General features: G+C 46.3%; 1 protein-coding gene across 1 annotated transcript; it reads left to right on the top strand.

The window, feature by feature from the left end:
- The first annotated feature begins 17,668 nt into the window (after positions 1-17,668).
- Positions 17,669-51,663, top strand: LOC142771733 (uncharacterized). Its single transcript, XM_075873580.1, has 3 exons — positions 17,669-17,972; positions 46,654-46,867; positions 50,801-51,663. Exons 1-3 carry the CDS (start codon positions 17,827-17,829, stop codon positions 51,005-51,007), a joined length of 567 nt encoding a protein of 188 aa, XP_075729695.1. The 5' UTR covers positions 17,669-17,826; the 3' UTR covers positions 51,008-51,663.
- The last annotated feature ends 9,587 nt before the right edge of the window (positions 51,664-61,250 follow it).

Genomic DNA, 61,250 nt, shown 5'->3' with positions numbered 1-61,250 from the left:
TTCCTGTTCATGGCGTCGTTTTTTTTTTTTTGTAGTGGTACTCGTTCATTTTTATCGCTGTCCCAGACATAGGCTTTGTCGTTTATGTACAATTTGGTAAATGCTAATGCAACTTTCTCCTTTTTATCGCGATTCGGTTTGGCACTTTCCCACAGTTTCTTACGTACATTTCGTACTTTTTTTGAAAAATCCTCCCCAATTGAAAAATTAGTATTTTTCAGTTTATGACCGTTCTTTAGTATACTGCTCTTATCTCTCATGTCAAGCAGTTTGAAGATTACAGGTCGTGTCTTGTTTGGATCCGGCCTTCCTAAACGACGAATCCGTTCAATTGCAACCGGATTCAGTTCCAGAGTGCCTTCAATGATTTCACTGTTCACTACGTGCTCTAGCCTTTCGTTGGTCTCTCTTTCAACCTCAGGTATGCCGTAAACAATCAAATTCGATCTCCTGCTGTAGTTTTCCAATTCATCAATTCTATTCTCTAGAACCAGGATTTGAGCACTTATAGAGGCCACTTGTTCCTGGTACGCCTCGACCTTTTGTTCCAGTCGCGTGAGGGTATCCATTTTGCTTTCTATGTTGACCAATCGGGTCTCTTTTATTTCCTTAATATCGCTAGCAATTGCTTCTAGCTGCTTACAGATTTGCGTCAATTCCGGGCCAGGGTTTGTTTCAATATCTCCACCGAGTAGTAACAACAATTTCTTTAGTACAGACGTGATGGTACACATCATGACACACAAGTGTGGGCACGGCAGCACAAGCAAAAAAGGGTCGCTAGTACGGATACACTTCTCGTTTGGTAATCTCACCTGCGTAAAGAAGATCAGTGGATTGTAAGACCACCGCATACTGCCAGTGCCGCCGTGCCCACTTAGCTTGAGGAACGGAGGTAGCTTATATGTAGTCCAGATGCACGATGGCGATAAATGTAGACATAAGGTGGCCGTCTTGGTTTGGCGCATGGCCCACTCAAACTCCCCCGTGCTTGGCATTAATATTGTAGCGTACTGCTAAACAACTTAAAGCATTTGCAATGGGCACTGAGACACCGATGGTTGTAGAAGCTACGACGTCTTGTTTCTCTAACCGCGCTTCACTTAGATTACTTCATGGTACGTAAGAATTAACATCATAGAACAGTAGCTATAAATGCGTAATTCATGGCTGTAAACAAGCCCCGTTCAATAGAAGTAAAAAAAAATCGCGGCATATCCACGAAGCGAATGATGATGAGTGTAAGAAGCAGTGGGATCGTTCGGTGTAAATCACCCGTGACATGGGCCACTCACACATTTAAATGAGTGTCAAAGCGGTGTACCAATTATATACAATGTTTATTAGTCATAAACGGTATGTTGTACTGAGTTAGGAATTTCGTATTGCCTTCGTCATTACTGTTCGGGGGTATCGGATCAAGCCTATAAAGTTGGCCCAGATAAGGTCTGTGCACGTTCCCCTCATGGTTGTTGGTTGTTTACAGTCATACGAAATGCATCGTTGGACGTAACGTGACGTCATCTACTGCACAAGCCAGTCGTTGTCCGTGATCATGATTGTCATGACGTTCATGGGTGCTCCTCATCAGCAGCGAGCACAGGACCGGGTTAACTAGCGGAACGTGGGAGAGGCCTTTGCCCTGCAGTGGACGTAGTTGGACTGATGATGATGATGATGATGATGATGATATTGGTGCCTTGCATGTATTGTGCCGTGGTTGCCGAAAGAGAACGTGTGGTTGTTCTTCATCGTCATCAGCATCATCGTCAGCGTCGGCTACAGCGCACAACGCCAACGGACAAGTCTCGACCGCGAGAAGCTTCGCCTCTAAAAATTCTAGCACAAGCAAATATTATTTAAACTTGGTGTTATGTTATACTGCGACTGTATTGCAACTGCGCTCCTTGACTGCCAGCTACATGTCTATTGATATTTATGCTATCGTTACTTTATACTCACTATTGTAAATTTTTTCAGAAGTCCTGCAATGCGTCCATGTCAGTTCTTCTTGAGCCCTTCGTTTATTCGCAAGTCCTCAAAAATTGGTGAGAGCAATGACATAGTGTTTGAACTTATATTTCAACTCTAGGGTGCGCGGGAGCCATTGGCGTATACGACATCAGCGTCAGCATCACATCGTGCTGCAAGGTCGTAGCGCGTGATTACAGGCCTCCTAAAGCCCAGTACTTTTTCCAGTATATAGTATAACTTTTTCTTTGAGTACTATTCCCATTTCGCCAGAGGTGGAAACTCATTTTGTGCCGACGACATCGCTTTCTTTGCTGCAGTGGCCCACGACAACGGCTTGCGAGCATACTTAAATTCGAAAAATGCCCAGGTAGTTTGCAGTTGAAACTGAATAATAATAAGCACGCTATTTTTCGTTTTCCCTATTCGTGACCCTTAGCCCATGTTCTGGAAGGGAATTATAAAAAAAACGTTGAAGCTATTTATGAGGAGCTTCTCAATTGAAACCTTCATGTTGAATACGGCGCGACAAAAGAAGTACGCACAATGGAGGTTTTGCGCCGGTTGAACAGTTTTAGATCTAGGAGGAGAGGGAAGGTACTTATGATGACGAATGAACTATATGTCTTTTTGGTGTTAGAATTTGGTTTCGTTCTAGTTTCTGGTTCGCCAGCCTACAAGCTTCGTCTGCTAGTTCTAATATAAAGCGAGAAGCGTCTACTCCACCCCTTTTATGCCGCTTTGACCCTTCTAGGGGTTGCAGCATTTCTGAGGATTACGCGTAAAACCCCCTAAACAGGATCACTGTAATCTTTACTTCTAATCTTTACATAAGTTTCTCGGCGCATTGGAACCCCACCGCGGTGTTCTAGTGGCTAAGGTACTCGGCTGCAGACCCGCAGGTCGCGGGATCGAGTCCCGGCTTCGGCGGCTGCATTTCCGATGGAGGCGGAAATGTTGTAGGCCCGTGTGCTCAGATTTGGGCACACGTTAAAGAACCCCAGGTCGTCGAAATATCTGGAGCCCTCCACTACGGCGTCTCTCATAATCATATGGTCGTTTTGGAACGTTAAACCCCACATATCAATCTGCGCATTCGCGCGGGTTTCACAAGCAGAAAAATATGTTTGTTCAATCGTTACTTGATCCACTAAAGGCACAAATTTGTTATTTGCTTCCTATAACTACTCAACAATACTCTGCACATCTTGTGTACCACAATATTTTTTTTCTCCCCGAATGACGTTAGACTATCATCCTCAGGCTTTTTAATTGGGTTGTTGCAAGGGCATGTAAATACTGGGCTGAAGAATATTGTTATTGAAACGGACGCATGACAATCTCACGAAAGATCTGGCATCGGAACATTTTGTCCTGAACTTGACAGGTCATTTTTCTCTGCGGTTACCGTGATCTAATCTTTCTTGTGCAATTTGTGGCAAGCGTATTATCTTAAGCCAGGTTAATTTAATTCTGTTCAAGTAGGGGCAATTATAACTGACTCATATTCTGCGTGCTCTTCTCTTTCCACATTCAGTGACACACCTATACTGATAATAGTTAAGTGTCTTGTTCGCTCTCATCTGAAAAGCATTCGTTTAATCTCGGTACATGACCCCCAAACTTTGTTTAGGAGAAATGTTCGATGATTTGGAATACTATGCGCTCTACTATAAGGGAGAACAATACCCTGTCCCAGCACCAAGAAGTTACCGAGAAGTAACTGATCAGCTTGCAAAAACGACGCTTTCCGCACCTATAATCCCTGTTTTCTCACTAATAGCACACATACCGATGACGCTATTTCACAGCCTTAGAATCGGGCAAAGTGTATCCGACTAAGCAATGGCTATTTTTCTGGAGTACTAACTTTTTCTTATTTATCTGGTGCAGCGATCTGTCTAATTCGACATTAATGGATGTTGCGATTACAAAATTTTGTTGCCGTTTTCCCCGTCAATTTTTGCGTATATATATCAGGTTCTCTATGTACCTTTTCCGCAATAACTAGAATACAATAGCTGATATTATTTATATATTGTCACCACTCAAATATATTTAAGAAAAGAATACTACTGAAATTGATGACGACGATGCCGTTGATGATGATGATGATGCATCAAACATGCCTCATACCCACTGAGGAATATCATCCAACAATTGATTATATTAAATGGTGAGACATTTTCAGTAGATATCGATGACCAAGATAATGAAAGTGTACGTAAAACGAAAAGAGTGATCAGAGCACGTTCTTCTATATCTTGGGGCCACTACTTTGGAGCACATGCTCAAGGATGTTTTCTGCGCCGTTGAGTAGTGCGTCATGGTCACTGAAGAATAATATCTTCCTAAATTTGGCGCGCAATAAATTTTTTAAATTGGTAATTGGCATTTCGTATAAATATTTCACAAGAATAATAATCAACTACATGAGGCAAAAATTATGGCAAGAATTCTGTTTTTCTCGGCCAATTCCCTCCGTTGGGTGTGTGCCATGTGCGGAAGTCAACAAGAAAAGCTGGTTCTTCTCCAACTCCCTGGTTTTTTTTTTTTTTAGGGTCAGAGCTTCTTAAGGCATGAGTCTGTCCATCCCTTGTATGTATGTTTGTAGTAGTACGTAGCCACCGGTGGCACATATCCAATCTAGAGCGGGTATGTGCCACAGAGAATGCGAGATGGCGGTACTTGGAGTGTTCACTAAATGGACGCACAGACGGACGGACAGACTAGCAGACAGATGGACGGATGCATAGACGCGCGAACGTACGAACGGATGGACGCATGAACAGACAGACGGACAGATGGATGAACGGACTCACGGACGGATGTACAGACAGACGGACGGACGCATGGATAGACGCACGGATGGTCGCGCGGGTGGACGGAAGCAAGAACGAACGGACAGACGGAAGCACGGACGGGCTGACGGACGTTTCGCACCACTCATCATCATTCACTTCGCGGATATGCTGTTTTTTGTTTTTTGTAATCTTGTCGATTTTGATAGTTGTTCTGTAATGACTAACTAATTCATGTCAACACGTTCTCTCTGTAATTGAATTAGTTTACAAGGCAATGCACCGTCCGATTCACGGCCTATCTTCTGGAGCGGGTTGCACGAAGATTTTGAGGAACTAAGCAACTAACCATCCAATTCCAGGGCGGTTGTGAGCCATACATATAAGTCATCATCATCATCAGCAGCAGCAGCCTGACTACGTCCACATCAGCACAAAGGCCTCTCCCATGTTCCGCCAGTCAACTCGGTCCTGTGTTTGCTGCGGCCAATTTATACCCGCAAACTTCTTAATCTCATCTGCCCACCTAACCTTCTGTCTCCCCCTAACCCGCTTGCCTTCTCTGGGAATCCAGTTAGTTTCCCTTAATGACCAGCGATTATCCTGTCTACGCGCTACATTCCTGGCCCATGTCCATTTCCTTTTCTTGATTTCAACTATGATATCTTTAACCCCTGTTTGTTCCCTAATCCACTCTGCTCTCTTCTTGTCTCTTAAGGTTACACCTACCATTTTTCTTTCCATTGCTCGCTGCGTCTTCCTCAATTTAAGCTGAACCCTTTTTGTAAGTCTCCAGGTTTCTGTTCCATAGCTAAGTACCGGCAAGATGCAGCTGTTATATATGTGTGTACTTCCTCTTGAGGGATGGTGGCAATCTACCATCTATGACTCGGTCAATCCCCTGCATTGAGTATGAGCCAAAGGGTGAGGAGAAAAAGAAGAGAAAACAGTATGAGCCTCGGTTGAGGCATCATCATTATCATTACCAGGCTGCCGCTGTGCCATAAACAGTTCGATTACGGCTGTAATTATCGCTCACTCATTATCTGTGTGCTCTTTTCGCATCTTGTGAAATACTCGAACTAAAGCTCTTTAATGTACTAGTTCCCGCTCGCCTTCACTGTAATAATTTAATTTCGGTACCAGGTCAGAAAGGTTCGTTGGTAAATGAAAGCACTCGTTATTTAGCAAAGGCGGCGCTTTTGGCGGTGATCATTCCCGTTTTCTCGCTAACAACACACATCACCATTGGAAAAGTTCGCACACAAACATTCAGAAAAAGCCTATCTGACCCTGTATGGACAGCTCCTCCAGAATTTAAGCACCTCTTATTTGCCTGGTGTAGCGATTTTTCGAGATCGAGAATAATAGAAGTGCCTATAATCAAATTTTGCTGCCGCCTAATCTCCCTCCGCGCATATTCTGTGATGAGGAGGAAACTATTGGTCATTACAATCTATCCTTTCACCGGGTCACGTCCTTGAGGAGAAGATTCATAGTACCAACTCTTCGAAATCCGGGTCTGTATTTATCAGAATCATCTATTCATTCTTTTGGTGCCTCTTCTGTGGTTGGTTTGTTGCACCCGAGAGGAGTGGCAGGGATGTTTTGTTGGTCATCAAGGAATTCATCAGTCAGCCTGAATTCTTCCTTAATTCTCACTAAATAATTCATCGCTTAAATATTTTGTCGTATAATTTGCTCTTAAATTCGATATATCAGTCAATAGTAGTGATAGCTGAAGCCAGTAATGCACTAAAGAAAATACAGAACAAACTCATCTACTACTGGGCCAATTCCCCGCATCGAATGCGAGCCATGACAGGAGGAGGAGAAGAAGAAGGTGTTGCCGGCATCAGTAACTTACTAAATTTAGTGCATGGTGGCACCATGCACTCAATTTAGACATTTGAAATATCGATGGAACTCCAACTGGTGTCATACTAGACAACTGGAAGTCATGCCAACAAGATTGCTATGTCGTGCACCTTCTTTAAATCTATATTCACACAGGGCTGGTCTGGGAATATCTCCCCTATGCAGCTTGTGTACAGATCGGGAATCAATAAACCATTATTTTTTGTCATGTCGCCGTTACAGTCTATTAAGAAAAGGTCTCGTTGTCATCCCATTTGCTAATCGTGGGCTACCCTTCACCATTGACAATACACTCTCCTTTGGTGATTCGGTTCTGGGCTACAGCCGCAGGAATGCCTTTGATGCCGTTTGCAGTTATCTTCGTGAAACAAAACGAATGCGCCTCTAGATTCCTATCTGTATATTTGTTATTATTATAATAATATTTTGCAAATTCCAAGCATAAATTTTAAACGTGTTCGAAATTACTTCAGTTTCAATTCAAGACATATATTATTCTGTACGTTCAAAATGGCAAAAAAAATATTACACTCTTTCTGTATTTGCGTGTGCTTTATCCTCCTTCAGTTAGGATTAGGTATCATTTGAAAGGCCTTGAATTTCATGTCCTCAGTTCTTGGCTGATCCCCCTGAGTGGACAATAGCCATAGTATAGGCATCATCATCATCATCGTCATCATCACTATTTTCGTTTAACGTACGTTATTTTTCTCATAAAACGGGTCAAAATGGGATAGTTAACTCATGTAATGAATTTATGGTTGATCCCCCTGAGTGGGTATGAGCCATATTTGAAGGCATCATCATCATAACCTTGGTGTTCTTCTACTTGCGCAGTTCAAGTCGTGGCTACAATGCCCGTGGTTGCTCGGCACTCATCTGCCTGAGTGCCTGGCCCAAGCTTCTGGCATCGTTGCGTCCGTTCGATGCCTTGGTCGTGAGGCATCGTCTACCAGCTACCCTCGAGTCTACCATCGACGCCTTCATGGTGAGAACTTCCGTCAGCTCTTACGTGATCGCTCAAACTTACAGAGCTTTGATTGCTTAGACTGCACAAAATTGCGTAGAATGTATGTTTTATTGAATAGTTCGTTTTCTTTAGTGTAAGCTACTTTTTTTTGCTAAAAAACTTAGGTTGAGCATAGCTGGTTCAGGGTTGGGCGAACATTCAAAAATTTCGGATATTTGAACAGAATTCCGTTCTAGTCGATTCGTTGCTCTAGTCTAGAGATGCATATTCTAAGTGCCAAATATTTCAAGAATATTTTTTTATGACAAGTACCCACTGGAAATGTCTGTGGCTTAGCTCGACGAGGTCTGGTTATGTAAGCGAAGGCGTTAAAAGGAAACGCCAGGCCTCTAAACCACCAACACACGTCCACGCACGCATGTTTCTCTGCCAGCGGATGCGTGCGTTCCTTGCGTTGCCACTTCAGACGCAGGGGAACGACATTCGGAAAGGTATTCGGTCGATGTAGGCTAGTGCGCAGCTGCAACGTCACAACTAAATTTTGCGTAGCTTGTCGCGGGGTATTCGTTGCTCACTTTAACGGCACGAACAGCTACGCAGGGAAACCTCTGTTGTGTTCTGGGTTTTCGGTTTCGGATTGACATGTGAGGATACCAGGGGGCGCCGCTCTGGCATCTAGGATTTCAAGGCGACTGTAAAATAAAGACAGTGTGTGTTGGGTAACCGTGGAGTGCGGTTGTTGTTCTTTCCTTCGGCGCTTCGCGTGTTCGGGCTGGTCGGCGCCCCCACCGGCCGCGTACGTCTCCGTCGGCCGTCTTCTTCTTCTTCTGCTTCGTCGGGACCAGCCACCCCCAACACAGCAGGAACCTCTGTTGACGAGGCCATGAAAGCTCTCGCTTAACAAAAAGTCAAAGAAACGAAAAGTTGGACTTGAGAGGTAATGTTCCTTGTTTTAACCAGCGAACGGCAAGCATGCAAGCAGCCCGACGCTTTACGGAAATATTGATAATATAAAGATAGGAGCGGTTTAAATACAAAGCAGCTCATGGTGAAGGTCAATCCGGTGTGCATGACCACTCTTACTGCGTTAAGACCCCCAGGCGGTCAAAATTTTCGGAGCCCTCCACTATATGGCGTCTCTCATTATATTATGATGATTTTGGGACGTTAAGCCCCACATATCAATCAAATCAACCCTTACTGCGCGTTCGCAAAAGCTTGGTGTTAGCGCGTTCCGGCCTGTGAAAGGGACTTGGTAAGACGCTGTGTCCTCTCTTCCTTAAACCCTCTCAGCAGTTAGATGATGGCGTCGGAGAACGATGTTCTGCAGACGGGCAATAAACCAACGTGTTTAGTATTTATTTATTTATTTATTTATTTATTTATTTATTTAACTAATAAAGGTGCTTTCAAAATGAGAAGGCACTAAAGAAAGGAGTGGTGGGAACAATCATAAATATAGCTTAAAATAAAAAAGAGAAACAGAAAAATAAAGAGAAAAATTACTGGGCATCGTGACGGTGAGCGTGAAATCTTTTCGGCCCGTTGTACAGGCGATGGAGACAAGAAGGTCGTTCCAGGCGGCGCTTGTCCTCAAATGAATCACAAATGAATCATTGTGCAGTTTGGTGTGACATGAGGCTACGCTCACCTTGAAGCTATGATCGCTCCTTGGTAATATGAAGCGAGATAGATAAAAAAAGTGCGTCATTCAAATTACTGTTGAAATGATAGATTTTATGAAAAAAGTTCATCATTATCATCATGAGCCTGACTACGCCCACTGCAGGGGGAAGGCCTTTCCCATGGTCCGCCAATCAACCCGGTCTTTTGTTTTTTTTTTCTGCCACGTTATAAAAGGTCAAGGCGGGACAATTTGCGGCGAATGAAAGATCAGACAAGTTTGGGGTGCTCTTCATGAATCTGACACTGGAATGACATGAATGATTTGATAAGATGTAACGTGCTGGGCGATTCTGAGTGACTTCGAGAGATCGAATGAGAATGGCATGAGCTGGGTCCCATATGGCGCATATGCGTGCTCTAAATTTTTTATACGGTGTTAACTTGGAGTGCTGATGGAGTAGAGGAAAAGTAACGGTGCAGATAGCCAAGCATGCGGCCAGCGTTGTTAATTGCATGTTCTACGTGTTTCCTAGTTGTATACTAGCCAGAGTACACTGGCACGCTCAGCATATAAGCTGCAGGGTAAAACGTGGTGGCTTCTCCCCCTGACACTCTCTCAGCGGTAACAAGGTGGCATCGGGGAACGAGATTCGGCAGACGCGCGATGAACCAGCGTGCTCCCGCATGGGATGCTCCAAGTGAACTCGTGGTGTGCTCCACTTTCAAAGACGCGTTAACGTTGGGAAAGGCGCCCGTGATGAAAGGAACTTTAAGTCGACCCATTCGGTGCTTCGCATGCTGGTTCCTTTTAGTGGGAGATGGTGTAATTTTTTTTCTCCTCTTATTTCTTTCCTTGCCATCTGCGAGTGTACACTTTACAACGCCATATTCGTGACACTAATACGTCAGTGGAGCTGTGTTGTACCCCGAAGTAAAGCACTTTTGTGGTAACAGTCTGTGGCCAGTCAACGGCAGCTGTGTAGTTTCGCGGCAGGTGTTGTTACGCAGCCATGCCCCTTTGCTGGTAGAGTATTGTCCCATTTGTTGATATTACATCTTGGATGCATCCATCTGTTGCCTACCCCGTGAATAACTGTGAATGAAGGTGAAAGGAGGCCAAATGTAATCCTCAAATCAATGCTTGTGAACGTAGTAACAGTTTACAGAGATTTATATTCCTATTAGACATTTAATGTATACCCGGCTTAGCGGTATAGCTCGCTTACCGTGATAGTGTGATCGAAGTGTGCATGCAAGGATACGTACGTTACTCGCACCGCTTGCCATACGCACGCTATTTTTCAGATTGAACGTTAGCGTGTTAGCGTGGTCTGTGCATAGTGTGCGTAAAAACGGCAGCGCTTTCCGACGCCCGCTTCGAAGTGATTCTGGCGTAATTGTTGAAAGATTGACTTCATTCGCAGTGAACGACTGTTTAAAATGGCTTAGCTTGCCTTCAGTTAGCTTCAATGACCGAGTACTACGGATAAGCTAGCGTAATTTTTGAGATAGCTTACCATGTCGAACGTCTCTAGGCCTGTCTAAAAGATTGATATAAACAAATTGGCAACATAAATATTTTCGCGCTTGGTGCGTGGTTAGTATTTATTTATTTTTATTATTACTAATATCAACTTGTAACAATGATTCGCGCAGTGACACAGGCAAACAATCTCGTTTTCTTTTCCTTTTCACGGTTTTTTTTAACTTATCAACCCTGTGACAAGTGGCGCAATCATCCCAGCTGGGGCACGTAGACCACGTAAACGCTATCCCGCTAAACCATAACAGGCTGTCCGCAGCCAACCTTTGCTGCACGCTGACACCATTCCCTTAACCCGCACTATCACGCTAACGGTAAACTATAACTGTATCTTTATGCAGGTGGACTGCAAATCACTTGAAGAAGCATGACCAATTCTGACCGACGGTGGGCTGAGATTTAATGCTTTCACCAGCCATTCGAGTACAGCATGGAATTTATGAACGAAAAGATCACAGATCACCTTGTTCCCTGTACGGCGTCATAGAACGAAACGTGTCAGATTGTTACAAAGCTTGTGACGTGGAAAAAACTGCTACTTGGGTCCACATTTGAAATTGAAGAGGAAGCCGATATGTCTAACCAACACTCCCTAACGAATTTCATCTCCGAACCACAACCCGCGCATAACAACGATCCGCAGCAACTTCAACAATACTCGGAACTCCTTGAATGGTTGCTGACAACACATCGGTGCATCGGTAGCGTCAGCATCAAGCTTTCCATCGATCAGAATACAAGCTTGAGTCTCCTTCGCTCAGTCTGTAAAAACAGAGGCGTCAAAACTTTGAGGATAGGGGACATCAACGCGTCTGCAATGAACTCTCTCGCTTCTCTTCTGCCTTCCTTGACAAATATAGAACACCTACATCTAATGACCTGGTGGCTCGACCCGGATGCCTATTTACCACCTCTGTGCGCACTTCTGCGGGCGTCGTCATCTCTGAGAGGCCTGCACCTGCGGGGCAAAATCACCAACGAGCAGACGGTCGGCATGCTCTTAAGCACGTTCCAAATAAAGCCCACTCTTGAAGAACTGAGTTTCGAAAACTTAACGCTAGATTGGGACCCGTATCGTCAAGCTCTGAAGGAGTATCTCGGCTCGACTACTGGGCTGAAGGTCCTCACTATGTCCATGAGTAACTTGTCACTGCAGATGGCCGTGCTCGAAGGCGTTTTAGAGAACTGGAGCATCGAGAAGCTCTCACTGCGCATGTTCAAAGCAACAGCAGGCAGCACGGCCCTCGTATCACGAATAATAAAGGAGAAGCATGCGATGCGCTCACTCTCAATTTTGACGTCACACGACCAGCCTCTTGAACTGCCCTCGGTTTACGACTGCTGGGTCACTCCCCTTATCGATAACGACGTATTGGAAGAAGTGACGCTTCCTTCGTCTGTGCTCAGTACGACGAGGTGGTCAGATTTCTTCTGGGCCCTGCCAACGAAACGAAATCTGCAGATGGTGCACATTTTTTCAAGATCGAGCTATTCTCACATCCAGTGGCTCTGCGCCGAGCTCAAAGATAGTGGCGCGGAAGAAAAAGTTTACCTAAGATACGATTCTGAGTTCAGAGAAAACACCGAACTGCTGCACTGCAAGGCTATTTGGGAAGCAAACTTGTGGTCAGTAACCTCCAGCGATCGATTGTTAGGTGCTCTTCACCAACTACTAAACTGCCAGCACCTGAAAACCTTGGGCATCCGCATCCAGAGTGACCACATGAGGCTATCATCGGCACTGGCCGAATTTCTGAGGTCGGCTAAGGCGTTACATACACTAGATCTTCACATCAGAGGCGGTGGTCCCCAACAGGCACAAGGTCAAAATCAATGGTGGCATATCATCCTTGAGTCTATATGTCAAGGAAAGAGCGTGAAGAATCTGTTTGTCAAAATGTCTAGCATGACCATTCAGGACAGCGAGGACTTGGCCGACTCAATCAAGCACAACACTCGTATGCGGGAGGTGTCCTTTGACAGCACACCCAGGGTCAACAACACCGCTTTCTTTCGCCGCCTTTCGGAGCGCATTGAAGAGAACTACACATTAGCGTCGGTGGCATTCTCGCGTGGCCTATAGACACGGATGGCATTAGTCACTGGCTCGCCGTGAAGGAGACAACATGGAGGAACTCGGGTCTCGTACCACGGGCGGCGCGTATAAAACGAGCTTCGCAATCAGACAGGTACGTGCATAGAAATCGTGCTGTCGTCTTCTTATTCCGGTAAGCGCATTCGGTCGCTCTTCTAACGCAAATCGTATTTCGTTCTATTGTTAATGGGAATCAATTCGACTACTCCGCGTATGTAGGGCAATTCGTGGATGTCTGGTTTAGAACATTTAAATGGCGTGCATAACCAGGTGCGTTTATTTCCATCAAGATTAGGGGCCAGCAATTGACCAACATTGAAATCACCAAACATTATTTCGTAGGAAAGAAAGAAAAGAACGTGCTCAAGGCCACGACTGACGTGCGCTGATGAACGAACGCATCTGCTTAGCGTACGGATGAAGGCCCTAGAGTCATACGAAGGCAAAACTTGTGGAGCTGACTCAAACTCACTCATAATTCATATCTTGTGCCTTGGACTCACTCGGACTCGGTCTCGCAAAAGTTTTCTTCAACTGCGCTCACTCACACTCACTAAAACATTACTCACGCAGAATCACTCAGACTCGTAGCTCATTTAGTGTTATCTATCACATGTCGGGAACATTCTTTATTTCATCTGGATAAATAATTCTCTCTTACATTTGACCAAGTTCTACTTCAATTGATACGCATACCGTCACAATAAATGTTATTCATACCCCATGACTAGCACGAAATTAATTTAACTACTCGTTCCAACGCCCACCTAGCTCAACTACAGTAAGATTTCCGCTCTGAAAGCGATACTGTCACCTTTCAGTTTTCACTCAATCATTATACTTGTAAGCGGTAATGTAACCATTTGTTCAAGTGCATAACATAACACTTTGCGTTCCTAAAACCTTTTGGACTAGTTCGTACATGTTTCAAGAAAATTAGAGCTAACCACGGGAAGAATAGGCAAAGGAGCGTGACGTTCTATACTTTTGTCTTATCTTCTCTTGGAGGTTTGCGCCATTTAAATTTCTTATGAGAAGTATTACGCTTTCCTTCCCGCTTACACTGCCATGCCACTTGCAAGAGTAAGACTTTCTCAAGCCAGCGTTACATACCGTGCAGGTACGTCACCAGTGCCGTGGACCGCGTCGCACGATACCCTGCCCTCTTGGACGAAGTTGCTAGACGCGCTAAACTCGACCAGGCAGAGTTGGAGGTTTTGGTACGAGACCGCCTGGCGGGAATACAATCCTTGGACGGTTTCATGCGTTTCGTCGGCGTCGTGAAGGAGCGAGTGGTCTGCCATCCTGCCGATGATGGCTGCATGCAACTGAACGAACTTAGCGAGGACTGCTGGAGACACGTCCGACGGTATCTCGTGACCGATGACATCAAGATCGATGCAGTACAAGTTGACCGTGTGTGATCACGGAAGAAGGTTCGCTTATGTAGGTGCATGTGGGACCGTGTGCAGGGTGCAGGGCCATGTGAGCAATAATATACTGTTCTCGCAATTTCTCGTATTCTGGTTTTTTGCGACTTTAGTTTGCTTGAAATCTTGCGTCTCGACTTTCAGCTGAAACAAAATCATCCGCCCTTGTACACTGCGAAGATGGTCCATTCGCTAAGCGGTGTAAATTCGAATATAATATCAACATTTACTCATGTGTCCCATTCCACGCCCATATTATACCGAGGGTCGGGCATATTACATTTGCGATCTTCACTAGGTAACCCTTAAGGAGGATGGCACTGGTGTCGATATATTACCGAAAAAATTCGGCAGATACCGCGTACCTTTGGAATTGATGTTCTGCAAAGCATGCGGATGGAAGGTGACTATGTTGTAATGTTTATTGAGTGAAACGTTAAGGAGTGGCGCTAATGATATGTACAAATGCACGTAAAGACATATGTTAAACAGCCATATATTATTTATCTAACCAGTAGTTTACAGTTGTGTAACCATATGCTAACAGCTACATGGACATTACCAACACCAGAAGAGGTAAGCTGGTATGAAGCGCTGGAGCTCGCGAGAATGGTAGCCTTGGGAAAAGCTACATAAATCAATTTCAGCGGATGGCACCTAACTACTGTAGACATTAAACTGACGCGACGGCTGTGTCATGCGAGTACACATGTAATGGATAGCCAGACCTGCCACCACGATTGACGTTTCACGAATAATAGGGTCTATATAAAAAGTAGTTGCGAAGCCTGGCGTAGTTCCGAGGTAGAATACTTCATGGCCAAGCAGGGTACTGAGGTTCGATTTCTGTTAGAACCCTGACATTCATTGTTTAAATTCGTCGTTTCAACGGTGGTGACGTCAGCTTTTTCTTAACGCTTACGCGTTAATATTTTCTCAACGTCTTCTCGCCATTCCTAAATAGATATTAACTCTCAGTCACATGTGGCACATACCCGTATACCTGTGGCACATATCCGCATGCAGGTATGTGCCACACGTCTGGTGGAAAGGGCTTGATGACGTCACATTTGATGACGTCCATTGATTGTCACATTATTCATGTCATGACCAGCCAGTGATATTCATCAAACCATGCTGCAAAATAATGTTATATTTGATATACCCCCAAGTTAAAGGAAGGAAGGAAGGAAGGAAGGAAGGAAGGAAGGAAGGAAGGAAGGAAGGAAGGAAGGAAGGAAGGAAGGAAGGAAGGAAGGAAGGAAGGAAGGAAAGAAAGAAGGAAGGCGGGAAGGGCAGGGCAGGCACGCATAGATAGATAGATAGATAGATAGATAGATAGATAGATAGATAGATAGATAGATAGATAAATAGATAGATAGATAGATAGATAGATAGATAGATAGATAGATAGATAGATAGATAGATAGATAGATAGATAGATAGATTGATAGATAGATAGATAGATAGATAGATAGATAGATAGATAGATAGATAGATAGATAGATAGATAGATAGATAGATAGATAGATAGATAGATAGATAGATAGATAGATAGATAGATAGATAGATAGATAGATAGATAGATAGATAGATAGATAGATAGATAGATAGATAGATAGATAGATAGATAGATAGATAGATACTCAGTGTCTTCTGTAGGCAAAAAATGCTTCGCAATTAAAAGAAGCAATTTCGCCGCAAATATCACAACGGCTCGTTATGTCCTTTCTAAATGAATGGACCAGCTGTGGAGCATGCGTGTTTGCCCGCGAACAATGTTCCAATTTTAGTGGTTAAATGGTGAGTAGTGAGTCTTACCCAGTACCTCTAGAGAGAAACAAGGCTCGGGAGCTCGAATGCAGTGGATGTTCAGGCTAGCTGAAAAGAGCGTCCTCATCTTCAGTGGACTATTGATGAGAGAGTGGGACGTGCCTACAATTGGCGACAGATTATCGTGAAAAGCTTTTCCAAAACGCAACGAACATTCGGAATAATTACAAACAACCTAACTGTTAGTAGAGCAGTTGTAAGATAGCGGGGCTTTTTCCACCTCCGTAGCAGACACTGGCGAGCAGTTTTAAGAGTGAAGCTGTTTATCAAATAGTTATTTAAGAGTCTATCACAGAAAGCTATCACCACTTTAACATATATATGTGCCACTGCGTCCTACCAGAAAACTATTACCATAATAAATGGATATTTGTCACAGAAATTCGGGTAATTCTAAAACTCGCCACTGGTCCAATTAACAGAAATGAAGAAGGCAGCAGTTAGCCGAAGAAATGGCTGCTCTCACGAAGTGTAAAGGGACGCCACGTTTAAGCATAAGACTACATAACATGACGCATAGCAAGGAGTCGCGTGACATTTTTCGGACAAGAAATGACGTGACGATCCTCACCAAGTGGTGGTGCCAACGGCCAAGTGTCACATTTCCACCAAAGGTGGAGTTACGGGTCATGTGGGCCGTTCCTGCTGGAATAATCATGTGGGCTACCATACCACCTACTTGTACGCTGCTTACAATTCCACCACCTCCAGTGGTAGTCGATCCGCGAACTTCTTTTGTCCTGCTCGGCAGCACACACCACCGACCATCAAACACGCCATTGTCCTGCGATACTTCGTATTTATAAAAACTAGTGTACAATTCAGAACCAACGTAGAACCTGCTTCATCTGGGCAAGACCTGTAAACAGCCTACAAGCAATCAGATTAGTCTTCAATATCGTCCAGTTTCACTGTTCCAAGCCAGCGGCTTAGTGGAAGCATTTCCAAATATCTCACGCTAGCTACAGACAGCTACAGACAAAGGCCGTCGCTATAGCTGCATCGCTATTATGATGAGCCCCGTCACCATTGTTATTTTTGTCACTGCCGAAACTTTATGTCCTCCCCATTCCTACCGAACCCATCGAATAACTCTGACCAAACCCCACTCGCCATACCGCAAGGTCTTGTGGCCAGCGTTACACCGCCAACGTGGCTGGCGAAAAGTTTTGATGTTGAAAGATAACGCAGTAAACAAAGAAAACGCGCCTGAGTCACTTGGATGACTGCACATACGCGCACGTCCAACACAACAACCTGTTCGAAAAGCTCAATGCTCAAAACTACTCAAGACGAATGCGGTAAACTTTTAAAAGAGATAAAATAGAACTTGTCGCACGCAAAGCAGTCCCAGAACATATATGGAGCCACTCGCGTGCCCTGTACTTTTTATAATTATACATGCCTATTGCTTTTTTGAAAAAGGAATAGATCGCCTGCGTGAAAAATCAAATTCGAAACCGAAACTGCATAACGTTGCTTGTCACGTGACCGCACTGGAATTTACAGTTGTGCAAATGGCAATCTGTGCCTCTAGTTGTGTGGTGGTTGTGTCAACGGTGGTGTTTGTTTTTCGTTCATGTGGTGGACGGACGCGCCACTTTCATTTTCCGAACTTGTGTTTGGTGTCAGTAAAGTGGCAACCTGCCATTGACAGTGTGGAGATTCGCGAAGATGTCATGGTGTCATTTGATGTTGATGGGTGCAATGGTAAGTGTTCTCGGGTGCACTCTCCTGATAGCCGCGCGGAACGTCAAACGCTCACAAAGGACGGCATGCGAACGACTTTCACGTGTGCATCAACCGGCAAGTCCAAGCTTCGCAGGTGACGTACTGAATGCTTGTGTTCTTTTTTTCTCCTTTTTTTGTCTTAATTGCAAACCAAGGGAGGTACTTTTACTCATTTCTTGTCGCGAAAAATGGTGTACGCATTGGTTGTTTTTTTTTCCCCTGTGTGCGCGCGTAATCTTGAAAACGCGGTATGCTGTTGAAATGTAGCAGTGTGTGTAATGAAGGCTTTGCTACAGCGCTGACGTATCAGCTCAACTTCGAAATGAAGGAATATCATTTGCATAGTCACTGTAGCGCCAACAATGAGCACATGTGAACCTCGAGACACGCTCACAGTGCGTGTGAACGTGTGCCGCTAAACTAGCTTTTAACGTTGTCACTCTTGTTGACCTTATTTTTGTATCGAGTTACGATTACGTGTCTGTGTGTTTGCGAACCCGGCTGAAGACCTCAACCCATCAATGGTGTGTCCTTAGTTTTTTTTTTTGACCGTGTTTTTTCCGAGTGTTGCGGCCACTATTCAAGTGCAGTGCTGCTGTGACTCATTGCCACTCTTGCGAAGAGTAATTATAACGCGAGTAACGTAATTCGTTTATGTGCTACAGATGTGTATTTGAAAGCGTGATGAAACAATGTACCTAACATTGACATCTATCTGTCATTCTTTCAACAACACTAGCAGTACCCTATTTAATAATTCAAAGATTTCTGTCAAGGCTAATGTTTCGGTGAGACTTTTTTAATGGCTTTTAATTTCCTAGTGTTGGTACTACTATGGTCCACCGCCGCCGTTTGGCGATGCATGTGGTGGTGGCGCTGTACGCTATCGGAGCAGCCATAGAGTTTCCTGAAATTAACTAGAGGGGACTCTGGCGCTGCGATCGTTCAGCGATCATGGGAATGATGGGTAGTACACACATTTGCCTAGTCTTCATACTTGCGGGCGGCGAACCGTACTTGCGGCTTTGTTTATTGCTGTGTTTCGGTTTTGTTTTGAAAGAAAGACTCAACCTTTTAGAACTTCGTGACCCGATTTGGAAAGGTAAGTGTAAAAAATAAGGTCATGAAGCGCAACCGCTGAACATTTGCTGATTTTTGTTTTCTGAGAAAACAGCTCCAAGCCACACGAACACACATGAAGCCAGAAGTACGAAGAATAGACAAAAATGTGTACCATTCATCATTCCCATGCTTCAGTAGGGTTGATAGCTGGGCTAGTTGGTGAGACATCATTTAACCATATGGTGTAGTAGCGCAAATTTGACGGGGACGTAGACGACAAGAAAACACGACACTCGCTACACTCTCAACTAATTTTTATTTCAGAAGCAGCACTTTATATATCGCCCAAAACCCTAGCGACACAGAAAAGAACTACGAACACTGAATCATTGCCAACAGAAGCTTTTGCGCAGACTCAAACGATAGTACACGGCAGTTAAGCTTAGACACGTTTAGATGACATAACTAAAACAGCCCTGGGTAACATCAAATCAAAAAAACAAAAACAAAAAGATTATGCGGGAATTCACACGTGTTTGAAACAAGATTTTTGAAACGACAAGAAGGCGAGTATGACACATGCAAACACTGATCTCAATTAAGTCCTTCGAGGTAGCTGGCTTCTCGGTTACTTAACGAAACCGATGACTGACTAATGCATCCTTCTTTTCTTTTTTTAATGTGAAAGGCTTCGACAATTTCCCTGGTTAGTTGGTTTCCATGACGGAAGACTACGGTTGTGTCTCTGTACAGTGGTGAGCAGCCACACTGGGAACAGTGTCTCTTTATGTGAGAATGAATGTCAGTTCCTAATGATCGCTTGTTTTCTAAAAGTCGGGTGTTCAAACAACGACCCGTCTGGCCGATGTATACCTTTCCACACGTTAGCGGCAAGCAATACACGACTGATCGGCTACACTTAACAAACTTTGTTGTGTGATTTACCGTACAACTAGACCGTAAAGTTTCCATAACAGTAAACACTAAGGCTGGTTACACCTGCCATTTTTCTTTCCAATTATCGCTGCGTCGTCCTCAATTTAAGCTGAACCCTCTTTGTAAGTCTCCAGGTTTCTGCTCCGTAGCTAAGTACCGGCAATATACAGCTGTTATATACATTCCTCTTAAGGGATAGTGGCAATCTACCTGTCATAATTTGAGAGTGCTTGCCAAATGTGCTTCACGCCATTCTTTTTCTTCTAGTTACTTCAATCTCGTGGTTCGGCTCCGCGGTTATTACCTGCCCTAAGTAGACATAGTCTTTTACGACTTGAAGTGCACTATTACCTATCTCGAAGCGCTGCTCTCTTCTGAGGTTGTTTTACATTACTTTCGTTTTCTGCAGATTAGTATTAAGACCCACCTTTCTGCTCTCCTTGTCTAACTCCGTAATCATGAGTTGCAATTCGTCCTCTGAGTTACTCAGCAGTACAATGTCATCAGCGAAGCGCAGATTACTATTCTCCATTAGCTCTTATTCCTAACTGTTCCCATTCCAGGATTCCGAAAACCTCCTGTAAGCACGCGGTAAATAGCATTGGGGAGATTTTGTCCCCCGGCCTTACACCCTTCTGGATTGCTATTTTATTGCTTTTTTTATGAAGCACAATGGTGGCAGTTGATCCCTTGTAAAAATCTTCAAGGATATTTATATATACTTCATCGACGCCTTGATTCCGCAGTGTCTGCATAGCGGCTGATATTTCTACTGAATCAAACGCCTTCTCGTAATCTATGAAGGCTATGTATAGTGGTTGGGTATATTCTGAGCATTTCTCTATTACCTGATTGATAGTATGAATGTGGTCGATTGCTGAGTAGCCTGTTCGAAATCCTGCTTGTTCCTTTTGTTGATTGAATTCTCATGTTTTCTTTACTCTGTTAGCAATTACCTTTGTAAATAGCTTGTATACTGCAAAGAGAAAGCTGATCAGCCTGTAAATCTTCAAGTCCTTGTCATCTCCTGTCTTATGTATTTAGACGATGTTAGCATTCTTCCAAGGCTCTGGTACTCTTCCCGTCAGGAGACACCTGGTAAACAGTGTAACTAATTTTTCTAACACAATCTGTCCTCCATCTTTCAGCAAATCTGATGTTACCTGATCCTCACCAGCAGTTTTGCCTCTTTGCATGCTCTCCAAAGCTTTTCTGGCTTCATCTATCATTACTGGTGGGGTGTCATCTGGTTTACTGCTAGTTCTTATAGTATTAAAGTCGTGGTTGTCCCGGCTACTGTACAAATCTCTGTAGAACTCCTCCGCTACTTTAACTATCCCATCTATATTGGTAGTTATTTTCCCTTCTTTGTCCCTTAGTACATACATCAGATTATTGCCTATCCCAAGTTTCCTCTTCACTGCTTTGACGCTTCCTCCGTTTTTCAGAACGTGTTTAATTCTCACCATGTTATACCTTCTTACATCGCATACCTTACGCCTAAAAATCAACTTCGAAAGCTCCGCCAGTTCTATTTTGTCTGTTGTACTTGAGACTTTCATGATTTGACGCTTCTTAATGAGATTCTTTGTTTCCTGGGAAAGCTTGCCAGTGTCCTGTCTAACTACCCTGCCTCCAACTACCACTGCACACTCCGTTATGGTACTCGTCAGATTATCATTCACTGTATCTACGCTGAGGTTGGTTTCCTCACCAAGAGCCAACTACCTGTTCTGAAGCGAGAGTCTGAATTTCTGTACTTTCCCTCTCAGTGCTAGCTCATTGATTGGCTTCTTGCGTATCAGTTTCTGTCATTCCTTCTTCAAGTATAGGCGAATTCGAGACCGTACCATTCTATGCTCACTGCATCGTACCTTGACAACCACTTCCACATCCTGCACGATGCCTGGGTGTGCACTCATGATAAAGTCTATTTCCTTCTTATTTTCGCCATTTGGGCTCCTCCATGTCCACTTGCTGTTTCCTCGTTTTCGGTAAAAGGTATTCAAAAGTCGTAAACTGTTGCGTTCTGCGAATTCTACTAGTATCTCTCCTCTGGCGTTTCTAGTACCGATACAATAATATCCTACTGCCTGGTCTCCAGCCTGCTTCTTCCCTACCTTTGCATTAAAGTCTCCCATCAGTATAGTATACTCCGTTTTTACGTTGCTCATTGCCGATTCCACGTCTTCATAGAAGCTTTCAACTGAAGCGTCATCACAGCTGGATGTAGGTGCGTAAGCCTGTACCACCTTCGTCTTGTATCTCTTATTCAGTTTAATTACGATACATACCACCTTTCTTTAATTCTATAGTATTCCTCTATGTTGCCAGCTATGTTTCTGTGAATTAGGGATCCACTTCCAGTTCTCTTCTGTCAGCCAAGCCCCGATAGCAAGGACGTTTCAAAGAATGAAATGTTGTACCTTAAATATTTTTCATCCACTTTTGTTGTTGCACAAGAGACAGCCGTTTTCTGGGGGCTAAAATTTACCATCATTCGCTAAGTGAGGTGAAAGATGCTGCAATAAACCTTCGCCCCCCCCCCCCTCCCTGCTTACCTCTTATGTGGAACTCTGCACATACTTATAGTCCGTCTGAAATTCCCGATCTCATGCGTCGGCTTTTTACTAAAGTAGGCCGGCGGATTGGGAAGAGTGGCGGCACAGCATCGCAGCCGAGAATGGGTCTTCCACAAGGTATCTACACTTCTGTTTCATCGATAATGTGCACATCGCCTCTAAGCCCATTTCGCAACTCGAAGTGAAGCTCGGGCACTGCGCCACTGTCTTCCAGGCACTTGTACGCTCTGCCAGGTTCTTTTCATATTCTTTACGTCTGTTCTGATTTTCTGATTTTTTGGGATCACTTACAACGACCGCTTCAACTGGACCTTCATGTCCACGTAGTCTATTCGGCACTTAGAGACAAGGCACTGTTTTTTTATTGTAGCGAGAGAGGAAGACGGGAACGGCAGCCAACGTGGTCATGTCGCTCTCTCGCCACTTTATTATCAAAGGCGATTTGCCGAAGCGGAGCGGCAGCAGCTGCCACGTCCGAACCGCCAGGCCTGGTGCTCGTTCTCCCACCGCTCGCGCCACGAGCTGTCGCAAGAGCTGCACGAGAGGCGCAGCGCGGTGTCTAGAAAAATGACGATGATGATGAATTGCGATGATGATGACGCTACATTATGTTGCTGCGTGGATCAGATACAAAAGGCTCACTATTTTGATGCATACTGCACATGACCGAACATTGCCGAAGAAGAAAAAAACTTGGCACTACAGCGTCCATAGGAATAGAACGTGGCTTGACAACTGCTGTTTTGGAAAAACTCGCAGACTCTTTGAGCCGCAATGCTCTTCCCAAGTTATCCTGATTACGATGCCAGTGCCATTCCACGGGCGAAGACAGAAGCACAAATTGGCGAATTTTGCAAATCCACCCTACCAAATAGCCTCCACCAGAGTGTGGGCCGACTGCCCTCTTCTAGTACACTGTATCCGAACTGCACAGTAAAAAGTGTGGTGGAAATCACGTGCTCTCGCAAGAGCTTGTAAGATTCCTTGATCAGCCCATCGTGCCGCGTCGTCTGAATCGCTACCCATACGACCACGTGATTGAAAGAGCTAGCTGGAACGGCAAATCCGCATTTTGATGCACTTGATGCATTTCACAGATGATTTGAAGTCTTCGGGGTCTAAAGTGAGCTCAGGTATTTACGGCTGCGTGTTTGGTTCATTTTGCTTGTGTTCGAGAGTGGTTTTTTTTCAAAGCCCATGACAGCTTCTCTAAAAATGGTTGGCGCCACACGTTTGCTGTTCTCCTTCTTCCCTCTCTTACTGCGTTCACCAGCGATGGAAGGGTAGAATTCCGAAAGGAGAACCTCAGTGCCGATGGTTCTTAATGGAAGAGGTGGTGGTTATCTGTTCCCGTGTACAAGGAGGAGGAGGAAGCAACAAAAGAGATAAGGCAGGGAGGCTAACCAGAAAGACATCTGGTTGGCTACCCTACACTGGGGGATTAGGGAAGGGAACAAGAAAGACGAAAAAGAGGAAAGAGAGGGAAAAGAAAAAAGGGTGGGGGAGAGACTGACAGTAATTTTACTGCAGCGTGTAGAACTGTACCGCATGTCAGAGGCGTTCACACAAGCCTGTCTTTCTCAGGAAACACAGCAGGGCTTTCGCTGCCTTGTGGGCTGTCGAGGCATGTGAACGTTGCTGTAATAGCATCTGCACAGAAAGAGGCCGATACCCCAGTCACCGCATTGCGTTGGCAAGTACTTTTCTATCTGAGGCAAATCGAGGACAATGGCACAGCAGGTGTTCGATATTTTCGTCGGTGCCGCAAACATCGCACGCCGCACAGTCAGTAATTCCGATTAACGTGGTATAAGCTTTCGATAAAGCAACTCCCAGCCAAAAGCGATAGAGAAGCGAATCTGCACGTCGATGTAGGCCGGGTGGATGCCGGAGTTGTAGTGAAGGGTTGAGCTCGTGCCGTCTTGTACGTCGTATGCTTGGTGTGTTCCACTCAGTCAGTAGAGAGTTTTATTACTGCGGAATGGTGCTACGTACGCATCACGCAAGCGCCTTGCGTTGCGTGGCGTCGTTTGCCACTAATCGGCTTTTAGTACGCCATAGCACCCGCGTACGTAACGAGCGTGAAGCGTGTTGCGTCATCTGGTAGATCAAAATAGAGGCACGTGTTGTTGACAGCCGATGTGAACCAATCCAAGTGTTGTAGCCAGATTATGGCCACATTTTAAGACACAGAGCCGGTCGTTGCTTGACTTCGATGCTGCCATTTTGCAAAACGAAGTCTCGCGCTGTCGCGAACTTGTTCGAGAGCGGCGCGATCAGCTCATACGTACGCACGCACGCATCTCATGTGTGCGTACGTAGCGGCTGCGTACGTAACGCGATACGTGCGCGTTACGGTCTGCGTATGCGCACTACGCAGAACGTGGCGTCCTTACGTACGCAACGCCACCACGTACGCAGCGTACGCAGTACTAAAACTCTCTACTGTGAGACTGCGGGCCAGTTGACGAATCTGCATCACCGCATCCGCTCTTGAAAGCAGAATCGGGACGCTGTTTGCTTTTTTATGTGACGTGTGAGCAGCATGATCTGCAGAATCATTGCCGCCTATACCACAATGACCAGGTAACCACTGAAAGACGATGTCGTGGCCTTTTTGTATTAAAACGTGGTGAAGTGTCACGGTTTGGTAGGTCAACTGGTCGTGGCATCTGCGTCGGAGAACTGATATCAGGCACTGTAACGCTGGTTTTGAGTCAGAAAACACAGCCCATTTGCCCGTGTACAACGGCCACAGTTAACCATGGGAAAGCGGTGAACTGGGGTGCTTCCCAAAACTTCCAGGGTCAAGAATGGCACTTGATTCACCCCAAAGTGACACAGTAAGTTTACTTCATAATTAAAGTATTCGCATACTGTATGCGTTTCGTGCTCGGTATAACAAATTTCGTATCCAAGTTTTCTTCAGTATACGGCCGCACTTGACCGAGCCGTGCTGCTGTGGTATGGCTCACATGTCTTGTACAACATCCGTGTGAACGTATGACACACACGGGCAATAGATAACTCGGAGGTACTTATTCTTACGGAGTAGCAAGACCAATTCAGATGTCATATTTGCATCATGTTGCCCATCCCGGACTTACCGTTACAACAGACGAAAAACCGAGCTGTGCGTAGCGATTATCCAGCAGAGTTACACCATTGGTTTTTTATGTTCGCACTAAGTGCAAAGCTGTAAGTGTACTGTATATGCACATTATGGGCCGAAATGTGGCAGCTAGTGGCCCCAGGCACGCTAGAAGCGAGCATCTTGGCGAATTTGTTCTGTATTGGCACAAGTGTTTCGCTTTTGAAGCTCATCTGTCCAGGTGCACCGGCCAAGACCAAGGCGACCGACGTGCTTGATCGGCACTCGCTACGTCACCGCAGCGAAGAGCTGCGCATGCGCAAGCGAGCGGAAACGCGTGCAACCTGACCAGTAGGAGCCCTTCCCCCTTCCTCTTCAATCTTTACAAAATGTGACGTAACGCACTCTCCCGACTATTCCTTCCTCCATGTCCGAGGGTCTAATACACTCTCGTTAAGACGAAGCCTTAATGGCGGCGCATTCATGAGGGAAATCAAGTCGGATACCGTAGAGCCGTTTCGGTCATCACCTCATTTCGGGCTTGTCGAGACTCCTCATTACATACCTCTGCAGCCTACTACATAATCATCTATAGGATCCCGATGGTTTCGTAAAAGCTTGTAACTTTTGAGCAAACCAATACAGTTCAGCGAAACTTTTCTCATGCTCCATTTTATGGTAACAAAGGAGCAGTGACACCAAACTTCAAACTCGAGATGCGGCGTTCGTTCGACTGCTTGGTATGCATGAGTCTATTTACCGAAGTATGAATCGCGTCCGTTACGTATATAAGTTATTTTACTTCGAGCGCAAAGAGCGCGCAGGACTCAGTGCGTTCCCGGCAATGAGATATCGACAGTAATTTGACGTGTTCACCAAGCTCCTAGACCCCGCCTTAAACACTGAGTGACGATAAGCGAGCAGCGATGACGTCGACAATGTTAGTGTTGTCATCGCGGTGTCTGCATGTGACACCGTTTGGCGGCTATTCCAGGCTGCTTAGCTACGGCTTCACTTGCTTTGTTCTGCTTGGTTCGTGCGACGCGTTCATGTGGATCCTGCGTTTTCGTTGTGCCACTTTGGGCGATTTGTCGTGGAGTCGTGAGCACGAATGTGATTATTTGAAACTGTGGCCATCGCCAAAAGGTCACATGCACGCAGCGTTTATGTGTCTTACCAGCCAATGCGGCCCAAGCGTGCGTCTCCAGATGCCTCGTCGCTGCTTCATGGCCTTTCTTCTTTAAGTGGTGTAATTGAGCAGGTAAACTGGAAGTGGTGATTATCAAGTCGAGATCCCATGAACAATTGGAACGCAGTCACTTGAAGTGCAGCGGCCATTTATTCTTTGGCGGCAAGATGCTTACTATTGAAGGTAGCGCAAAGTTCCAAGTTCATTTCACAGCGGGCATGTACAACAGCGCTTCCGAACCGTTTCTCTTTCGTGTGGAGGATATAGGTTATTGTGACTGCATATTTTACCTCTTCAAAACGCTATAGAACTTAGCTTTGGTTTACTTACTACCCTGTTAGTAAGTTAAGCTAGTAACGCGAAGGGTGGTAACAGTGGCTATCTTCACCGTTACCAGCGCAAATGATTACACTTACTGCCCTCAGTCTCGTTGCTAACTAGTAAAATATAGGCAAAGGCGGTTACTACCTTAAAAAAAACTTGGTACTCACAATAAGTTCGCCTCAGGAATCGCACTTTTTATAACAGTTATACTCGTGAGCATGAGCATTGCGATACATCTGATAATGTGTTTTTAGAATAAATGGGAACACTTTAAAGAACTATGCGCACTGCACTATGGGAGAGACATAAGCTATCCCGGTCAGCATACAGTTAGAAAATAGGAGATTTTCAAATAACGTATGCCAAGTTAGCGGGCATTGCTGGCGTAGCGTTTGCGCACGGGAGCCATATGAGTTTGCGAACAGTGTTTGACCCCGCAAATGCTGACGCACACTGGCTCACCGCAAGGGGTATTTGCACGTCGCACGCTATTTCGGATTTCATGCAGGTAGACCCCAAGCGTGAACGGTGGTTCGCATTACGACGCATGCGCAGTGGCACCGCAATGGCTTGCGGTACGCTATTCGAAAACTCTCTAACACGAAGAAGCAAATGTATGAACGGTGATGTATGAACGACAAGGCTACGCTATTATTGTTTGCTCGACAGGTAGGGCCTGCATGTGGTCACGCCCTACCTGTGGGCAACAAAGCTGGTACCGGTGAGTGACTATAGGCTTTGGGATGAATTACTAAAGTTGTGCGCTTCTGTTTATATAGTGTGAATTTTTATTCGGTGTGCTACATACTGCGATGCAGGGCTGTTGATGGAGCACATTAAAACAAAAAAAGTATCTTATGTGTTTTTTTTCTTCTGCGTAATAATGGCGCTACAAGGCCTAACATACAAGAGCCCATATCAGGTACTAAATTTACTAACATCGCATCAATTAAGTTGAGTGTATCCCTGTTCTAATAAATGAGTTCTGTGAAGCTTGCAACCATAAATCCTAGGGTCTCAAGTGCCAAAAGCACGACATCTTTGAGGCGCTTTGTAGTGAAGAAACGAGGAATAAGTTAGATAACCTAAGAGTCTATGGCTTCACATCCAGCTAAAGCTATGTGCCCGAATGTTCTTTCGATTCCCTACCATCGACACAAGTCCGCCACAAGGACCAGGAATGCGAAACACGTTGCAGAGCGTAGCACTGCCATGCTTTAGCTGCTTGGCTACCACGGCGTGTGTATAGCAAAAAAGCAGCAAAGGTACTTCAAACTGCAAATGGCTGTGTTACTATGCGCTACATGCTGCAAGAACTATACCCTGTTTCTAAAAGATGTAGGGACATAATGCAGACATTACAGATTACAGACAGAATACAGATTCATACAGACAGAATAATACAAGGCTTCTGTATTTTTTATTGCATCAGTGCAATCACTCCTCTTCCCTCTCTTTGAATTTGGAACGTTAAAGAAAACAACCAATCGGTTTCATTTTTGTTTTCGACATACACTGCTGTAAAAATATTACACAGTAGGTTTGTGGTGGGTTATTGAGCATGTCGTTATAGTAACTCCTACATCGAGTCAACTTAGTAGAAACAACACTTGTGCCGCAAGAACGTATCGAAGAACCACAGATCCCTTTATTGCACATTTTGCGTTCTGAATCTCCAGCATATGCTTATTTTCATAAAGCAGTTGTCCCTGTAAAGGTAGATTGTCTAACGGACAAACTTAACCCACCCTGTCTTCGCAATATTGGAGTATTTTTCACCCCTGCCGCTTGCAATCTCATGGCATTGCTAAAATTACCCAAAGCTTTAGCTCTCCTTCTGTGAATTTTGGTAATTTACACTATTTATTGAACGCCTATAACAACTGTCCTAAATTGTGGTATTTATTGTTCCTGAGCTTTCAGAATAGCAGAAACGATGCTTACACATTGCTGCTGCATGCTTATATTTCATCAAATGAAATTGTGTTTTTTTTCCCTTGTTTGAAATTACCATTGTCCAGTTCCACTAAAAAGTGACATTTCGAAATCAGTCCACAAACTAGCTTGACCAATTTGGCAGTCATGATAGTTTTGTTCACAAGGTGCATGGCGAAAAGGTAGTAATTGTGCGCAAAAGGTAGTAATCATGATAGTTTTGTTCACAAGGTGCATGGCGAAAAGTTGGTAATTGTGCGCAAAAGGTAGTAACAGTTGATAGTTTTGTTCACAAGGTGTATGGCGAAAAGTTAGTAATTGTGCGCAAAAGGTAGTAACAGTTGCAACTTTTCAGTACCTGCTAACATGCGTAGTAAAAAAGACAAGAAATGATTGGTCCAAGAAATGTAGGAACATGTGCTATTACAGTTTGCTCCTAGTTAGCAGCTTTTTCATAAATGTTTCAAGAGTGTCGGTAATATTAAAAATTAAATCCTAATTAGCTTAATATTTTCTACGCAGCGATGTAAAGCTTGTTACTAAACTTCTGTTTTTACCGTACACACATAATCAAAAGCTTGGGGAAGAAGTTTATGGAAGAAGCCCGTAGCTTCATTTCGCTCTCTTAATTCAGTTATTATATTGAGTTCAGGATCTTTTTACAGTGTGTACGGTGGGTGGACTGTCTCCAGAGTGGCAGCTAAACATCGGTGAGTCGGAGTTTCACTACGAATCGCGATCAGAATCGCCCCTTAGCGGGCCCGTGCCTCATACCTGGCAAAGTCCGGGTATGGGGGACAACGAGATGCCGCTAGCGCCAAGAGGAGCACCACTTATCCATCCCGCTCGACTTCAAGTTGCTGCAGGCTCAGCAACAATATCGACGTCCCCTACAGAGAGCAACGAGGCCTCGCAGTGCAAGAAGAGGCGTACAGAGGAGGAAGAGGTTGACAACGATGACGCTACATCGACGTACTCCCTTAATGACATGACACAGATGGATACAGAAGCACCCAAGGAAGACGAGGGAGCTTACACGGTGGTCACCCATCACAAGAACAGAGCTACGGGGATACCGGTGGTATTCAGACTAATCGCTGCCGAGGACTCCTTCTGGAAGGTGAATCCCAATCGCATAGCGTCTGAGATAATCTCTGCTATCAATGAGAAAGTGACATCATCAAGAATCAACAGAGACGGAAGTTTTTGTGTTGGAGTACGGTCTTTGTACTCGGCAAACAAGTTACTGCTGATCAAGAGTCTGGCTGGATTGCCTGTACAAGTGATGATACCTCAGTCTTACATGAAGACCCTAGCAAAGATAAGAGATGTTCCACTCGAATACAGTGATTATGACCTACTGGATTATCTTAAAGATGCTGGAGTAATCTCGTTCACACGACAAAAGAGATGGGTTAGAAATGAAGATGGAAGTGTCACAATGCAGCCCATACGAAATGTAATACTCCAGTTTAGACATGACATGCCATTGCCAAAAAGAGTTGCTCTCGGCTTTACGGTTCACACTGTCGAGGAATACATTGAGCCGGCGGTAAGGTGTTACAACTGCCAGAGATATGGGCATAAGGCTAAGACTTGCAGGGGAACCAAGAGATGCAAGGTATGTGCGGGCGCACATGATTACAAAGAATGCACCTCGAAGCGTCAACCTAAGTGTGCAAACTGTGCTGGACCACATCCGGCGTCATTCTCAGGCTGCTCTCGAAACCGTTTGGCATCAGCGGCACAAAGAGAGAGAATTGTAAAAGGGTACCATAAGATACAAAAAGGTCCAGCACCCAATGCGGATATAGTCGAAGATGTTCCTGCGGCACAAAGAAGTGCAAAACAGTGGCGCCACGACTCTTACTCGGAAGTATTGAAGCGCTCAGCACCAAAACATCGCGTTGGAAAAGAAGTCCGGGCCCAGGAACATGCTGAAGTGGAACTTTCTACCAGGCCAGACACAGCCAAAGAGCCACTGACTACCAAAGGGAAGGGTCACAGCAGCTTGCTGAGTAAAACTTCTTCGAGAAATGCGATCTCGGCGGAGACAGCCGGAAGCGAGCAAGTCATTTTGCCAATAATCTTTGCGGCTCTCAAAGCAATTCTACGATCCCTGCCACAAGCAGGCTCTTTACCAGAAGTGAAATTGCTGCTAGATGTTGAGCATCTTCTCTTGTCGTAATCATGGCTACCGGACTATCTAACTGGTACAAAAGAAGTGCAATATTCCAGTGGAACTGCAACGGTTTGCAGAATAAGAGTGGAGATTTTCGGAAATTCGTCGCTCAGCACGGGTTTCCGATTTTGTGTATTTCCGAAACAAGAGTATCCACTAACTTTCGCTTGTCCAATTATGTGGTGTACCAAGCAGACCGTCCTGCTGCAAAAAGCAGAGTGATGTTGTGTGTGAGACGCGATATTCCGTCGACACTTGTGGCTACTTCAAAAACAGATGCGCCGGAATTTGTTAGATGCAAAGTGAAGTTTGGTAACGTTACTGTAACTGTAGTTAGTGTTTACGTGCACCCTCAAGCAAACGTTTCATACGCAGAGTTGGCTGCAGTGTGTAGATCTGACCATGATCCCATAATTATATGTGGTGATTTTAACGCGCACCATGAATTGTGGGGTAGTGAGCGTTGTAGTGTAAGGGGATCTGCTATAGTAAAATTATGCGAAGATTATGGTTACACTATACTAAATGATGGTTCTCCAACGTTTCTACGGGGGCATAACTACTGCAGCGTACTAGACATTACTGTGTGCTCCTCTGAATTAGCGGCTGGAGCAGACTGGACTGCAGACGCTGACACAAGAGGAAGTGACCACTTGCCAGTATTCATATATCACCCAAAGTTGAAGAAAACAAGAAATAACCGCACAACAAGAATCACAAACTGGGCAATCTTTCGAGAACTACAGAGACAAAATCTTGAACCCTGTTCTGACGCAGAAACGTATGCATCTAAGATAAAAAATTTTCTAACAAAAGCAACTCGTACAGTACCCATTCCAGATGGGTATTCGGGTGTTGACGCTGAGTATGAGAGGCTTCGGGCAATACGACGCCGATCTGAAAGAAGATATCGCAGGTCAGGTAATTTAGAAGACTTCAAGGTTGCACAGAAAGTACACACTACAATGCGTAACCAACTGCAGAAGCTTTCAACCAAAAGGTGGCAAGATTTATGTGCCTCACTTTCCCCATTTACCTCGGCGACTCAACTGTGGAACATGGTACGCGCCCTCCGACAGCCAGTAGTCCACTCGAGACCACTACAGGCTCTAGCGCTGTCTCGAGGAGTTAGCGAACGGGTGATTGCCGAAGAATTTTGCGATCTTATACTGAGAAATGGAGAGACCACCCAAACGAGCGAATATAAATCCTCAGCAGAATCAGCTTCGGCGGTTGTAACAAAGTCCTCTGCGATCGGTTCATCAGATCTGGATGACAGCTTCACACCAGAGGAGCTCCAATATGTGTTGTCTTCAGTAAAACGAACAAGTTCACCAGGAACAGATGGAGTTACATACGCTGCTCTTGCTAATTTGTGCAAAAAAGGAAAATTACACCTGTTGGACATCTATAATAAAATTTGGCAAGAAGAAAAAGTTCCGGAAAGTTGGAAGATATCAAAAGTAGTACCGTTGCTAAAGCCAGGGAAGAGCCCTATGCAGTTGGACTCGTTTAGGCCGGTCAATGAACGAATTTTATGGTGGCAAGACATGAAAAAACTACTACCAGAAAGCATAGCCGGCTTCAGAAGAGGTAGATGCACAATGGACAGCATTCTGGATTTGGTCACAGATGTGGAAAACCAACGAACGCAAGGGAACATCACTGTCGCTGTATTCCTTGATGTCCACCGAGCATACGACACAGTGAGTCACGTTCACGTTCTGGAAGTCCTGGCGTTACAGGGATTCAAGGGCAAGATGCTGCGTTGGATCTCTGACTTCCTGAAGCACCGGAAAATTTTTGTAGTTACGCAGGAGGGCCCAACGTCAGAACATGTCGTCAACCAAGGAGTGCCACAGGGCAGCGTACTAAGCCCTGCTCTCTTTAATGCAGTCATGGCGCAGCTCCCGTATAATCTTCCACCCAACATCAGATGTTCAGTATATGCTGATGATATAAGTATATGGACGTCTGGTCCATCGTTTTTGGATATACAACAAACTCTACAAGAAGGATTGGATAATGTAGACCATTTTCTAAAACAAAGAGGTATGGCACTGAGTCTGGCCAAAACAGCCATACTTCCGTTTACATTAAAGAGACCTGGAAATTTCCAGATTATTCTGCAAAATCAGCCTAGTAAAATGGTCAAAACTCATAAATTCTTGGGAGTAATTTTAGACCGGAGACTAACATGGTCGCCTCATGTCCAGTCCCTGGAACAAAAAGTGAATCAGGCCATTCAAATCCTCCGGCATCTCTGCGGGGCCAATTGGGGTGGTACTACAGAGTCGTTATTAGCCCTACATGTTGCCTGGATACGCCCCATCGTAACTTACTCACTGCCCCTGCTGCACGGACTCCCAGCCTCCACCGAAAGGAGACTGCACTTGTTATTGGCAAGGAGCTTGAGGGTATGTCTGGGTTTACCACGGTCAACTTCCAGTGATTTAGTGTATGCGGAGGCTCGAGAGCCACCTTTGGCAGTACTGCGAACTAAAGAAACATCTCGAAATTTATTTAGAATTTTCACGCAACATGAAAGTCATTTTTTATCTGGTGCACTAACACAAAGAACGGCAACGAGACTACAGGATACTATATCATCATTTCAAGCAGTAGTACCAGAATTTAAACAATGGAAACCTTCAAAACCACCTTGGACGCTGCCACTTCTCAACGTTATCCGTGAAATAGACGGCATAGAGAAGAAAGCAGCCATGGCACCTCTAGTAGCGGCACAGTTGGTACTTCATCAGCTTCATGTAATGCATAATGAAAAAACGAAGATATATACAGATGGATCATGCACAGAAGAAGCGTCAGCCTGTGCGGTCTTTATACCCGAAATTCAGGAAAAGAAGATGTACAAATTATCGCACAAATCTTCATCGACGACAGCAGAATTGGTGGCTATCTTTGAAGCAGTTAAGCTTATCTGCGAGAATCCAGATTCACGAAAATGGGTGATATGCACTGATAGCAAACCTGCTCTTCAGCTAATCAGAAATGTGAGATCACCTTACAGAAATGGTGAAATACCACAATGTATCGCAGAAACTGTGGAATATGCCTCATCGCAGGGTCACAACATCGTATTCCAATGGATACCCAGCCACATTGGAATAAAGGGAAATGAAGATGCTGATAGTCTCGCGAAGAAAGCATTGAAGGAAGGACGGGATTGCACAATCCCTATATCTGGGACGGATATTCGACATTTTATATCGCAAGGAGCTAACCATTGTTCGATGGAGAAGTGGTTTGAGAGCCCTAAATCAAAGGAAACGGTACTTTATGAAGTTGATCCACACAGAAAATTTTCCATAGCGACAGACCTTCCACGACACCTAGAGACATTGATCCACCGACTTAGATTGGAAGTAGCATACACAAACAGCTTCCTGCACAAGATACATCGATCCAACTCACCGGAATGCCATTGTGGTCATGCAGAAGAAAATGTTCGCCATATTCTTTTGGAGTGCATTAAATACGCGAAAGAAAGAGAAAAATTAAGGAACAAATTAGCAAGTTTGGACAGACGGCCCCTCACAATAAAGAAACTACTTGGACCATGGCCTGAGATGCATCTTCAGAAAAAGGCAATAATCTTCCTGACAGACTTTTTAGTGGAGACCGGACTGGACAAGCGCCTATGACTGACAGCCAGAAATGAGTATTATGTAAAGGGTGGTCATGTATATACTGGCATTAAAGTAGTAAGGTGTGCGTGAAAGTAGTTTATGACTGTGTGAACTGCGTGAAGAAAACTGTGTATTGACATGTTATTTGAACTGGTTTCAGTGTGCTATTATGTGTTTTTTTCCTTTTCCGTATTGTTAATTTTTGGGTACCGTTCTGTATTATTTTTTTATTTTTCGCTGCAGAACTCTGTGATATGGAGTAGCCGAGGCAATAGGCTCCTCAACCTCTCCACAGCAAAACAGTTAAAACAACAACAACAACAACAACAACAACAAAAGCTTGGGAACTCAGTTAAAAAAAGCTTTCTCGGAAAATGGCCAAACATGACGAACTTACACAGGCTACATGCCTTATGCCTCACAGCATACAGAGATATATGTCCATTGTGCGGGACCACACCAACTCCGTTTCACATTACGTGTGACACTTCACAATGAACACAACATGAACAACAGCGTTGAACAATGGGAGGCATTTCTGTCTAGTTCGGCCTTTGGTGATCAGCTTTGGCTGGTCCAACGGGCAGGGAAGATGGCAAGGACCAACACCGCCCTGGAATAGGGGCCCTACCTTTCGCTATGCTCCGCATTATGCGCAATAAAGTTTCTCTCTCCTTTCTCTAAGCCACGTGTGGCTTGAAACAGTAAAAATGGATAATTCTGAAGGGTACTCACGCTGCTTCTAGGTTATTTCAAGGCCTTAGCTACGTGATGCGAATTCTAGGTTGCTTCTATAGGTAATTGCTAGACTTTAGATAGATGCTGCCAGGTTGTTTGTATGCCAATTCTGAGGGAAGAAAGGCTTGAGTAGAACCATAGCACGTCGCAGATACGACACCTATGTCCAAACTTCGCAAGAAACTCGCGCTGAAACCAAGCTTCCGCAGTTCTTACAGATGCAGTGATGTCACCTCCCGCACCTGTCGCTGCCACCGTGGCTTTTCCCGTTCATTATCTCGCTATATACGTACTCGGGGTCTTCGGCTCGGCTCGCCGCCATCCCTTCCGAGTCATTTGTTGGCGTCGCTGTTGCCTTCTCCATTCTTAGTGGGCCAGTGGTGAATAGTTATATTTAACTTCATTTCTGTAGCACATACCGCTAATGACGATATTATTCTGCTATCGACTCGCAAGGAACGATTCACAAAACAGCTTTTCATGTTAAATGCTCGTGAATCAACTTGAAACAATGGATAGCAGATTTTTGAGCTTGCTACGAAACACTCATACTAGGCGAGTAACACCTTTACACATAAAGGTCACGAGAATTATAACCACATTCCTATTTTTATCAATAGGACACTAGTGCTTCTGCGTGGCGCCAGCTCCACTTCGCCTTTCATATCAGCGTCTTACATATAGAAAGCCAGTCAAGCCTGCAGCTCCTGTCGATTTGACGACGAAAGCGTGTACGTTAGTCACGCGCTAAACGTCTCCGCCGTTCTTCACACAGCGTTCGAGTCCAAGATGAACGAGCTACTGGAGCACCTGCGAGCGCTGGACACGCGAACGTCGCTCCTTCATGCCGACATGAACAAAGCCAAGGACGCGCTGATGAGGCTGCTTCCCGAAGACGCCACCGGAGAAGTCTTACCAGGCGCCACCGCTGGCGTCGGCGTCTCGGCAGCCGATGAGAGCCGAGAAATGGCGCACGGCCCCGGAGACTCCTCCACTGCAAGACTGTTCTCTCGTTTCCTAATACGTCGCAGGGAAACGTGTACTTTCAGAGTCTCCTTCAGAAAGAGCCTCGCCAGGCACTCCACCGAAGCCGACCTGTCCTCGCCATTGTTCCCGGAGGTTCGGACGACCCGATGCGAGACTTCAGACCGCACGTGCAACGTGAAGCTGGTACTGCGGGAAGAAGCAGCAACTCTTTGTGTCTACGCGGCGGCCGACCAATGCGTCGACGCGTTCAACCCGTGGTCCTTGCGGTTGGTCACATGCACGAGACCGCGCAGGCTGTTCCCGCCAAAACGTCCTAAGCTGATCACACCAACTTGGCTGGTGTCGAGACAGACACGAGTCTCTCTGTTACATCAAGGATTCCAGAGGTTCCAGTCGCGCCCACTTGGAGAGATACTCAGGAGCAGCTGCTTCTTTGGCAGTGACGAAGAGGTCGTCATACTAACGGTCAAGTTGGTGCAGAAGTTTCACACGCTTTGAGGAGACACCTGAAGATAATTGCACACCATGTCGGTTATAGTAATGATATATTGTAGCGAATGGAGAATGACACAGAAAAGGTGCATGAGTACGCAAACACCCCGCAAAAATAAGAGATAAATAAGTATAGTGTTGAAATGCGGTCGCATTGGAACATCTCTTGGTAATCCAACCTTAGTGCATAAAGTAGAAGTCCCAGTTGGCCCCTTGCGCGTCTAATAATAGAAATTCAGGGATAACTGCACTTTGAAAGTGTCTCGCAGAGAGTCAATGGGCCAGGTACACGTGTCTGATTAGTGGTGGTTTTTTTTTTCAGAAATTAATCGCTTATTGCAACAATTCCTAGAAATTCGAGTTTTTCATTAGTGTATTTCAAAATATATTTTCACTGATAAACAGTCCGTACTCGTGTTGATATGTTCACATGCATGAAACAACAACCACAATGACTGGCTATATAGATAATAATGTCGCAAGGCAAGAACTGAAACATTTAGCTTACAGTACTCCTAATCATTAAACATTAGCACATACGTGTTTAGCACCCCGAGAGGAGAATTTTGATGCCATTCGTGTTCTCCACGCCCCTGCACTTCTCGACCAATGAGCGCAGGTATGCGCTGGGTTCTCCAATAAGAGGCCGACAGCTCACCAGAAGACTAAAGGTGGGGAGTAGTCAGTTCTTGTAATGCAACACCTGTTATTGTCAGCCCTCTCAGTCATCTGAATCCGTCCGTATCCTGCAGGGTCCTTAACTGGCACAATAAACAATGACGTGCAAAAATAGGCCGGAGTAATCATGTGGTTGCAGATTTGGTACCCCCCCCCCTTTCACATGATTAGGGAGGTATGTGACCACGCCACACGCTACCCTTGCTGACGCCTCTGCTAATATGCCACATAAGGCTTTTGCCTTTATCAGAGCCCGTGGCTTAAATTATCCTGCAAGACAAACAAATCTTTAGCGTGCAAGCCACATTTCGAATTTGAGCTAGCAGATAAGATTTTGCTCCAATTAAGTGAGCTTAGCGATCGCGATTTCACCTCCAGGGTTCATTTAATTGTTTTCTTGGGTATGAATGTCAATTATTGCGACCTTAGCAGTTCTAAATAAGGCGAGTACTGTGTATATGTCGGATTTTGGAACCTTACAAAACAAAAGCCTATGGCAGACGGCATTGATAACTGTTGCATACTGTGCTCTCTTTTTTATTCGTGATTTATATTTTATTCGTAGAACTTTAAAACGACCCTCACAAAAGCTGCACATCAAGTGCAATATGTAATCAGCCAGTCTTCACATTTATACCTGAGAACGTAATTATCCAAGGTTGTAAGATGTATAATTCCCTTATTTTAATTACTGTCAGGTGCGCCGCATGTGGCAAGGACGCTACACGTGCAGCTTATGTAGGGACACGCATACCAATACGTTTCAAGCCGCACGCATGTTGCCTGACGGGAGAACATCGCACGTACAGCGGTCTACTTAATAGGGCTTTTGTTTGGATATGTTTTCGACGTCTTTCGTACGAGTGTAAGAATTTAATCACTGCATTAAGAGTAGAGAGCACCGCATGTGCCTTCCCGCTGATTTGATTCCTAATTGTTGCTTCAAAAGATGCGCCACTATCGTGTGTTGTCTTATAGTGTATAATACAAACGCAACAAAAAAGAAGAAAACGAAGAAAAAGATTAGCCGCTTTTTTTTTTTTGCGAGCAAAAAGTCGGTCAAATTCTCCCGTCCAGTTATGTCAAACAGATTCACTATGTCCAGTCGAAGAACATTGAAAGAAGTAGTAGCTCACGGGATCCGGACCGACCTTCAATTGTACTCCAGCCTGGTTCGGTATATATAGGCAGGATAGAAGCAGGCACTGTTCTTTCAGACTCTTTGCGTTGGGATAAAATTCTCACAGAGTAGTACATCTTTTTGCATCAACGTTTCATGCCTTACTCTATGCTGTAACATTGAAGCATACCTGTTAATGTCATGTACTTCTATAATGCACGGCTTCGCAGAAATATTGCAAATTGAAGTACGCCGTGAGGTCCGTCCGCGTGAATACTTCAACCTCCATCCTGAGATCGCCAGTTGTCGTTCAGTTGGATATTGGGTTGCGTTGCTGAATGAAGCCCTTCTCGCGACATCCCTTTCAATCGTTTAGCATGAAGTAGCTGAAAACAATTATTGAAGCTGTACTGCTATGCATGAGTTGTGCCTTCGGTTCGTTGGTGAGCTGGGACTGAAAGCCTCGAAGTACTTTTACCTTAACGATGACCTGCCCTGGACCGAGTTCTTCACCTGCTGCCGAAAACGTAGGGCGGAGAAGCATTACTTCACCAAGGTGACAGTTGGCAGCGGGACTGACTCGAGCAAAAACAGGTCAGCGGTGCGTGTTATTGAGGCTGGCTGATGGAGGCGGCTGTGACCGATATTTGCACTCTTATTAGCCCGTTTCTTTAGGTGACTCACATTTTTCTGTGCTTTTCAATCAGATCATGTCATTTTCTTTTAACGTCTCTTTCAGTTGATTATTTACGTACAGCATTTCTTTTTTCGTTTTTTTTTTGTGTGTCATGTATGGCTAGCGTGTCGAGATATTGCAGGAGCATAAGCCTTTGTCAAGCCCCACGGTCTCTGGGTTCTGATTTCTTTCTGTTGTAAGCAGGAGAAATTAACTCAACTCCATTCGATTGAAGTTTATCGGAACACGCTTTAAAGGTTCTTCTAATTTAATCTATGAATCTGTTTGTGCATCCAAATATTTTAAACGAGTGCACTTACGTCTTTTATTAGTTAGAATGTGGATGGGAATCAAACCAGTGGCATTGAGCACCAGCACCAGAGTCACGACAATGGTTTCAGCTTGGAAGCAGGTACTTGTGCCATGTGAACCGGGTGTTTTTATATTGAATCAATGGTTATTGTCTTTATTGCCATCGGATAACCGGCTGTTTGAAGCACACTTTGGAAATTCGTTCCGCCAGTTACGCTGCATTAACGACTCAAACGCCACCGTCAGTAACAAAAAAAAAAGATATATACACCAAGCTTAAAGCGACTGGAATAATCGTGCAACTCTGCGTTCAGGCTATGAACACTTATATGGCGTGATGCGTTCACGATATTGTTGGGCATAAGTCCTTTGAAGCGGGAGTTTTGGGACACCACAAGCACAAACTGGCTGTTACAACAGTATGTTCTAAAATGCAAGCAGGATGACTTTGAATAATTACTGCAAAAAGGTAATAAAAATATCTACTTATCGAGGTAGACCTCTAATGAGAAAATTAGTTATGGATGTTCGAAGCGAATGTTAGAAAAGTAAATTGCATCACTGAAGTGACATTCAAGGAAAACAGGCACACCGTAAAGTAGTACAACATTTCTGTCAACATCCATCTTCCCATTTTTAAATCATGAGGAACACTAAAGTTCATAATCTATGGTAGACAGAAGGTAAGAAAAGCACGTATATTATGCGCAGGAATGTAAGCAATGGTAGTGTCTATCTGTACTACCGTGGAATGATAGTGTAAGGTCTGGCGGTGCAGGCCATGGAAGCGAGTCTTCTCGGTCTCAAACGGGCGCGCTTCCCAAAAAGCCGCTTCTCGGGAAACGATAATCTCGGCGTAAGCGCACCCCTCTGGCAAGGCAAGGATAACGCGGTCAGTCGTGGCTTCTAGAAACCCACTAAATGGTCCCCGAACCTCGGAATGCCGGCGGGTGACGTGAGAACAGTGCATAGCCACCCATCAGTCAGGTTTAGAGTCCGCGGGACGGCTGTCGCGCTGGACAGCGTAGTCCTCCCGCGGTAATGGTGGGGGCCCGCAGCCGAACGGCGCCACCATTGTGTGCATTCGCACAGTTCGCGGAACGTGGTGTACAGGCCGGTCCGTTCGTCTCTCTCTTTCCGACCGAGCAGTCGAGTGCGGGAAGAGGAGAGGGAGAGGAGGGGACGGCAACAAGTGTGTTTTCTGTCCAATAAACAGACTAAATTGCTTTGGTTGGCCGGGAGGAGAATCGGGAGGGGCAACCGAGGTATTAAAACCTGGCTTCCGAGTCCTCGCGGTGGTTCTGGTCGCAACAAGGAGTGCTCCGCACTATCGGCTCTGCCGAGGCAACATGCGACGGTTCCGACGGTCAAGTCTTGTAAATATGTACATAAGTTTGTGTATATAAAGTCGAGTTGTTGTAACGTTTGAAATGTGCTGGCCTCCATCCCCGAACAAGCAGCAGCAACGACGACAAAACAGGACGGACACCGAGAAGCAACCAACCTTCCACTCCCTTCTGTAGCAACAACCGCTACGCGGCTGGGAGAGCTCTGCTCAAGGGAACAGAGGGAGTGGGTAGAAGGTTGCGTTTTACTGGCGCAGTCCGACAGGATCGAGACGACGACAACAAGGAGCGCTCTGCGCAACAAGGAGATCGTCGTGTTGCGGAGAACACGCAAGACCAAAAGGCAAGACATCGGCTGTTTTAACGAAGAGCCAAGCCACCAAGCTGAGGAGACGGCAGTGTGGCAGCCATCGACCCGAGGAGGCCAGGGGTCCAGCTACGGTCATCCTAGTTCATCAGTCCGGCGACAACCCCGGCGACATCGAGCAACCAGCGAGCAGAAACTTCAAAAGTGGTGAGTCCTCTGGTGTTCTTACATCTCAGGGGTGCCGCTGCCTTTATTTTTGAGTTTTAAGGCGTCCCATGGACACGAGGTTTGCCCACTTGAACCCGGACAGGCGAGCGCAGGCCATGAGTCGTGAATCGGGGGATGAGAGCGACGTGGGAAACCCGGGAGAGGGTAGTGCGCGGGAGAGCCAGAAAGATGGCCGTTTCGGAAACCTCACGCCGGAGCGTAGACTGCAGGAATTGCGGTTGGAGATGGAGAGGCTATCGCAGATGATGGGCGGAAGCTCTCGGTGGAGTGGACCCGAGTTCGGCAGGCGGGATCCGTGTAGCGAACTGAGACGCTACTCAAAAGTCCTCACCGGGGTGTTACCGAAATTTCCAGCCGAGGCTGAAGCACCGGTGTGGTTTGAGTCCGTGGAGAGTGCCCTAGAAGCGTACGAGGTACCGGGGGAGTTTTGGGGACGTTTAGTTTTCCCGTTAGTAGCGGAGAGAGTCCCGTTTTTGTCCACGCGGCTAAGCCCAACAGAGCACAAAGATTACCAGGTAATCAAGCAAACGGTGCTAGACGAGCTCAGACTTTCAGCCGGAGAATATCTAAAAAGATTTTCGGGGTCAGGCAAGCGTGCGAACGAGGGGTGGAGACCTTTTTCGACACGCTTAGAGAGCTACCTCCACTTTTACCTTGAGGCAAGAGGGGTGTCGACATTCGAGGGCCTGGTCAAGCTTTTGGTGGCCGACCAATTAAAGAAAAATTTGTCGGAGGAGGCCTTGCGATATGTCACACTCCAAGAAGGTAGAGCGTGGATGAGCGCCCCAGAGATATCCGCGTTGCTGCGAACGTTTGAAGAAGCACAGGGGACAAACAGCGCCGCGAGGCAGGCGAAGCAAAGCGTGGCGGAGTCGCAAAGCGCGAGCAGGGCTAGATCCGACGAAGAGACAATGAAGGACCGCGGGGCTGGGAAAAACCGTATCGTGGAGGGGAAACCAAAGCCCAGGGCCTGCTACAGTTGCGGCAGTACAGGGCACAAGAAATGGAATTGCCCGCAGCGTCAGAAACAGCCGACTGAAGTGCTTCCGAACCGTAAAGAAGACAGCTTGGCGGCGCGTGTTTCGGTTCAAGGTCCCCCAGCCGCACACAGTGATTTAAACCCAGTATCGCTCGACTGCAAAGACAAACATATAGGAGCAGTGTTAGACACAGGTGCGGAAATTACAGTAGTCCGTGAGAGCGTGGTCCCGCCAGAGTTGGTGCAACCGCATGGGATGGTCAACCTGACTTCGGCGTTCGGGGAGAAAGTACAGGCCAAGCTCGCAGTTATTCGACTGACTATGTCGCGTGAGCGTGGAGTGTTTTCCGACGTTAGAGAACCAGTCCCAGTGTTGTGCGCGTTAACGGACCGTCTAACGGCACGAACAGATTGCCTACTTTCCGAAGAAGCATGGAAACTACTACACGAGGAGAGCACCCTCGAAGGGGTAGTGAAGGGTACCTCAGAAGTGGGCGGCGCTCAGCCAGAGTTCGAAAGCGAGCCTCAGCACGCCGAGGCCGTGTGGCGTCAGGACGAGGTGGACACTCGTGTAGAATTGCTAGAGCGACACGCGACCGAGGAGGTGTTGATCAGTAAGGTAGCTGTAGCAAGCCGCGATGAAGGGGATCAGCGGGACGACAGCGTGTTGCATAACGAAGCCCCGAGCGCCGGCGTGAAGGAGAGGTCCACGTCAGATGAGTTTCGCGAGAAACAACGGGGGGACCCGACTTTACAGGAAGCGTGGAGAGGAGCAGCGACAGGAAAAGGCAATATGCTAGTAATAGACGGGTTACTTTATCATAAGGATAAGGTTTTGGGGCAATCGGTAACGCAGCTGGTATTGGCGGAATGCCGCAGAGGGGAAGTTTTGCAACTGGCGCACGAGTCAAGCTGGGCCGGACATTTTGGTTGCCGTAAAACGTGCTCCAGGATCAAGTACAGTTTTTATTGGCCAGGCGTAGGAGATGACGTACAACGACCAGAGAAAATGTTTCCGAAATGGGAAGGGCCAGGCAGTGTCACCGAGAGATACCGCGAGCATTCATACTTCGTGCATATGCCAGCAGGTAACCGGAAACTGGTGCACGCGAATAAGCTGCGCCCATATCAGTCCAGGGTTATGTCGGTAGGAGTAATGTTCGAGGAGGACGGTGATTTCGGTGAAGTAGAGTGCGCCCCACAGGCAAGGGCAATGCGTAGTGAAGAAGTTTTTCCATCACGCGATATGGTAGCCCATTTAGTAGAACGGGAACGCGGGGTGATCTGCGAAGTGTTCAAGAGGCATGTGGAGCAGTTTGGCGGGGGGCCAACGGTAGCGGCAGTAAGGCCACACGAGATAAGGTTGCAAGACGGGTTTGTCCGTAGAAGCCCTCATCCGTACAGGGTACCCAAAAGCTTACAGGCCGAGGTGTTTGAGACCCTAAAGCGGGTTAAGCTGAAGGTCAAGAGGGATAAGTTCCAGATAGCTCGTCCATCGATCCGGTATTTGGGGCATGTGGTAGGTTCCGGACGGCATGCACCTGACCCTGAGAAGCTTGCAGCGATCAAAGGTTTAAGGGCGCCGGAGACTAAAAGAGAACTACGCAGCGTACTGGGCCTGTGTGGCTACTACCGAAGCTATGCGAAAGATTACGCAGAGGTAGCGAGGCCCCTGACAGAGCTAACGGGGAGCGAATCCCGAACCGAATTCCGTGGTCCGCGGAAGCTGAAAGGGCGTTTCAGCGGCTTAAGATCGCACTGTGTGAGGCAGCAGCATTATCGACCCCAGATCCCGAGAGGCCGTATTGGCTGTTTATAGACGCGTCCGCGGTCGCGGCTGGAGTCTGCCTGTCGCAACGTGCGGACGATGGTACCGAGATGCCGATCGCATTTGCGAGCCACAAGTTCTCTCCAACTCAAACGCGCTGGTCGACGATTGAGCGAGAGGCCTTTGCAGTCATCTGGGCTCTGGAAAGGTTTGATTTCTGGCTCTTCGGCGCACAGGTTACCGTGGGGTCAGACCACAACCCACTAGCTTTTCTCACCCAGGGCACTCTTCCTGGGGCTAAGCTTACCCGTTGGGCCTTGGCGCTCCAGGGGTATCATGTAGTGGTGCAGCACAGGAAAGGCGTCGAGCATGGCAACGCAGATGCGCTTTCGAGGGTGCCTAATGAGTGCTGGGGAATCGGCAGCGGTGCTCCGGGGGTCGAGACACTAGAGGACTAGGTGCATTGTGGACACTCAAGAGTGACGTGCGCGAACCTGTGGACAATTGAACAGCACCACGCGTTGAAAGTCTATGTGCCTCCGTGAAGTGTATTGTTTCTCTTGTGCGTGTGTGTAGCATGCAGGAGTTAATAGTATTTGGTTGAATTTGAACAGCACCATGTGCGGAAGGGTGTGTGTGTGTTTCAGTTAAGTGTTTTTTTGTGTATATGTACGAATGTAAGCATGTAGAAGAGTGTTGTTGTTTGACTTGCCTGCTTTATAGATTGTACGTTTGCACACAGTGACCTAGTGTCGGTTTTTTTTCCTTTTTTTTGCTTTGTGGTGGCTTCCGTTTGGTGGGGCCCCAAGGGTTAAGCAGGAAAAAGTATTGCACGCGTTGCAGAAACGTCTCTGGCGTTCAAGGAACTGCGAAGTGTGGCCACAGGGTCGGGGACGTGCGGCGCCATACCTTTAGGTTGTTATTCGCGTAGCTGCATTTGAGCGCTTGCGCGAATCTTGGAAAAGGCGTGTAAGGTCTGGCGGTGCAGGCCATGGAAGCGAGTCTTCTCGGTCTCAAACGGGCGCGCTTCCCAAAAAGCCGCTTCTCGGGAAACGATAATCTCGGCGTAAGCGCACCCCTCTGGCAAGGCAAGGATAACGCGGTCAGTCGTGGCTTCTAGAAACCCACTAAATGGTCCCCGAACCTCGGAATGCCGGCGGGTGACGTGAGAACAGTGCATAGCCACCCATCAGTCAGGTTTAGAGTCCGCGGGACGGCTGTCGCGCTGGACAGCGTAGTCATCCCGCGGTAATGGTGGGGGCCCGCAGCCGAACGGCGCCACCATTGTGTGCATTCGCACAGTTCGCGGAACGTGGTGTACAGGCCGGTCCGTTCGTCTCTCTCTTTCCGACCGAGCAGTCGAGTGCGGGAAGAGGAGAGGGAGAGGAGGGGACGGCAACAAGTGTGTTTTCTGTCCAATAAACAGACTAAATTGCTTTGGTTGGCCGGGAGGAGAATCGGGAGGGGCAACCGAGGTATTAAAACCTGGCTTCCGAGTCCTCGCGGTGGTTCTGGTCGCAACAAGGAGTGCTCCGCACTATCGGCTCTGCCGAGGCAACATGCGACGGTTCCGACGGTCAAGTCTTGTAAATATGTACATAAGTTTGTGTATATAAAGTCGAGTTGTTGTAACGTTTGAAATGTGCTGGCCTCCATCCCCGAACAAGCAGCAGCAACGACGACAAAACAGGACGGACACCGAGAAGCAACCAACCTTCCACTCCCTTCTGTAGCAACAACCGCTACGCGGCTGGGAGAGCTCTGCTCAAGGGAACAGAGGGAGTGGGTAGAAGGTTGCGTTTAACTGATAGCTATTCGTATACAACCATTTCCGAACAGCTAAAGAGCCCACTTGTTTCAATACCTTTGTATTTCACTCGCGCATCTTTCAGACCGACAGTCTTTGGCATGCTCACCAGGAAATCCGTCACCGCGTTTTCCTGGGTGCCATAGATATAGCGGAAGAACACGCCCTCATCGGCGTCGTTCTCTTTCCTGCCGCGATCGTTACACCTTGTTCTCGCTTAACTTCGAGCACAGCTTCGGAGACGAATGTGAGGAAAGCATGCAGCGAAGCCCGTGGCGCACAGCGCCGATCCTCTTCGCAGACGCGATGGAGAACCGCAGCACAATGTTGTCCGCTACTGCGGCTTCGGTGACGTGTATAACAGTGATTCTTCTGGCTACGTGCAGCACCGGCGCGAGGCTGGACGTGTTTCTGTTCGCCAGGCGTCAAACCACGTGTTTCGCCGACCCGCTGTCGTCTCGAATCGAGGACCGGGCGTTGTGCCCCTTCACGAGGACCGTCGACTTGCAGGCAGGCCGCATTCCGGCCGCCATTCCGACGGTGAGGTGCCACTGCCCCGGCAGCCGATGCAGTCAGATCAACGACTTTCGCTGCCAAGAGGTTCGTGTTTCTATATACCGCTAGTATCTGGCGTGCAAGAACCCACAAACGAGCTTTGAAAATGCTGTAAAAACTTTTGTAATCCACTCTTTATTGAAAAATAACTGTATCCGACTGTATCCTGAAGGCTGCGTCATTGTAAAAGAAGGAGACAAAGAGACAGAAGCCTTGCTGCGGGCCGGATGTTCTATTTTGTAGTCGTCGCTCTATTCCTCGCGATTGCCTAGCGGGCACTATCTTTTTTACAATACCTTTATATTTATCATCGTGAACGTGTTCCCTGTACCAAAGCTTAATCAGCTGGTTCTGAGAAATATAAGGCGTCAAGACCACGACTGTGCTGCTGCCTTTGAATACAGAGAATAAGTGCGTCATTTTCTCCCGGCGTTTCCAGTCAGCTTAGCACAGCCCGTGGAACCGGCTGTGTATTCAAACGATGTCGCGAGGAAATAAGTTCTCGATTGGTGAATATACGAGAGATATCAGCTGTGAATGGTCTGCTGTCTGCTTCACCATGAAGCCTCACGTCCTTTGTATTTGGTCTTGCCCGAATTATGTGCGCGATCTATTGACGTCGCATGGTTTGACCTGTTTTTGACTACGCAAGCGAAGATAATCGCGTGTAGCCGAAAAACGTCAAATCTTATTAGGCTGGTAGCTCAGTGATGACATCGTCAATCTCTAACATGTCAACAAATAAATGGCCAGGAGGAGACGGCACCTGTAGGAATGGTAGCGTAGAGGAGAAAACCTGGGTTGCTCAATTCAAAAGGCAGAAGAATAGTCAAAATTTTGGAAGAATTAGTCAGAAAGTAGCCTTCCCCAAGGGCAGCGGCTGCGACATTTCCAGGTATTGACTGCTTAAAATCAAGGAAACAAGAAGATAGCCAAAAAGTAGCCAAAACGCTGTCTCTGCCGCCACTGCCTTAAAGTGTATACATAGGCCTGGTAACTGATCATTGGAGGGCTGTCAACTTGCACCTTTGCGCTTCGCCGTTATCACTCTTTTACCACCGCCCCACCGCGGTGGTCTAGTGGCTAAGGTACTCGGCTGCTCACCCGCAGGTTGCGGGATCGAATCCTGACTAGGCGGCTGCATTTTCGATGGAGATGAAAATGCTGTAGGCCCGTATTCTCAGATATGTGTGCACGTTAAAGGCCCCCAGTAGGTCTCGATTTCCTAATTCCTCCACTACGGCGTCTCTCATAATCATACGGTCGTTTTCGGACGTTAAACCACACATATCAATCATGAGCTCCTTTACCACCATTACCAGTGCCAAACCCTGGCTGGACAGCGATGTACCACTCCTACAATGACGTCATACGTGACGGTCCCGCATGCGACGATGACCGCATACTTCGCGGTTGCGCTCTTTAAGATATGGAAGCACGCAGCCCAATGTCGCCCACAGCCTGGATGCTCCGTTTACTTTCAAAAAAGGTTGCACTTCGCCTTCGCTCTAGTAACTAGTTGTCACATATGCTACTAACCAAGTAGTCAGTGCTGTTAATAACGGAGAAGTTAGCAACTATTATTGCCCTCGCCATTACAGGCGCAGTTAGTAATGGTTACTAATGCAGGTAGTAATGGTAACTAACTAGAGCATGTGGTAGCGGTGATCATCTCGCCTCCTGAATCAGTCGTTTTTGTAACAGTTCATTTCGCTAGCATTAACGTTCCGAAATACCAATGAGTAATTACTCTCATAATCTTATGAATCAAAACAGCAGACATACAGAGCAAGTCTACGCGACACGTACAGTTCAGAAGTGGTTTCAGGAGTATTTTATATCCGTATACCTTCGAGGAGCGCAGCTGGTATCAGTGGGCGGCCATGCTTCAGAATAAATCGCTTAAGTTATGATCGTCAATTGACACAGCGTCGGACAAGGCTTGATGCAGCGAAACTGAACGATTCCGAAGACTTGTTTGGCTGCTTTTAGGTTGTTTCTAGGTATTGGCTAGAAAATGCACGTCATTTGTTTTCAGTGACTTCTAGGTGGTTGTTGGCCTTCAGCTAGATCGAAGGTCGGCAAACCTTTTGAGGTGAAGGGTCAAGTTGCACGAAAGAGACGCCGCAGGGGGCCGCATAGCAAACATGGGTTGGGGAGCAGGGTTGGCGTGTAAGTGAGCTTTGCAGGAGAAAAAAAATTCGGCAAATTGAAAATAATTTTAAAAAATGGGTTATAAATCACGCTTATTTTCCACATTCATGTCAGAGAGCTGCAACCAAGCGTAGACAACACGTGAAAAAGCCATTTTAAGTCAAGACCGGTATACGTCCGTCTTTAGATAGGAATCGATAACAGGAGGCGTTTCTACGTCGTGCGGAAGGCCACATAATATTACCCCCCCCCCCCCCCCAAGCCGCATGCGGGCAGCAGGTTGCCGACCCCTGCGATAGATGACGCTATAGGTTCTTTGTATACGTCCTCATCGCTGAGAGGTTCGAGTTAAAGCGTACACGGTCACAGACGTTTCGCGGATGTCCCAACTCCAGCGCCGGAAACTCGCGCTGACACCAAGTGCTCTCTAGCGGATCTACGGACGCGCTGTCGTTGGCGAAGGCTTTTTATGGCTTTGGAGTCTTCTCGGTGCAGCCGTTGTCTTTACTGTTACCAAGTATTCTCCGGTTGTACGTAGTCGATATCTACGGCTCCACGCCGTCGATTTGTTGGTTCTTGTTCGTGTTCACTTATTGCTCTTGGCGCATAATCATTGTAGAGGGGTGATTGGGCAAGAATTGAGTGTTTATGTTTAAATAAAATGCAATTTTAGAATGATAAATGTTACGCAATAGAAAGATCACAGATTACCTATGAAAATTGCGGTACTTGATCTGATGCATATAATTATTTAAATTAAAAACACTTTCCGTAAGTAAGAGCAATAGTCTGATTTTCATACGTATATAATGATTTATATACGATAAGGTAATGGTACTGGTTAATTAGTCAACCAATTAGTTTCATTAATATATTATCGCACTCTAAGACAGCCACGCATACCTTCCCACTGGAGAACCCATGAATGAAGGCTCCGAAAATCATAATGACAGGCACAGGTCATACCAATATCATACCAATTTTCATACCAATATCGCGTAACGCCATTTCTCAAATTAGAAAAAAAAAGCTGTTCTAACTGGTGTTAGAACAAAAAAGGGCAAAATCTGATACGCACAACAGGTTTTTTCACTCTGTTTTCACGAAAAATAACGCAAATATCCCGCACATTACACCCCCTAGTAATTCAGGAATCAATGCAATACAAGTAAATGACAAGAGTTCTTAGTCTTTTGCTGAAACTGGACCCCTAAAAATCTTCGGGACCGTACGCCATTCTAATGCATTTCTTAGGTGATATACAGAATGGTGCAGTAAATACCTCGGTTTAATTTTCACCAAATCTCTCCCTGAATTGATTGAAGACTGGAAAAAAAGCTCAAATGACACCGAATCCCAAAGCAGGCAATAGCGATGACCTTCAAACTTTAGGCTAATATTGTTAACAAGCACATGATGCAAAATGTTAGAACACATTATTTTATAACACTTGGCCATTTTCTTGAAAACCAATGGTTCTTTGTCATCTAGTCAACACGGGCTCCGTTGTAGGTTATCGACAGTAACGCAGCTAACAGTAGTTGTTCACGATTTCGCGCTATTCATTAGCAATTGCGCGCAAACAGACGTTATATTACGAAATTTTTCTAAGGCATTTCACACCGTCTGTCATGGCAAATGATTGCAAAACTTTGAAGTGAGACGCTGATATATCGTATGAACATGCAGAGCGAATGAACCCGATATCTCGATTTTGAAGTCATTTGAGTTTATTTATGATATGTTTGGCAGGATATCCAGATGCAAAGGGCATATTCGAGTTTTGATTTGAAAAAAAAAAAAGAATAATTTATATGCTTTCAGGTACGCGAGGTGCTCCAGGTTGCCTACACAGAAAATGCCGGACCAACGACGTTCCGAAACGAGACATTCACGGTGGCCTGTGCCTGCATCACCAGCAGAACGGGGCGGCCAGTGTCAGACCGGCTAACAAGGGTCGATGACCACCCCAGCAGCCCTTACGGCAACCGGGTGCGGGACTTCAGGTGGAAGTACGCCGTGAGGCAGTAGAACAGGCTTCGAGGACTTGTCAGCGCGCCACCTACTGCGGCACCACAGCATGCCCCTGGAGAGCAAGAATGACTATCTTAATGCAAGCCGTGGATACGAACTCACCTACAAGGTTCTTGTCACGTCGTTGAAGAATATCGTTAGACTTGAGGCTTAACATACGGTTTAATGCTTCCACCTGATTGACGTGTTCATGGAGTAGCTACGGCATAGACATAGGCGGAACACTATGTAGGAAGCGGCCTCGAAGAAATCCGGCTTAGACCCTTCAGGTGGTTCTACCGGGTTTAAACACAACACCCTTGCACCTTATATAAGGGTCTTTTTACAGATAAAAATATGCATACCACGCTCTCTTCTCAATGGCCTAAACGCTCTTACCAATGTAAGACAGTGAAACGATAGTGTACCCGTCATAGAGCCTGAAATTACAGATCAAATTAGCACAGAATATGAAAGTGCGCGCCAAACTATGTGCACATCATAGCATATTGGAAGTTACCCCAGGGACGGTGTGATCGCGCTACACAGTTACACCGACCATGCAATATATATAGCCTTAGTACCTCAAGCCGCTGTTGAGTGCCGATGTTGAAGCTGCCTGCCTGAAAATCTTTGGAAGACTAGAGGCAAATTAAAGCTCTATACTTCCACCACTGTGTAGTTGACATATTAACTGCTTTGGAACTCCAACGTGCGTCCGTGGAATTAGTATGCCTTGAGAACTCAGCGTTGCCCGATATACATACGTGCCATTAAAGCGTATACATCATACCAGCTAAATATGACACACGTACACTGCAATAGAGCTCTAATGCAGTTATTTCACTGATTCCTTCGTCACTTGTCCACCTGCTACTTTACAAATGAGCGGTGAGAAATGCTTGAGCCCGTCTAATGCCGCTGCTGTCCGAAGGCTCACGGAAAAAGTCGACTCAGTTGGACGATAAGAACAAAACCACAGCCACCGGCCAAATTCGCGAAGTGAATCGAGGTGTTCTGACTTAATTCTGCACTCCTCCCAGCCCCTTCGTCGATCACCGCACTAGATAAGCAACGTGCTTTGATGATTGTGGAAACAAGGGCTCGCAGAAATCCACACAACGGAGGAAACAGCGGCGCTTATACAACATAGCAGAAGCTGGCCAGTGACGTCCCTGGCTTTTGTGGTGACATGATTGTTGTCGAATAGGCCGACTTTGTCACGGGTCCCCGAATGCGCCTCGAACTCATTACTGACTTATTTCATTGATATGTGGGGTTTTACGTCCCAAAACCAGCATATGATTATGGGAGACGCCGTAGTGCAGGGCTCCGAAAATTTTGACCACCTGGGGTTCTTGAACGTAAACTCAAATCTCAGCACACGGGCGTACAGCATTTTCGCCTCGATTTAAAATGCAGCCGCCGAAGCCTGGATTCGACCCATGACCTGCGGGTCAGCAGCAGAGTACCTGATAGCCACTATACCACCGCGGCGGGGCTGGAAATCTAAACTGCCTCCGGTGCTAGCACACGGGCACACAACTAAACATCCGTCTCGCTTTGGGGAAAATGAGTTTTACTGCGACTAATAACGAGTTAGTAGCCACTGATTAAGAATGATACTAGTGGTTCACAAATGCTCTGCCACCACTCCTTTAACAGCAAGAGATGAGAATTTCCGTGTTGTCGACGCCACTGCATTTCTAGACTGATGAGCATGCTCGAGTGCAAGGCGAACCTTTGGTGCCTTGATGCGTGCTTTGTATACGCTTTAGGTTGAGCGCGTTTGCGGCCTGTACTGCAGTGTGGCAAGTATATTGTCCTGTCGTCAAAACAAAGGTCTTGCCGTAGATATTGAGACACCAGAAGCAGGTCGGTCTCTTTAATAGAACACGCAAGCGAGTTCTTTTTCTTCCATTTCATAGTCCCTCATGGGACATGTACAACTGCGATTGTCTTTCTTGAGCAAGCACGTGACATTTGCCTCCCTCCGAAAGAGGCATCGTCCCGATGCGCAATTTAGGCGTTCTACCAGGCGTATGAAGTGGTCGCACCAACACGGTAACTGGGAGCTAATGAACTCGATAAATACGGTTTCATACGCATGACGTGCACGACTTCGGGTAAATTCTTTTAGCGCTTAGAACTACAATCAGTGGCGGGAAAAACTTTGTAGTTCACGTCTTTCAAGCGTCGCGTGACGCTGTATGGGCCAAAGTACCGTCTTAGCAGTTTCTCAGACAGTGCACGTCGACGTATCGGAATCCAGACTCAGACCTTGTCGCCTGGTGTGTATAACTAAAGAACTTGTGTCGGAGGTCGTACCGTTGTGCATCTTGATGCTGCTGGTGAGAGATGCGCACGCGCGCGAACTGTCTGGCTTCCTCGGTGCGCTGAGTGAATTCTTCGGCGTCCACACGGATGTCGTCACACTCATGCAATAACATGGCGTCCAATGTTGCCGTGACTTCGCGACTATAGACCAGACTGGACGGTGTCAATCCAGTGGTTTCTTGTCGAGTCGTGTTGTAGGCAAAGGTCGCGTACGGCAATATCTGATCCCAGTTTTTATGTTCTGTGTCAACGTACATGCTGATTATGTCTGTGAGGGTCCTATTGAGACGTTCCGTCAGTCCGTTTGTCTGTGGATGGTATGTAGTTCTCCAGTAGACTATACCGCTGAGCCTGAGAACTGACTCCAAAAGCTGTGCGGTGAAGGCAGGTCCTTTGTCTGTGATCACTGCTGTCGGAGCGCCATGCCAAAGAACGACGTTTTCGATGAAGAGCTGAGCGGCTTCTGCTGCTGTGCCGCGCTGCATAGCTTTAGTCTACGCATAACGGGAGAGGTAATCGGTGGCCACAATAATCCATATATTCCCAGTTGTGGAAGTTGAAGGTTGGAAAGGGACCCAAGAAATTCATTCCAATCTAAGTGAACGGCTTTGCTAGTGCTCCGACTGGATCTAAAAGACCGGCTGGCTTGCTGAGAGGCGCTTTGCGTCTTTGGCAGTCGGTGCAAGTTCGCACGTGATGGTTAACAGCTGCAGGTAACTTTGGCCAGACGTACTTGCATCGTAGTCGGCACAATGTTTGGTTGTAGCCTAGATGACCAGAAGTGGCTTCATCATGGCACGCCTCCATAAATTTTTTTTTTCGAATGGAGGCAGGTACGATGAGCAAGTGCGGGTTGCCGGTTGGTGAGAACTTTTTCTTATAGAGAACATCGTTTCGCAAGCAAAAAGATGGCAGTCCTGTATCAAATAACCGCGGCACCTCTTTACGTCGTCCTTCTAAATAATCAATGAGTGGTAACAACTCAGGGTCACTGCGCTGCTCTCGTGCAATAGTGGCCGTGTTGACAACTCCCAAGAATGCCGCGTTGATGTTTTCGTCATCAGGAGCGATAAGCTCCTCGTGAGAGACGGCGTAGGTGTGCCTCTTCTCAGATTTATAGATGATGGTCATGTCAAACTTTTAAAGCTTTAGGCTCCAGCGTGCCAAAGGGCCAGATGGATCTTTAAGGTTATTGAGCCAGCACAAAGATTGATGGTCGCTAACAACCTTGAAGGAGCGGCAGTGCAAATATGGACGAAATTAGATGACCGCCCACACCACGGCGAGGCACTTTTTTACTGCTGTCGTGTAGTTCTCCGTGTGAGAGAGTTCTGCTGGCGTAGGCTATTACTTTTTCACAGCCGTCATGCCAGTGCACCAGAACGGTACCCAGACCTACGTTGCTGGCGTCAGTTGAAGTGCTGTAGGGGCTTCCTGGTCGAAGTGCACTAGGACTGGAGGTGTTTGCAGGCGTTGTTGTAGTTCATTGAATACCATTTGCTTCTGTTACCCCAAAAGAAGGGGACGTCCTCACGTGTGAGTCGTGTCAGTGGCGCCGCAATAGACGAAAAGACCTCGATAATTCACCGGTAATAGGCACACAACTCTGAGAAACGTCTCACGGCCTTTTTGTCGTGTGGTGCAGGAAATCGCGCTTCGGCGTCTATTTTCGCAGGGTCAGGTCGAATACCCTCGTGACTGATGACGTGGCCTACCGGGAAGCTGAGTTCCTTGAAACTAAAATGACATTTTTCTGGTTTTAAAGTAACGACGGCAAAATGTATGGCTTGGAGGACGGTGAATAAACGGCTGAGTTGTTCCTCGAATGTTGCTGAGAATACAATACCATCGTTCAGATAGATCAAGCATGTTTGCCACTTCAGGCCTTATAGTACAGTGTCGACGAGACGCTGAAAAGTGGCTGGCGCCGAGCACAGTCCAAAAAGAAGCAACTTATTTATTTATTTGTGAAATACTGCAGGCCAAAAAGGCCCAAGCAGGAGGGGCACAAACACAAACACAATATCAGTACATGAGTGACACAGCTTCACTAAAATACATCTGTGTAAGAGGAGAGCGAGTAGAAGAAAAACATCAGAACAAAGAAAGCACGCGATCAGTATATGAGTAACACAGCTTGACTAAAATACATCTGTGTAGGAGAAGAGCGAGTAGAAGAGAAACATCAAAAAAAAATCAAGCAATATTGGGAGGGGGGGGGGGGGGTCAAGATTCACAGAATTAAACATTGGGTTCATCAAGATCGAAGGTTTGGAGGAAATCAGAAGGCAAGTTATTCCATTCTGTTACAGTTCTCAGAAAAAAGGAAAACTTAAATAAATCTGTCCGCGCAAAATACGGAGTTAAGGATCGGACATGAGAATGACGAGTTTGCCTGGTCGAAACTGGGGTAACGTAATGTGATGGGTCTAGCCCAAGTTTATTGTTAATTAGTGAGTCCAAGAATTTTAGACGGAGAAGCTGGCGCCGCGATTGTAGCGTCTGGATTTCGTTATCTCGCATTAGTTCCGTAACTGATGTACCACGACCATACTTTGAGTAAATAAAACGCACTGCTCGTCTTTGAATCTTTTCGAGGGAATATATGTTAGACTTAGTATGCGGATCCCATACAATACAAGCGTATTCAAGCTTTGGACGTATTAAAGTGTTATAAGCTAATAGTTTCACTTGCGACGGGGCGTCTCTGAGTTTGTGCCTTAAAAGACACAGTTTACGGAAAGCCGATGACGAAACATCGGCAATGTGTGCATTCCAGGACAACTTATTCGTTATCGTTATACCTAGGTATTTGTATTGACTGACTTCTTTTAAGGGTTGGCTTTTGGAGGAATAGGAAAACTGAAGGGGATTTTTCTTGTTAGTAATTCGAAGGCAAATAGATTTATCGAAATTGAGCACCATGCCCCATTGGTTACACCACGAAAGAATATTGTTAAGGGCAGTGTCGAGAGCAACCTGGTCATCTGGCGATTGTACATCTGTCAAAATAATGCAGTCGTCTGCAAAAAGTCTTATTTTAACCGGATCAGTAATAGCATTAACAATATCATTGCAATAAATTATAAACAGCAGCGGACCTAGAACACTACCCTGCGGTACGCCGGAATCTACTGGGAGATGAGGTGATGTCTGTCCGCAGACGTCGACATACTGTTTCCGGCCGTTCAGGTAAGCAGACACCCAGGATACTAGGTAGTTTGGAAGCCCTATAGTCTGCAATTTCTCGATGAGCTTGTTATGGGGAACACGGTCGAATGCTTTACTGAAATCTAAAAACAGTACATCGACCTGACCAGCTTTGTCTAAAATAGAAGCAATGTGATGAATAACTGAGACCAACTGGGTGACTGTGGAAAACCGTTTTCTAAATCCATGCTGAAAGGGAGATAAAATGTGGTTATCATCTAAGAAGCTGTTTATACGAGTGGCAATTATATGTTCTAGCATTTTGCAACATGCGGAAGTCATAGAAATGGGACGGTAGTTTGGTATGCACTCTGGGTCCCCCTTTTTCACAAAGGGCAGAACACGTGCCAATTTCCAATCGATGGGTAAAGTTGCTGAACTTATTGAGGCTCGGAAGATCACAACAATGTACTTGGCCAATATTTCGGCATATCGCCGGAGAAATGCATTGGGTATGTTGTCTGGTCCAGGGGTTGATTTAACTTTTAATCGCAGCAGTAAATTTAGGACACCATCGAAAGAAATGAGGTTAGGATCTGAATCAGAAGCGTCAATGCTAATTGAGACAGGCAGGGTAGAAGTTGAAAAAACGCTATGAAAATAGTCGTTGAAATTTTTCGCGATAGTTTGGGGATTGTCAATTATAGTGCCGTTAAACTTGATTCGATTTACAGAGCTTTTACGGTCCCTAATAAAATACCAGAATTTTTTAGGGTCCTCTTTGATGAAGTTTTGCAACTTGACAGTAAAATAAAAATTCTTGGCACTTTTAATAGCTTCGGAGAGGGAGTTACGAATTTCCCTGAGAATGTTAGCGGGAGCACCTTTTTGCCGATAACGCTTGGCTTTACGCTTCATTTGTATTATTGGCCTTGTGATCCATGGTGTGAACTTTGGGGGTTTTTTCGTTTTGTTTGGTACAAACCGTTCAATGCAGTGGAAGCATAGATTCTTAAACTTATCCCAGAGAACAGAAGCGTCGTCGCCATCAAAATGCACCAATTCACATTCAAGATAATCTTGGATGCTGGTATCGTTAGCACGGGAAAAATTTTATTCACAAAGACCGTTTTTCAAGATCTGTCTCGTCGACTTCTATCTGCCAATAGGCACTTCGGACGTCCATTGAAGAGAAATAGCGCGCTTGGCGCAGCCGATCGAGTGAATCGTCTAAGCGAGGCAGGGGATAGATATGTCTTTCTTTGTGACTTGGTTAAACTTGCGATATCAATACGGAAGCGAGATCTTCTGTCTTTTTTCTTGACCAAAAGCACGGGGGATGCCCAAGAACTTTTTAGAAGGTTGTATGACGTCATCCACGAGCATCTCCTGTACTTGCTTATGAATCTTCTCGCGTTCTTTCGGAGCCACATGGTAGAGATTCTGCCGAATTAGTCACGTGTTGTCTTCACTAATGATGCGGTGCTTGGTCAATTGTGTCTGCTGGACCTTTGACGTACGCGAAAAGCAGTCTTCGAATTGGTGTATAAGTTCAAGCAGACGCTTCCTATCAGAGGGCCGCAGCGTGGATCAGATGTCCACCGACAAAGCTGTCGAGGCAGGGACAGTCACGTCGTCCGGTTGCAAAGCGAAAAAAAAATCCCTGGCTTGGTGTACATCGTCGTAGTAGGCGATTGCGGTACCCTTCTGGATTTGACGGCGCTCGTTGCTGAAGTTTGTGAGGAGCACTTCTGCCTGTACATCAGTAAGCACCAGGACGTCTCTCGCGATGTAAATGCCTTGAAGAAGCAAAAGAGCAACTATGTGCTCCGCTAATACATCCCTATAGTAAGGCCACCCACTGGACACCGACACAAGGCAGCAGGATCTCGGTGGGAGCGCCACATCGTCGGCTATTCGCAAACGGCCGCGTGGTTCGTCGCTGCTGTTGTCAACATATGGATGTGCGCAAAATGTCACCATACGTTGAGGGATGTTGATAACAGCGCCATGATCTTGAATAGAATTCATGCCCAAAATTATCTCTTTACAGCAGTCTGGCAACAGGACAAAAGTGGCCACGAAGCTAGAATCCCGATTTGAAGTCAAGTGGTGCATTTACTCGTGGGAGTCATCAGCTGACCACCATCACTCCTTATGTGCGGCCCTGTCCATGGTGTCTTGACCTTTCTAAGGCCGTCGACGAGCTCTTGTCGCATGATCGAGAAGTCAGCGCCTGTGTCGACCAGTGCTGTAACGTGATGTCCGTCAACGAGAACGCCAAGATTGGCACGTACAACTTCATTGGCATTAGTAATCGTCGTCGATTTCATCGTCGTTGTCATCATATCTTCTTGCGGTTATAGGGGGAACTTTTTGGTGTCTCGACGATTGGCAACCTTGCCTTCGGATGTCGCAGCAGTTGGTTTCCCCGGCGTGGGCTAGGCAAACGGTCTCTGGTGACGTGCGCGTCGCTCTGAGGGTTCGGGAAGTCATGGTGACGCGCAGGGGATGAAAATCGCCAGCGACGCGATGGAGTTGATTGGCCAGTCGACAATTGATCGGCTTCATGGCCATGGTGGCCTTCAGATCGGAAAGAAGCGGGACGAGAAAAGTTCCCGAACCCGGCATTGCCACGACACCAATAGCGGCCAATGTGACCTGATTCTCCGCAGCGGAAGCAAATAGGTCGACAGTCGGCCATGCGCCATAAGTCAGTTCGGCGAACTGGTGGTCGTCTGATAGAGTCCCGTTGCCACCAAGGTAGGGCAGCGGGTCGTTGCTAGAAGGGCGTCGCCACAAATGACGGTGGAGGACGACGGACCACATCAGCATAGCTCGCTGGATGTTGCTCAGGACTTGGCATGGGTGTTGTAACGGCTTGCCTCAACTCCTGGCGGACGATTTCGGCAACAGATGCGACAGGCGGTTGGGTATGAAGAACGCAGAGGGCCTGAAGTTCCTCACGCAGTATTTTCCTGATAATTTGTCGCAGGGATCTTTCACAGACGGCAGTGTTCTAAGCTGCACCACTTCCTGCCATATGGCTCGGCAGGCGGTCAAAATGTCGGTATCGTTGTTGCAGTGCGCGCTCGATGACGGTCGCCTCTCTTATGAATTCATCTACTTTTGTAGGTGAATTTCGTATGAGGGCCGCCAACACTGGTTTCTTATAACACCCTCCATTAGGTGACGCAACTTCCATGTCAGGGTCAGCTCATCGAAACAGACGGATAATACCCTCTGCGTACATGGGGGCTGTTTCGTTGGGATTTTGCACGCGGGCTTCAATCAGTTGCTGTGCGTGATCCCGTTGGTCTAAGTTAAAAAAATGTGGCGAGAAGCTTTCGACTGAAACCTTCCCAAGACTGTAAAGTAGCCTCGCGGGTCTCATACCACGCGCTAGCGCCATTTTCCAGTGCGAAACATGCACGGCCAAGTTTGTGCTGTTCACTCCAGTGGTTGAATACAGCTACCCGTTCGAACTGTTCGAGCCAGTCCTCGACATCCTCGTACTCTTCCCCACGGAAAACTGCCGGAACGCGAGGATTTTCAAGAGTCACCTGCGAGGGAAGAGTGGTCTGCGATGGTAGTATAACCGTGGATGTGGTAGGAGCTGTCATGCTGGTAAGAGGCGGAACAGGTGCAGATTCCGGACTTAGGTCTAGTAAGCTCCGACTGAATCAGTGCACCGGAGTCGTGACGAGGGGCTGAGTCTCTGGACTAGGTGAACGGGTCAGAGCAAGACTGTCCTGCATCAGGTTGTAGGCTCGAGCACCTCTACCAGTGTCACGACGTAAAAACAGAGGTCTTTCCGCAGAGATTGAGGCACGAGAAGCAGGTCTTGTCGCCTGGAAGATAATGGCTCATAAACATATATGAACTACGCACCAAAAGCACAAATGTCTATGCTGCAGATTTGTTTACACTGACCCACAAGATGGATTGGCCACACAGTACCTTTTAATGAAAATATTTATTGAACACTTGCTAGAAAAGATAGAAATTAGATAAAACAATAATAATGTTTCTTTAAAAAAAGCAGGTTTAAAAGAAGCAGCTCGGTCTCTAGTAGAACGTGCAAGCGAGTTCTTTTTCGTCCATTTCGTAGTCCTTTATGGCACATGCACAACTGCCATTGTCTTTCTTGAGCAAACACGTGACAATATTTCTCCGCATGGCGTCTTGTCGGCGTTTTACCACTCTAAGATGAGAGGCACCACAAGGCCCGTTTTCATTTACCCGACGAGGGTGCGTTGAGTCGAAATAAACAGGTTTTCTGGACTCGCCCTCCTCATGTATAAGCGGACGCGTCGGGGCGGAGAGTCGTCGCGGCGCGGAGACAGGGGGTAGGTTCACCGAACTCGCCGCGCTCAGAAAGGGCATGTATAACCGGTCGCGCTGAGTTGATGGCTCGTGACCTCTCCCGCCCGTCGCGGTCTCCGCTTCCCCTGTCCCCATCACTCCGACGTTGCTCTTTCTCCAGTACGCGCGCGCTAGGCACGATGACATCCTCGCGGGCTCCACGCACCATGTGGACAGATGATGAAATAACGACGTTGCTAGCTTTAGTCAACGAGAAAAAACTGAGTGATTTGCTCCAATCCTGCAAGGAAATATAAAAAATAGCAAATTACTTTCATTTTTAAGCATAAACGAGGCACAATAGAAATAGAGGTGTAAAATTACGGCAAAATGGTATGCGGCCGTATGAATTTTTACGTAAGCCGATAGAAATTTTAGTCAAAAATGTATATTGCATTCCAATTGAAAT

The sequence above is a fragment of the Rhipicephalus microplus genome, chromosome 9, assembly GCF_043290135.1.
Source record: "Rhipicephalus microplus isolate Deutch F79 chromosome 9, USDA_Rmic, whole genome shotgun sequence".
Lineage (NCBI taxonomy): Eukaryota > Metazoa > Arthropoda > Arachnida > Ixodida > Ixodidae > Rhipicephalus > Rhipicephalus microplus.
Note: the sequence above shows the minus strand (reverse complement) of the source record. Positions and strands in the feature narration are given on the sequence as shown.

Bases quoted from the DNA above. Each gene is read 5' to 3' on its own strand.
- LOC142771733 (XM_075873580.1), top strand. From the start codon at position 17,827: ATGGTGTCATTTGATGTTGATGGGTGCAATGGTAAGTGTTCTCGGGTG. The intron at 17,973-46,653 runs GTGACGTACTGA...GGCTACGTGCAG, and splicing joins GGCAAGTCCAAGCTTCGCAG to CACCGGCGCGAGGCTGGACG. The intron at 46,868-50,800 runs GTTCGTGTTTCT...ATATGCTTTCAG, and splicing joins ACGACTTTCGCTGCCAAGAG to GTACGCGAGGTGCTCCAGGT.